Here is a 72,089-nt window from a genome sequence, read left to right on the forward strand (position 1 = left end):
AATCATTTCATTTACCATGCTATCTCTCCTAATGTCATTTCTCATTTAATGCAAAATGATTTAAATTTTTTTCTTCAAATCTTTTAAATAGCCCGCTTCAACTTCATTCTTTTCTCCTTCTCTCTATTTTGTTGTACATTTTTTTTCTCGCTGCATCTGTTTCAAACCCTAGTCTTTGTTCTAATCTTACGACATAATCATCATGAACTCTTCCTCTTGTTCATCTTCCTCAAAAGAAAGACTTACTTCTTCACAAATCCTTCTATGAAATTATGAATATGCTCCTTTGAAAACTTGCTTGATACCCACAAAGGACTTGGAGGTTTTATGTGAAACTGCTGTGGACTTAAACAATCTTAAAGCGAATGGCTTTAAGTGTGATGCAAGAATCCTTGAGCAAGGATGGTCCAAGTACCTTAATAGATTGGTTGGTCCAATTTATCCTGATCTTGTGAAGGATTTCTGGGTACATGCAACGGTTACCCCAACGGCCATCATTTCATTCGTGCTAGGGCATGAAGTGGTTATCTCTGAAAAACTGATCAGGAAGCTATACAATCTGAATGATGAAGAAGGTTGGTCTGGTTTTCGACATGCATCTGTTGATTGGTCGATAGTTGAAAAACAAATCTCTCAGTCTTCTGGGATTGACTCGAATAACACAGGCACCTTGAGGCCATTCTATAGAGTATGGGCTGAGATCATTCTGGGTTCTCTTCACCACAGAAAAAGGATGCTCTCCTCTTCTTACATCAGCCCAGATCACAAGCACACTCTTTTCTGCATTGGCAAAAAGACTAAGATCAACATTTCTCACATTCTGTTTGAGAATCTGAAGACTTCAATCTTTGAGTCAAGAGAAGAGGAAAGGGCGAAGTACCCTCATCTTTCAAGAACGACTATTCCGTTTAGAAGAATGATTTCAGACATTCTTACTGAAAGCAAAGTGCTGGACTCCATCAGAAAACTCAATGCATCCCATTTGCTTGGAGTAGTTCAAGGTCCCATTTTTAATGGTGTGGATTTGTTCAGATTAGAACTCATTCAAAATGTACCTTCTGTGTGCCCAAGCTTTCCTGACATTCTCTCAAGAAGAGTTGCTGTTGAAGGTTTTGCCTCCTTGTTTCAAGAAGAACTGCATCAGGTTGTCAAGTCTTACCTGGAAGATTGTGTTAGGAAGCAATCAGATATTGATCCTGCTTGGATCCGTGGCAGAGTACTTCCGTCCAAGGCTGATCTTCTGAAGAAGGATCAGAAGGAACTAAAGGCTAGGCTAAAAAGAAAAGCCCGAGAAGATGAGGCTGAGAAAGCCAAGAAGTTGAGGGTCACCTATGATCCTGACAAGGTGGACTCTGAAGAACGAAGAGATAAAAGGATCAGAGATTCCTTTCGCAGAACCAGATCTTCTTCTTCTGTACAAATCTCCAGACAGGTTTTTACTCCACCTCCTTCTGTCCCTAAACCATCTTTCCAATCACCTCCATCTGAACCAAAAATAAACTTTACCTTACCAAATCCTTCTCCATCATCCTTCTCCTCTCCCATTCTAAACCCCACACCTTTAAGTATTCTTCCCCCAACTCCTTCTGATAAATCTTTCTCACCAATTCCCTTTACAAATACTCCATCCTCTTCTCAATCTATCATTTCTGATATTTCATCCTCATCAATCATTCTCTCAGATATCCCTTCTTCCTCATCCACCGCACCTCCACCTTCTATATCCCATCCCTTACCTACCAGAAAATCCAAACCTTACTGTCTTCTCTACCCTGACTACAAATTCACCTTCAATCCGCCTGAACCTGAACCCTATACCTACCTGGAACTTTTCAGACATGAGGTGATTAGCAGTCTAGACCTTCTGAAGGATGCATTTCTAAATGGTCTGGATGATGTTTCTACAAGAAATCTCTGGAGAAGATTTCGCAAGGATTTTCAAGTAGAAGCATTGGGAGTACAGAAAAGACTAGTGGCTGCTGCCCCTAGTTACCCTGGTTACCTTCTGGAGGATGATAATGGTATATACTACCATCCTCTCAGAAATTGTGTTGCTGCTGAGGAGAAGCCCTTCTTGGATGAGATGGAACAATTAAGACTGGCTGCTGAAATGGAAGCAAATCCATGCAGGGATATTGTTATCTTTATTCCTGATTATCCTGTTCTGCTCGGAGACTTCAAGACTCTCTTTGACTATCTGAGGGAAAACCCTTCTGAGAAAGATCCAAGCTTGGTCATTCCAGAAGTTGTTGACCCACCAGAAGTTGAAGGTCCTTCTGCTCCCAGGAATCTAGCTGCCATTCTTCAAGCACTTGAGAATGGAGACTCGGAAATTCCTGCTGCAGAATATGGAGATGCTTCTATGCAAGAAGCAGATGCTGAAGATCATGTTGTTGAATCAGATCCTGTTGAGGAAATCCCGGCAAATGATCTATCCATGGAAGCTACAGATCAAGTTGCTATTCCTATGGTTGAAAGCGGTGAAGCTTCTTCTGATGAATCTTCTCGTCTTGCAAGGACTCTGGAAGAAATTCAGAAGAGACAGGATGAGCAAAGCTCACTCAATGCTGAGTATAGAGCTTTCATGGTGAGGCAAGATGGACACAACAATGAGGTTCAAGAGATGCTGGCCAAGATCTTGTCAAGGCTAGGGCCATCTTAGATTGAGTCTGTGTTGTTTCTTTCTTTTCGTTGCATCTGTCTTTGTGCATCTGATCTTACTTTCCCTCATGTACTTCTGTACCTGATGTTTGAACTTAAATGAAATCATCTTCTTCCTCCGTGTGTTTCGTTTATCTCTGAATCTTTTATGTTTTTTGATGATATGACAAAAAGGGGGAGAAATATGTGATAAATGATTTGATTTAATCAGTTGCATTTACTAACAAGAACTGCAAGTTCTATATGGTTTAAGTGTTTTGCAGGTATAAAGAAGTGAAGAGAATCTTCAAAGCAAACACAAGAAGCAAAACCATAAGAAGTGTTATTCTGTAAAAAGAATAAACTCATGGAAACTGAAGCAAGCTAAGTGCTGTCAAGCTTCAGAAATCAGAAGCAAGAAAGAAGAATGAATCAGAAGCACTGATAATAGAATTTGATCCATATTTGTCTATTTGCTCTGACAAAATTCTATTTGCTCTGATACATTATTTTAGCCTATATGGCTCTGATACATATCATGTGTTCTAATATACATTTTATGTTCTGACTCGTTCATGCTGACTTTTGTCGTTTAGTTTTTTGTTCTGTAACATTTCAGGATGTAGAGATGCTCTGATGATGCTCTGGTACATTCAACAATGTTCTGATACAAATCTAGCATGAAGTGATGTTGGTAGAAATTCAAAGCTCTGGAGCTATCCGAGGGAAGCAGAAATCAGAAGCTGTGAATGTTCTAAAGATCCAGAAAACTCAAAGTTCTGAAGCTGTCCTAAATGGAAGCAGAAATCAGAAGCTGTGAATGTTCTGAAGATCAAAGAAATTCAAGTTCTGAAGTTGTCCTAAATGGAAGCAGAAATCAGAAGCTGTGAATGTTCTGAAGATCAAAGAAATTCAAGTTCTGAAGCTGTCCTAGATGGAAGCAGGAATCAGAAGCTGTGAGTGTTCTAGGGATCTAAAGAAATTCTAGTTCTGAAGCTGTCCAATGGAAGCAGAAGTCAGAAGCTATGAATTCTCTGAAGACAGAAGCTTATGTGATCGTCTCTACCGAAATAATCAGGGAAGTCTTTTATTAAAGTTCTTCGAGTATTTATTTCAGGGGGAGATTATTTATCTCAGGGGGAGATTGTTAATCTCAGGGGGAGACATATTCATATGCTTATGCTATAGCTGTGTAATTTGTCTTTTGCCGTCTGCTCTTTCTAATCGCAAATTCATATCATTTATATATGTTTTTGTCATCATCAAAAAGGGGGAGATTGTTAGAACAAGATTTGTTCTGATCAATTATCTTAGTTTTGATGATAACAATAATATGAATTTTGCTTAAGATAATATGGTACTCTAATCCAATGCAATTTCCTTTTCAGGAAATATATATAAAGAGTATGCATAATTCAGCGCTCAGAAGCTTTGTCTCAAGGGTTCAGCATGCAACATCAGAACATGGTCTGGCAAGACATCAGAAGATGGTCGAAGCAGAATCAGAACATGGGTCTATGGAAGCATCAGAAGAACATGAGATCAGAAGCACTGAAGTCCTGATGGTATCACGCTCAGAAGCACTTCAAGGTCAGAAGATCAGAAGATGCTTTGCACCAAGCTGTTTGACTCTGATGATATTCAAACGTTGTATTCACAAACATCAGATCAGAAGGAAGTACAAGTGGCAAGCTACGCTGACTGACAAAAGGAACGTTAAAGGCTAGTAAAGGCAACGTCAGTAGACACAGCGTGAACAAGGCTCGAGGTAGTTGACAAAAGCGTATAACATTAAATGCGATGCTGTACGGAACACGCAAAGCATTAAATGCACTCAACGGTCATCTTCTCCAACGCCTATAAATATGAAGTTCTGATGAGAAGCAAGGTTAACCAATTTGTAACAATCCTGAACAAAAGATCTCATATTAACTTGCTGAAACTCTGTTCTACTCAAAGCTCAGAATCTTCATCTTCATCAAAGCTCACTACATTGCTGTTGTAATATATTAGTGAGATTAAGCTTAAACGTTAAAGAGAAATATCACAGTTTGTGATTATAGCTTTTAAGAAGCAATTGTAATACTCTTAGAATTGATTACATTAAGTTGTAAGGAACTAGAGTGATCGTGTGGATCAGAATACTCTAGGAAGTCTTAGAGGTTATCTAAGCAGGTTGTAACTAGAGTGATCGTGTGGATCAGAATACTCTAGAAAGTCTTAGAGGGTATCTAAGCAGTTGTTCCTGGAGTGATCAGTGTGTGATCAGAAGACTCCGGAAGACTTAGTTGCTGACTAAGTGGAGAACCATTGTAATCCGTGCGATTAGTGGATTAAATCCTCAGTTGAGGTAAATCATCTCTGCGGGGGTGGACTGGAGTAGTTTAGTTAACAACGAACCAGGATAAAAATAACTGTGCAATTTATTTTTATCTGTCAAGTTTTTAAAGCTACACTTATTCAAACCCCCCCTTTCTAAGTGTTTTTCTATCCTTCAATATATATATATTAGCATCATTCAATAAAATCATATAACAATAACTCATACAGATTCATCAGTTCAAAAGTTACTCGTCGCCAAACTTTTAAAATCACAAAACAGCAAAATCTGCAGGTCACACTGGCCATACGCGTACCAACAGGGCCAAAAATCCACACAACACACACACCATACGCGTATGAACAGAAACATATTTCCACACAAAACATGAACATACACATACCAGCCATGCATACGCGTATCAATAGGTACCACACGCGTACCATACGCGTATGAGCAGAAGGTGCAACCTGATGCACACATGGGGAGCGTATTATACGCGTATCACCCCCTCCATACGCGTACCATACGCGTATCATACATAAATAGGCAGCAGTTTACCAAAATCTGCAACTTACCCATTCGTCTTCCTCACGAATTCATCTATACAGCCGGCGATTTGGGTTTCAAAACCAGAAATTTCACATTCTAAAAAACATAGAATTCACCGAACATCAACAGTTTATGATTCTACAATCGATTTTACTCATCACAACCTAAATCCATTCAGTTATTAGGGATTAACAGTCAAAATTCCAATCCAAATGATGAACACAAACAGTAAAATCCAGAATATAGAATCTATTGATCCAAATAATACTCCTAATCCACACTATTATCCACAATACGATAATAGAGATTAAATGGAGAGTCCCCCTTACCTTAGCCAAGAGTTCTTGATTGATCTCTCCTTCTTCAGTTCTCCTTCACGTTCTTCGTGTTCCCAAAACCTTCGGTCTTTCACGCTCTTTCTTTTTTTCCCAATTCCAATTGTTTTATGAAAATAATAATAAAATTAGTAAAAGCTTTACTACTTCACACTCCCTTTTTTTACTATTTTCTCACATGGCCCAAATGCCATAAACCATTATTTTCCCATTATTTTCACAAAATCCTTAATAATTCTAATTATTAATTCAATATTCTAATTAAATTAAAATTAAAATTATACGGGTGTTACAACTCTCCCCCACTAAAAGAGTTTTCGTCCTCGAAAACATACCTTAGGTAAAGAGTTCCGGATAAGAATCCTTCATCTGGCTCTCTAGCTCCCAGGTAACATTTCCCTCAGCCGGTCCTCCCCAAGCTACTCTGACCAAAGCTATTTCCTTGCCTTCATTTGGAAAGATTATTAAATTTCCTATATAACAATGACAAAATATCAACCAAATTGATGATTTTTTATTCTTTAATTTTGAGCCTTATTCGTTGATGAGTTGGTTCCGTTGCTCAAAATTGCGCGTTTGAAGTCATGTCTTCAACACTTTATTGCTCATGCTCCAAATACGCTACAATAGCTACAAAAAGACACAAAAACTATCAAAATGTATAAAAGTAAATAAAAATATAACTATTCACAAAGTATATGAATTTACAAACTAAACGGGGAATTATTCAAACGGTATTAACAAAAAGTCTCGATAAGTGCCACAAAACATATATACAAAATAACGATATTTTGGCACTTATCAAGAGGACACATGGGGCGCATGTGATGTTTCACACCTTGTAGAGGTTATATGATGTGGAGCTTCTTGCGGCACATCATGCTGCTGGCGACGAGGTGGAGGCAGATATACACAGAGAGCGGGCGCTGAGATGTTACTTCCTATATTCGATAGGCAGTCAGCTCTTTGTGGACACGAGCTCGTAGTACACAGACGTCGTCTACCTGACGTACTTATCGGATACAACACGTATTCATGAGTACAACTGGGGTGCGGCTGTACTGGCGTATAATTACTACAGACTCGGGGAGAGATGCCTGTGGAAGGCAAGGACAGTGGCAGGCAGTTGTACCCTTTTAGTGGTAACAATCTTATCCCCTTCTACTTATTATATATTTGTGATAGTAAATTAAAATAACCGTGTTTTCTTTTCAGGCTTGGATACTACAGCACTTCCCAGACATTATTGGCTGGGGAGAGGTGCCGACCTACACTGAGCTTATGCCGCGTGCCAGTAGATTCAGCCCCCGCAGAGGGAACCAGGTGCCGGATCCTTTCAGGCGCGGACTTGATCGCGTGGCTGTCGAGGACATACGTAATGACTGTTATGTTGAGCACCGGGAGACGGTTCCCTTTGATGAGATAAGACTGTATTCTGGATGGTTGGCCGCCAACTCGACCATCATTGTACGTTATCTTCCATAGCGGGTCATGCGTCAGTTTGGCTACGCACAGATGATACCTCGCGACTCTATAGTCTCCGCTCATATCACCATGACATGACCCGTCGGCAGTTAGATGAGGTCTTTGCAAACTGGGAGCATCACATGGTTCCTGAGGAGGCTCGGGCGACGAGAGCACAGAGGGACTGGAGCTGCGTCGAGGGATACATCACCTGGTACTATAGGTTGTCACACCCGTACATGCTGCCCGTTGCGCCTGGAGATCCGCCCAGACCAACCTATAAGGAGATTCTGCAGGCTCCTTAGGCTGAGTTGGACCACACTCACGATCTTCTTCCTCGGTGTCGTTAGATAGCTGACACGGACCTGGGAGCCATTGTAGATGGTTTATTCTTTGAGGGGTTTGCGGAGAGACGTGTGGTGGATGTTATGATTAGGCTGGGACAGGAGGCATTTCTATACCGCATAAATCGTGCCAAGACTGGTGGGGCACTTGACACTAGAGGCAGAGATAGGAAAGGTCGTGGTGGACGTAGAGGCGGAGGCGCGGCCAGAGGCAGAGGAAAGCAGCAATATGATGTCTGACACACACGATAGTGATGCCTGTGGTTTTTTTTATGTTTGTATTTCTTTGATGATGGATGTATGTTACTTATGTTATTTTAATGATGTATTCGACATGACCGACATTATTTATACGATGTATATTTTTTGGTCTACCTACTATTGTCTTTAAAATGCATTATTTTAATTTTACATTTTTGCAATAAAAATTGAGTGTTGGAGTGAAATGAACATGATTTGAAAATATAGCAGACTGTTCCGTAGGTGCATCCACAAAACACTCTGTTTTCACCATGTTCCGTAGATGCAGCTACGGAAGGCTTCCTCAACTGAAATAATTTGCTTCCGTAGATGTACATATGGAAGGAAACACATTTTTTTCCAAAATATGGGTGCTTCCGGAAGTGCATCTACGGAAGCTGGGGGCAAAAATGGAATTTCATGCGGTGTTTAAGAGTTCTATGAGGTGCATTGAGATATTCACAGGAAGATTATGTATAAATAGCATATAAACCAACAATAACTTGCGTCACTAGTTTTTTTTAGTGGCAAAACTAATTTTTTTTAAGTTATTAAATGTGTTGTTTTAAAAGATATAACAATTTATATACATGTATCTTTATATTCTCAACACAAGATCAACAACTTCTAATGCTATAAAATCAAAAGTGTTAAAAATAAATGGTAGGAAAACATGTTGGATAATGCATCCTTAACAAATTTATGTCGGTATTTGAATCTTAGAAACCCTCTACAATGAATGGCATGTTCCCTAAATGTATTGAAGCACACCTTACGACAAATAGGACAAACTTCATCAATAAAAAAATAAGGGAATCATAAAATGATATTTAAAGATAATACGAGTCTCTAAAAGACCATCGATAAAAATAGTAAGGAGAAATCTTAAACATGTATTTACAAACAACTAAAAGCTAATTAGCGTCTTGTGATCACGTCAAACTTTAAATATATTTTTTGAACTCTTTTAATACTTGTGTTACTTTGTTTAACACACAGTAAAAAAAATTAATAAAAAAATGTATTTAAAAAATAAATTTTATTTTATACACACAAATTTGTCAAATAAATCATCATTTTAATTCAAATAAATTGATTTTTATTTTTTAATTTTCACTAAACAAAAAAAAAATCTATTTCATTATTATTATTATTAATTTAAATCATATAAACAAAAATTATGTTTCTCATAATTTTAATTTAAATAATTATTGATAATTATAATTTTATTATTTAAATGATTTTTTATTTTTAATTTTGTAAAATTCATTTTTACTTGTATTACTCTTGTTTATTTAAAAGCTTAAAAAAAATATAAATATTTTTGTTTAATCATTATAATATGTGAGAGTGGCTAACATGATTCAACGTATATACAAAATTTCGTATTCAATTTTGTATTTTGAAAGATAATTCAACCTTAATAAAAAATATAAATATTTAACTACCAAAATTAACATTAGTTTCATAGTAGACACCAAAAGATTTTGTCGTAAATTTTTTTAGGACTTCTTCTAAAAATCAAATATTTAATTATAGTGGATGAAAAAAAACTTATTTTAATAGTCCTCTTAGGCCTATCATTACGTTGGGCCGGCCCTCGTTTTAACTTTGTTAGTTTTACCTACGTGGCATGTTTCATTTGTGTATTTAAACACTATGGTGTAACAGATATTTCATAACTAAAATTTTCACCACTGAGAGTTTGTTACTCTCTCTCTCTCTCTCTCTCTCTCTCTCTCTCTCTCTCTCTCTCTCTCTCTCTCCTTTCATATTCATCCTCAAACTCGTGCACCAATAATTGATATCTATAATTCTAATTTGATTCACATGGAAACACGAGTGTACGCGAGGCGTGTGTGATTTGTTTCATTTCTTGAATTCACATTGACTTAACGATCAGAATCGTAACAAAATTGCATTTCTTGATTTTACGAGATTGGGAAACACGAGTGTTTGATGGAAAGAATTTGAATCAGTGGATGATTCATATGCGTGTTTTGTTCAATGCTCAAGACATTCTTTATCTCGTCATTGACACTTACGTTCCGGTTGCAGCGGATGAGACAGAAGCACGAAGAAACACGCAAAGAGAAGTGAGGAAGAAAGATTAAAAGGCGATGTTCTATATTCCTAAGTTTGTGGATGTAAATATGTTTGAGAAAATCATTGATTCAACGACGGCGAAGGCTGCGTGGGACATACAACACACTTAACTATGGATTTCTTTTGGAATGGACTACCAAAAAGAAGATGTATCTTGTTGGTATAGGTAGTACCCATTAATCCTTATAAGCTTTCCTCAACCATGTAGTCACATACCTGCACAGCCTCAAGATCCCTTTCATTCCGATGTGGCGACAACCCTAGCCCCTTATGGCCTCAGGAGTTACATGATGTGCAACCACCCCTCGCCTTTTTCGACCTCGGGTGTTACAAGCCCACCACCTTCCGCATGGCTCGTCCTCGAACCACATCATACCGGGAGAGATTTGGCTTTGATAACATTGGTAAAGCCTCAGACTTCTTTCAGGATGATCGGCTGACCCCACAAACCAACACGGGACTTTTCAGCATGATTTGTCTTTGTTCACACGCTTTCCAAGAAACTTCCTAGAAGGTCACCCATCCCTAAACTTCTCCAAGTCAAACACGCTTAATTGTGGATTTCTTATGGAACGGGCTGCCGAAAAGAAGATGCATCTTGCTGGTATAGGTAGTACCCATCAATCCTTATAAGTTTTCATCAACCATGCAGTCTCATACATGCATAGCCTCAGGATCCCTCTCATTCCGATGTGGCGACAACCCTAGCCACCTTTGGCCTTAAGTGTTACATGCGGTGCAAGAACCCCTCGCCTTTTTCGGCCTCGGGTGTTACAGAAGGCGTCTTCTGGTAAAAAGAGTCAAAGGCGGTCTTAGTCAGAAGTCAAGAAGAAACATGGTGGTGGTTCTCAGAAGTCAAAAGCCTCCAACTCTGATGAGAAGAAACATCACAAAGGAAATGACAAACTTGACAAGAGAAAGGTTTAGTGATACAACTATAATAGGTTTGATCACTTTGCTAAGGACTGTTGGATTTCATAATAAAAGTGGTTGAAACGATTGTGGTAGAGATATTCTTTCAATTAGTTCTCTTAGAGATAAGGAACTATAACTACACAATATTTTCATAATAACAACACATATATTAGGGTTATAAGTGTGACTTTGAGATTTGTTCCATTGCCCAAAGAATGCATGTTTTGATATTGTAGAAATACACTTTTAGATCACTCTGACCTTTCTTGGTATGACACCACTCATCATGAATGCATCATAACTTCTCCAATATTAATGGATCATAACTCAACATAATCTTTCTTGATATATTTCCTCTCACAAATTACACTATTTAAATCTGATTTAGGAAACATATTAAACTAATGACACACTAATATTGCTTTTCTCCTTGCTCATATTTAACTAAAAATAGAGTTTCTTGCAAACTCAATTGAGTAAAAATTTCACTCCTTGTGGGTAAGATATCCTTACTTTTATCCCTTGCTACATTTTGTGTTCACTATTAATTTTTTTAGTTAAGCATTTAAGCCTTTAATCTTTTCTATACTCTGGTGTCACGACAAGTGTTTAGTGATTGCATGCGCAGGTTGTTACAACCAGTTTATAGAGGAGATATTGAACCTGAAAGAACATTAAGACTACTAGAAGACTTCAGCGTACTGAATATTTACCAGGAAATCCCCCTCCTCTCATTCCGGGTGAAGAAGGAGAATAAGATTTAGAATGAATAGTGCAATAGGAAGAATACGAAGAGGCAGGAATTTTCATGGCTGATAACGATGTTATTGGCACTGCCAATGATAGAGAGAGGAACATCAGAGATTATGCAATCTTTGATCCCAACACCATGAGTACTAGTATCATATGACCAGAGATCACTACAACTCAGTTTGAATTTAAGCCAATGATGTTTCAGATGTTGCAAACCACTGACCAATACTCAGGTTCTCCTAATGAAAACCCTCACTTGCACCTAAAGCAATTCCTGGAAGTTGCTAGTAACTTTAAGATTCCTGTTGTCAACGATGATGCTTTCAGATTGGTTTTTTTCCTTATTCTCTGAAGGGTAAAGCCAAAATTTGGTTAAATTGCCTGGAACCAAATTTCATTGCCACATGGAATGACTTGGATGAGAAATTTTTGGTTAAGTATTTTCCTCCTTCCAAGAATGCTAAGATGAGAAATGAGATCACATCATTTAGGCAAGGATATGACGAGTCCTTCTTTGATGCTTGGGAAAGATTTAAAGAGCTACTTAGACAATATCCCCACCTTCAAATATTCTTCATTTATTAATATTATCTTAACATAACAATTTCCCTCGTCAAATTCATCAAAACATTAGTAACGCACAAAAACAACTCAAAAAATTAAATCGAAAACTCAAAACCGTTCAACACCGATCGCGACAGTCAACCCGTCATAGGGATGACGCTCGTCACCTTGCCTGTCACACCCTTCCCTCACCAGCGTGTCGTCCAGCTGATTATTGGCAAAAAAATCTTGCATGGGGACCATGACGGTTAACTCGTCACCCAGTTGAGGTTCGTCAGCTCTCCGAGATGTGTGACGGTCATCCCGTCACACCCGTGACGCTCGTCACCGTTGTGCAGAAAATCAAAATTGTGATTTCTGTCATGGGAGCTCATTCAAAGCTCTGATTTCGACCCCTAATCATCCAAATCGCACAAAAAATATCACATATAAAATTTATACTACATTTATTCCATTAAGTCTCTAATGATTCATCCATTAATCCACCAAATTAACATAACCTAACAACTTTTTCATCAATTTAAAACATGATAAGATGAAAAACACAACTCTAGTTTTCACATACAAAGGCACATGAAATTCAACAATAATAACAATACACAAAATCATGTTTATCACAACAAACTGAGATAGGTTTTTACATAAACCTTCTCCAAACACATGAACATTAACAATGGAGGAAAAACAATGGAAATCAACGAAGAGGGTGACGACCAATCTCTACCCTTCATGAAATTGAAACCTATATAACAATGATTCCCCTCTTACCTCAATTTATAGGTAAGATCCAAGCTTTTTGGCTTTCATGTTCTTCCATTCCAAGAGCTCTCTTAATTTTTCTTGCCCTTTCTCTCAACTTCACGTTCTGACTACTTTAGCTCCCCTCACATTTTCTATTTATTTAACCCAATATTAATTTAAATAAATTTTAAACTTTACCTTTCACTTTTTCTTATTTTACTTTCTCACTCTAATTTTTTTTATTAATTCAAATTTCACCCCCAAAAGTCCTAATTCCCTATTTTCTATTATTTTAATTTATTAAAATTCTAAAAAATCTGAATAATTACCAACATAATCAAATAAATCAAGCAAGGCATTTTAATATTCAAATACACAAGTCATTTAAGCACCAAAAACTCAATAAAATAATTTAAATGATAAACTGGGGTGTTACATTCTTCATTTTTAGAGTATGGAAAATATCACAATTATAATTTCTTTGAATTTTATTCATTGCACTTAGGAGGTATGTATGCACAAGATGTAACGTCTTGCCGAGCATAATTTTAAAATCAAACAAACTTTCTTTTGCACACAACTCTTTTCTACACAGATTTTCAAAAAGGTTCCTGTGGAGTACCTCATATGTGAGGGGTGCTAACACCTTCCCCTTGCATAATCAACACTCGTACCTAAGATCTCTGTTTTGGTTTTTGTTTCAAAAACTTCTTTGGGTTTTTGCTTCACCCTTTTACCTTTTCCTTTGGAAACAATAAAGCGTGGTGGCGACTTTCACTAAAATAATGAGTCATGTCAATCAAATGGCTTTGGTCTCAATTTTTCCCCGCTACAGATCCAAACAACTAAAAGTCCTAAAATAGATAAAATCGGGATAGAAAAAGGAAAGAATTAGATGTGAAATTCTGGCCTTCAGATTCCATATGTTCTATGACTTGTTGGGACATTTGTTATGACACATCATACAACAGAAAATATCCATGAATGAAAAACAATGCTGGAAAGTAACTCAACACACAAAATTGTTAACCCAGTTCGGTGTATAACAACACATACTCTAGGGGCTAACAAGCCAGGAAGAAAACCCACTATTAGCAGTATCAATTCAAAGTACTATGCAAACAACCTCTGATTCACACGTAAATAACCTCCGGTTTACTGACTTCTCACTTAATCCACACCCAGTGCAACTTCTACCTAAGAATTTCCTACATAAGAGAAACCTCTCTCACTTCCAAACACTGCAGTGATGTCTCTCAATAACAACATACATCACTGATATTGACGACCCTTTACCTTACTCTTTAATTACAAGAGACACTAGATTAAGAACTTCTTAATCACAAATACTTGATCCTGCTTAAAAGCTTCGATCAAGAATAACAGCTTGAAACACAAGCAACACATACTTGGATAATTGTATCAATGATACCTCAGTGACACACACACACATTCAATACTTACAACTCCATAAAAAATCCTACCCATCTATTAACATGATATTAGAGAGGCTCACAATAAATGGACAAACCCTAACCTAATCCCGTAAGTTCGGCTCTTCAAAAGTTTTATAGCTTGTTATTTATAGCACACATCTTGACTGGACTTGGGCTTCAAAAACGTAGTTGGGAGACTGCTAGAGATCTGTAGTATATTCTCCAAGAAAGTAGATCTTAATAATTAGTTTCCTAAATATTCTCCAAATTTAGAAACCAATGAAATATCTTTTAAACAGGTAAAATCTTTTATCCTTAGATTAAGCGCTATATTGGATTGGATAATATTCTTCAAATATTTTGCATTTGCAACAACTTAAACAAAATCTAAAAGCCCAACTTAACACTCACTCACGATGTAAGATGGCCATGCATAAGACATCTTGTTCGACATATTTTATCAGATGCATTAAATAGAACATCTTGTTCAATATATTTTTTCTCCAATGTTGAAACATTCTATCTAACTTGTTGATGTCTATTTTGTTTTACTAAAATTAATGTAAATCATACAAACAGAGAATCTACAAGATACAAGACTCGTATGCCTGTTACGACCCGTAGCAGGTGTTATGGGTGGCAGTAGCAGACCCTTGGATTTCATGGGCGCATCAACAAATGAGGGGCCACTGTTTCTCAGCTACTATGACCCGTAGAAACTGCTACGGGTGGCCGTAGTAGCCCCTGGAGTTAAACATCGAGTCTTTGTTTTTTCATTTTTCTTGCTTTGTCCTTTTTTATCATTTCTCTGCTCGAATTGCTACGGGTGGCCGTAGTAGCCCCTGGAGTTAAACATCGAGTCTTTGTTTTTTCATTTTTCTTGCTTTGCCCTTTTTTATCATTTCTCTGCTCGAAAAACCTCTAGAAACCTAAAATCATCAATAAGCCAAAATCAAAGCGTAAAACATGATAAATGAAAGCAAAAAAGAAAAAAATGGTAAAAATACTAAAATAAAACAACTAGAAAAATGATGCAAAAAACCACTTATCAACATATACATGCAAAATCAATAAACTATTTTGATGCAGACCAAATACAGAAGGATACTTTTGTAACACTGAGAAAATTAAATTCAGACAAAATATATAAGTGCACTTCAATAAAAGATTAAATTCTAAAATGGGAGAAAACACATAAACCTAACAAGTGTTATGCTCTAAATATAAAAAAAAATGTTAATGCATACCTCGAGAAACTAGGTATTACGAGTGTAACCAAAAACCAGTATCCTTTAAACAATCTATTTAAGTAATACATTCTTCATAAATTAAAAAAAAGAAAAGAAATAAAAAAACTTACTTAATATGACATGTGAAAGCCCTAGGATTGAATGGAAAATAGTAGAAACTAAAAAAACTCTTAGATTTGAATAACATTTATGACTTTTCACATATGTGTCTGAGCACCACTATTGGTGCATTGAGCATTCCCCCAAATGTCAAAAAAGTTTTAGTATAACATTAATTTTGTATTCATATTCACACTTATTCTTTTAAATACAAACTATCTTTTAGAATTTATCAAGAGTAGTAAATAGATACATACTTACATGCTAGTCTACCCACCTTTTATTTATGGTGCTTCAATTAATTTATTTAGATTTATTATCTATATAATATATTGAATTAGAAGCACACACTATCTTGCTGACACTTCAATTATCTTTGTGCCACATTATCCGTATTCATATGTGACATACTCCAAAACTCTTCTTCACTTTTCAAAAAGGAAAAACACATATTTATTCATTATGAAAAATCATGGATTCTAACCCTGACAAAGGAAAAAATGAATTGTTTTCATAAATTAAAAAAAAAAATATTATTCATATTTATTTTGCAATTATTTCTTTCTTACTACTAAAATACTCGTGCTCCCGCATGGATAATTTAGTTTTGTTAGTGTAGAAATACCTATAAAAAGTTCATTTTAATTGAGACATTACAATGAACAATTATGAAATCAAAATATGAAAACAAAAGATTTGCAATGTCATTACATATAGTAGTCAACTTGACAAAGTATGTCAAAGATCAAAATAAGAAGCAACAAATAAATGAAAATATAACATGTGTTACAACCAATCTTGAAATAGCTTAGATTTGTAATATTAATCTTCAAAATGAATTCAATGAGTTGACTTGTAAACAAAAATATTTCTATTAGATAAAAACTCAACATATAATTTGTATTGAGCAATATATGATAGAAAAACAAATTATATAGCACCTATTAAATGTTGTGAAAAACTTTCTTGAATACAACATTAGTGGTAGTATTTATAGCTTTTTTATCTTTGTCATGAATCGACATCTTAAGACCTTCTAGTCTTAACTCTAGAAATTCCATATTGGCTATGACTAAAAACATCTTTTAGTAAGTATAAACCAACATTGTCTAAAGATTGACCCTACGACTTGTTAATTGTCATAGCAAAAGAAACAATACTTGAGAATTGTCTTCTCACCTATTTAAATGGTCATGGTGATTGTGAGGGGGACAACGACATTGTCGGAATATAAATGATGTTACCAATATTCTTTCTAGAAATAATCTTAGCTTCAATGATATGATTAGCAAACCTTGTTCCAAGGAGTCGTGTACCATTGCATAAGCCTTTTTATTGATTTAAGTTGCGCAACAAAATAATATAAGCCCAATTTATTTTTAATCTGGTTGAATGATTAAGCAATCTAGATATTTTAAGAGCATTCAAGAATTTATGAGTCATGTTCTCAAATGCACAAAGTCAGTAAATTCAAATCTATCTATAAAATCAAAATTTTATTGAATCCGAGGGAAAAATGATGTCGAACCCTCTGCTAGGGTTTGTAAGTTCATCTGAAACGGAAATAGGTAATACTATTCCGACAAGCTTGAAAAAGAGTACGATGGAGATTGATCTACAGAAAATAAACACCAAAAAAGTCAAGGAAGGGGTGGTTCATTTGGTTGAGAAAGGTATCTCTTTCAGGGATATCATGGCTGGAAAAAGTGGAGATGAAATGGAGGAGGAAACTGAATTTGATCAGGAAGGATTGGGAATAAATGGAGACGATTATGGGGACATCAGAGTTGAGGAAGAATTTATAGGTGGTTATGAGTGTCCTAACTTTATTTTCTCGGAGAAGGAGGAGAAAAGAGTTTAAAGACCATGGAAGAGAGGGGTGATTGTCAAGTTGCTATGGAAGAAAGTTGGATACAAGGCTCTTGAGAACATGTTAAATCAAATGTGGGTTCGCAAAGGAATTATTAGTATCATTGATCTGAGCAATGATTATTATCTTGTGGCGTTCTCTCATGAGGATGATAAGAAGGCGACAATGCTGAACGAGCCGTGGTTCATCTACGACCACTATCTGACGCTAAAAGATTGGAGGCCGAACTTCCAACCTGATATTGAATCCATCAACGAAGTGGCAGTGTGGGTTAGAATTGTGGGACTCCCAATAGAATACTATGGTACTAGGGCATTAACGTGCTTTGGTAATCGTATTGGCCGGACGGTGAAGGTTGACAAAACCATGAAGAAACAAGAGAGAGGCAAGTATGCTCGTATCTGTGTTACTGTGAATCTGGTGAAACCACTACTTGCTATGCTGAGAATCCAAGGAAGTAGCTACAAGATAGAGTATGAAGGGCTGCATTTGCTTTGTCTTGTTTGTGGTTGTTACGAACATTACAAAGAAAGTTGTTCCTTCAATAGCTAGGGGATGAATCTGTTGGGCGAGAATAGTAATGATGGGGGGAGACATGCAGGTGATGAAGCTAAAGGTGATGGTAGTAGGCAAGAAGGGTCTAAGGTGGAAAATGGCCCATGGAAAATTGTTCAGAAGCAAAAGAGGGGGAAGAAGACGGTGGATGGTTGGAAAAACACGACTCCGACGAGCTTGGTAATTAATGATGGGGTCTAGGAGTCTGAAACAGTAACGCTTAGCCAAAGACTAGGTAGCAAGAAGCAAAAAATGAGAGTTAAAAATAAGAAAACTACTTTTGCAACACGTGGAAGTATTCAATTAAAGGAAAAATCATGAGGCATTAGCATATCAGGTGTGGAGGGAATGCTTGAAAATTTTAAACCTGGAGCTACAAAAGAGGCAGAGAGATATGATATATTCAGTTTAGTAAGGAGAAAGAAAAATGAGTTAGTTGAGGATGGGAGAGAAGTTTTACGTAAAAAGAATGCAACAGTTCACACTCATGTATTGGTGGAGAGCCAAGCAGAGAAGGAATGAGGTATTGAGATTGATGAGCCACCAGATTTAATTGGACCCAGACTCACGAACTTTTCCTATCCTATTAGGGAATCTCAACCAATGGGGCTGGATAGAGAGAAGTTAGCTGATAGCATAACAAGTGAATCAACTGCAGTGGAGGGGAATATTGAAGTGGTGAAGGAAACTCCTTGATGATTGGATGCCCTAATATATTCATTGTGTTTTTATAATATGTACAAATAAAAGAATAATATGTTGGAATTGTAGAGGAGTAGCTAATAAAGCCTTCTTTAGATATTGCAAGAAATATTTAGATATCCATAATCCTAGTGTTTTGGTGATTATGGAAACTAGATGTGATCCGTTAAAAATTAAGAAGAAACTGTTGAAACTTGGTTTTGATTTGACGGAGTCTTCCGATAATAGAGGGTTTGCTGGTGGAATTGTTCTAGCTTGGAAATCTAAAGAAGTTCAGATCTAGGTGCATGATATAAATAGTCAGTATATTCACTCCAAAGTCTCCATGGAGCATGTGGATGATTGGTGGTTAACGGCTGTGTACGCAAGTCCCAATGATAATTGCAAGAAGTTGCTTTGGGATAGCTTGAAAGACATTGCGAGGAATTTGATAGGAGGTTGGATGGTTACAGGTGACTTTAACGACATTGATAATGTGAAAGATAAGAAGGGTGGTTTGCCAGCTTCCGTGCAAAGATGTCATAAGATGGGGGAGAGAATAGGATCCTGCAAAATCAGCAACATTGAAATGCGGGGTACCAAATTTACGTGGAGAGGTCCAATCTTTCATGGCGGCCAAAGAATTTACGAAAAATTAGATAGAGCCTTGAGTAATGACGAGTGGAAGATACAGTTTCCTGATGCTTATGTCCAAGTCTTAGTGCATGTTGAGTTCTTCGATCATCACCCTATCCTCATCAATATGCGGGAAGAAAATCGTGTGTTTCAGAAACACCCGTTCAGATTTGAAAATGTATGGCTCATGCATGATACCTACAATAGTATGCTCTAGGAGGTGTGGAAGAAGGATCAGTCACTTACGTGCAAACTTAATAATATTGTGACTGGTATTGATAAGTGGAAATTTGAGTTCTTTGATCAAATAAAAAGAATGAAGAGGGTGGTTTTAAGAAGATTAGAGGGAGTCCAACTTAAGCTGCAGATGAGAGACAATTATGGTGGTATGAGGAAACTTGAGAAGCAAGTACAAAAGGAGCTTAGTGAAATTCTGAATAAGGAGGAAATGATGTGGTTTCAGCGATCGAGAACTATGTGGTTGGTAGATGGTGACCGCAATACAAAATATTATTACATGAAAACTTTGGCTAGGAGGAGAAAGAACAAATAGTGATGCTCAAAGACGAGGATGGTACGTGGATTAGTGATCATGATACCCTGAAAATGCATGTTATAAAGTTTTATAAAAACCTTTTCTCGTGTCCACAAGGTTTGTGTAACTGGAGGCAGTCTCCCATCAGTTTTCCTAGGATATCTCTAGTGGAACTGGAAACACTGAAGCAGGATATTAGCGATATGGAAGTAAAGAAAACCCTTTTCTCCATGAAGCCTTGGAAAGCTCCAGGTCCGGATGGCTTTCCAGCTGGATTCTATTAGAAAACGTGGTATACAGTGGGAGTGGATTTAATTCAGTTTGTCAAGGATGTGTGGAAGAATCCTAGTGGCATGGCTGACTTTAACAAAACTGATAATTGTCTCATCCCAAAGTGGATCACCCAACTTTTGTGGCTCAATTCCGCCTTATTTCCCTTTGTAATACAAACTACAAGATTATCAGTAAGGTGGTTGTAGCGAGACTTAAGCCGTTTATGTCACAACTTGTTTCTCCGCTTCAGATCGGGTTTGTTCCTGGGAGATCAATCCATGAGAACATCATCATTGCCAAAGAAATCATGCATTCCATGCAAAAGAAAAAAGAAAAGAAAGGCTACTTTGCTATTAAAATTGATTTGTTAAAAGCTTATGACAAGTTAAATTGGGAATTTATTTGAAGGATATTGGAAGAGATAGAACTTCATAGGAATATCGTGATTGTCATTATGCATGGTGTGACTAGTGTAGAGACTAATATTAATTGGAATGGCAATAAGAACGAGTTTTTCAGATCGCAACGAGGAATTCGACAGGGTGATCCAATTTACCCTTATCTTTTTGTTCTTTGTATGGATAAGCTTTCTCATTTGATAGAGCATGCGATTCTCGAGAAGTAATGGAAACTGTTTCAAATTGGTAGGAATGGAGTTCTCATCTCGCATCTGATGTTTGCTGAAGATTTGCTGATCTTTGGGGAAGCAAATGAAGCTAAGTTGAAATGTGTTAAGGATATTCTTGAGTCCTTCTACTTAATTTCGGGACAGGAAATTAGCACTGAGAAATCGAGTATTCTTTTCAGTGATAATGTTCCTCGTCGCACCAGGAGTCATCTTATTCATATATCTAGATTTAGAGAAACTCAAAGCTTTGGCAAGTATCTAGGTATTCCTCTCAAAGGGAAAGCTAATAGGAAACATGACTTCCAATATGTTGTAGATCAGGTGGCTAACAAACTATCAGGTTGGAAAGCTTGCAATCTCTCGTTTGCTGGTCGAGTGACATTAGCCAAAAGTTTCATTAAAGTTATACCTACTTATCCTATGATGACTAATCTTATCCCGAAAGCTTGCATTCAAGAATTTCAGAAAATTCAACGAAGTTTTATTTGGGGTGACTCATATTCGAGTAGGAAATTTCATGCGGTGAGTTGGGATAATGTTACAAGAGCAAAGTGTGATGGAGGTCTTGGTTTGAGAAATCTCAACATTATGAATACTGCTTGTATAATGAAACTCGGGTGCAAGATTTTGAATGGTGATGACGACTTGTGGTGTCAATTATGCACAAAAAATATAATGTGGTGCATAACAGTAGTAGCCTATAAGCTAAGAATTTTGACTCTTGCTTGTGGAAAGACATAGCTAGATCGTCGATAGGGCTGGCTGATTTGAGTGTTTGGAGAATTGGCAATGGTTTGGACATCAATCCGTGGACGCATAGCTGGATTGATAGAGGCTCGCGGTTAGCAAATTTAAATCTCCATATCCCTGAAGATATCATTAATCTGAAAGCTGCTGATTTGGTCGATGACAAGGGTGGATGGAATTGGAACCTCCTCAACTGGATTCCAACTGATTTATAGCTTAAGATTGCAGCCATTGCACCTCCCTTGGATGATTATGGTTGTGACAAGTTAGTGTTCACCACAGACGAAGAAGGAAATTTCTCGATTAATCGTATGTACAAGTACCTGGTACTGGTACAAAGTGGTGACAATGATGATACTAAGGTTTGGAATAGAATTTGGAATCTTAATGCTCCTGAGAGAGTCAGAACTTTTATTTGAATTCTTCAGCATGATCGCTTGCTTACGAATAATCGCATCAACATGTTAGGTTTTGGTCTGGATGGTTGTTCCTTATGTGGAGCGGCCCACGATACCTCTCTGCATGTAATAAGAGACTGCAGTGTAGTGAAAGGTGCTTGGGACTGTATAGTTCCTAATACTCTCAGGTCTAATTTTTTCCTTGCAGGTTGGCACGAATGGATAAAGCTAAATATTCTCAGTGAGTTGCATGGTAGTAATGATTGGGGCAATACCTGGGCAATTGCTTGTCATACATTTTGGAAGTGGAGGAACAAGGAGGTTCACAATCGTACTTTCAAGCGGCCAGCTTTTGCTGCAGAAGTGATTGCAGATAAGGTGCTTCAATACAAGAAGGTTATGGTTTTAAGCGGCAAGATAATGGAGAGAACCCAAGATGTTAAGCTCGTCCATTGGTGTACTCCTAAGAATGCGTTTGTGAAGCTGAACATTGATGGTGCTCATGATAATAATGGCTTATTAGGATGTGGTAGCATTATCAGAGATAGTCACGGCGCTTGGATATGAGGTTTTTCCAATTGCATTGGTTCTTGCGGTCCACTAATGGCTGAATTATGGAGTGTTTATATTGGTATTAAATTGGTTTTTGAACTTGGCTTCTTGAAAGTGGAGATGGAATCCGATTCTTGCAGAGCTGTTGATTGCATTAAGGTGAAGAATAAGAACAAAAATATGCTTGTGGGGAGCTTAGTGTCTAATATAATCAATATGTTCTCTCAATTTGAAGATGTGGAAATTCAACATGTTTATCGAGAGGCTAAAAGTTGTGCTAATTTGCTTGCTTTAGAGGGCAAGAAGTTGAAAGGTGATACCATTTTCTATAGAAATCCTCCTGCTTGGTTGATGCTTGACTTGGAGAAGGATAGAAGGCTTGTTTCTAGTCCTAGGAGTGTTCCCTTGTAGTTGTTCTTTTTGGGCCTTTGGCCCTCCTTAATATAAAAAAAAAAACTATAAAAAAAATCACTACTGAATATAAATAGAAGATATACATTAGTAACAACACAAAATTAAATGCATGTTGTGTACCTGTAAGAAGGTTTGTGATCTACTGATTGATATCAACGACTACTTTAATTGTTGAAGCCAAAATTGCACGACTTTGAAAATATTGGAATCATGGTAGTTATGAATGAGATATGGGTAGGTACTTTCACAGAAAAAATAAAAAATTCACGCTTGCAAAAGCATACCCATAAAAGAAGGAAAAAAAAGCAAAATTAAAACTCAATATTATAATTCAACTTCTAATTGCAACTTTTGAAGGAAAAATTGCAAATCCTCTCTCGATTGCGACTTTTGAAAGAAAAAATTACAAACTCTCTCTCAACTGCTTGAACGAAAAATTGCATATCATCTCTGAACTGCAATTTTTGAAAGAAAAAATTACAAACCCTCTCATCAATCTATTTTTGAATGAAAAATAGAAAATTCTCTAAACAAACTATTTTACACTCTCCTATAGAAACACAATTTCCCAAATTCTCAATACACCAAAAAAAATTGTTATTGTGTGTAAAACTCAAACTAACTATCTCTATTTATATTATTACTCAAATTCTATTTTCTTTCAACTACTCAATGTGAAACTTAGATGAATAAACTATTTAACCCAATAGATTTGTGATCTATTGATTTATATCAAACTGCTTCAATTGTTGAAGCCAAAATTACATGACTTTGAAAATAATTAGAATAAGAGTGTTGCTATTCTTACACTCTATTCTTACACTATGTAGTTACACCATGTCAAATACAGCAATGCATGAGTGCTTTTGTATTGGAAAAAGTGAAGAGTGATTATTAAATATAAATAAAAACAAACAAACCGTATAAAAATACGGTGTGGTTGTAAACTGGAGTGTATGAATATCATTCTGTTAGAATAATCATGGTAGTTATGAGTGGAATATGGGTAGGGACTTTCAACAATTTTAAATTTGAAATTATAAAACTAAAATATTTAAAATTGTAAAACTAAAATAATTATATACTGATTTATATATCAACTATTCACACATCATTAAAAAATTCATATAATACTACAATTTTTTATTATGTATAATAAAATTTTAAGTTATATTTTAACAATTTCAAAAATTAACTAAAATATTGTGCATCACATAATACATATAAAAATAATTTAAAATAAATATTTAAAATAGATATAAATATAAAAAATAAAGCTTAAAGGTAGTGCACTGTCAGTGTAAAAAACACGATCAGTGCATCACAACCCTTAAAAATAAATATTTTATATTTAAGAGTGAAAACCCATTTTGATCCTTGACAAATATTACACGAGTCAAATTAGTCCCTCACAAAAAAATTGACCCAACTTAATCCCTTACAAAATTTAACCGGATCATATTAGTCCTTCTGCTAATATTTTTCTCAAATCGGTTTTTTCGTACTTCTAAGTCAGTTTTTTTCATACTTTTAAACGGTGGCTGAATTGACATGTTAGATTTTTTTAATTTTTAATTTTTTAAATAATAAATTATTTTTTATTTTTAATTTCATTTTTAAACAGTTATCAATGAATAATATCAAAAAAGCCAAAATGATTTCTTAAAAAGTAATTTTTAAACAAGTAATTTCCATGATTTCTTCTAATATTAACAAATTCTATACATAAATTTTTACCTGAGGTCTCAAATTCAAGTCCCTTCAAGTTAAATGATTTTCACTTTACAACTAGATAAATCAATTTTTATCGTTAATAAAGTGACTATCATTTACAACTAGAAAAATTAATTTCTATTGTTAATAAAGTGACTATTATTTACAAAAAGACAGATCAATTTCTATTGTTAGTAAAGTGATTATCATTTACAACTAGATAAATCAATTTCTATTGTTAATAAAGTGATTATCAATTACAACTAGACAAATCAATTTCTACGGTTAGTAAAATGACTATCAATAGCAACTAGACAAATTAATTTCTATTGTTAGTAAAGTGACTATCATTTACAAATAGACAAATCAATTTCTATTTTATTAAATTGACTGTCATTTAATCTGAATAGACTTAGGTTTGAGACCATATTGATACAAATTTTGTATTTTTTATTTTAAATTTAGAATTGTTTAAGATTAACCACATGAGTCTGCGTTCAACTCCTTATAAGAAACAATTTTGGCTTTTTTATATTATTAATTTATAATTGTTTAAAAATGAGTTTAAAAATAAAAATCAATTTAGTATTTAAAAAATGAAAAATAAATAAAATCTAACGTGGCAGTCACGGTTTAAAACTAGAAAAAAATCAGTTTAAAAAAAATATTAACAGAAGGACTTATATGATCCAGTTAAATTTTATAAGGGATTAAATTGGGTCTATTTTATTGTAAAGGACTAATTTGACTTCTGTAATATTTGTTAGGGACTAAAATGGGTATTCACTCTATATTTAATTTAAAGAAAAATTCGAATTTTTTTATAAAATTTAACGGTTTAAATTTCACTGTCAATGTAAAACTGCTTTACACTGTCGGTGCATTTCCATTAAATCCTAAAAAATAAATCTATATATTATATTAAATAAGAATCACGCCTTATCTTACTATCATTACAGCTATTTTTAAGAAGAAAAAAAAAAACCATAAAAAATATTTTTTTATAGTTATTTAAATTTGTAAAACTAAATCTTATCAATCACTCTCGACTTAACAAGATACGTTTTTCTTTTTATGTGATTATTTCATAATGTTGTTCAAAAAATTCATATTGACTGTATTTATCATAAAAAATTCACAATAAATTATAATAATATAAATATATTAACTATATTTAAAAAACATTAAGACAATTAAAACTGTAAAAACAAAAACTAATTAACATCTGTGCATAGCTCGGATCTTAATCCAATTTTCATTTTAATTTTAATTGCTTGATTTAGTTTAAATTTTCACAATATAAATTTTAACCTTTGAATTTGGAAAAGAATTGCATTATTAAGAGTAACTTTGTATATAAAAGTGGTAATCTTAATCTATATTTGGTAGTTACTTTTGAAATTATTATTTTAGTGTATGAATTAGATTAGGTAAATGTTCATAGTTACGAACAAATCCTACTCGTGTCTCGATTGTATACCATTCTTAAATGGCCAAATATGCATGCAGTTCTTAATGTGAAACTCGTAAATTATAATGATCTCATGTTAAGCACATCTTCAATCATCAAAAACTGTTCTCTCAAAACAATACTTTGCACTCAGGACAAGCAAACCTCATTTCAAAACATGACAAGCAAACCTTGAGATAACTGGTTTCAGAAACTTGGTTTCGAAATCAAATAGACCGACTATACAATGCTTCAATAACTTACAAAGAATCATGTCTCTATCTTGAGAAGAGAATTGAGGGAAGTGCTGTTGAATCGTTGAGCAAGTCCTCTAATCACGAGAACAATAACATCTCGAATGTGCCGGGACTGCACCATCAAGTCAGCTTCATTCTCACTGTCCACTACAATTTTTAGACGGTGTTGATCGTTCCTGAAAAGCTCCACCTGATACATTCAAAAATCAACACAGGGAAACTAAAAAGCAAACAATAATCTAGCAATGACATTACATAGCTGATGAAGGAAAATGTGTTTCACATGTCACCCAAACTTACATGAAAGGGAGGGGCGTAACTACCACGGATTTCTGTTGTTGGAAAAGAAGTCTTGGTGGCAGGCTTTACCACCTTCACCCTTTTCCTGTTTACCTCAAGAACACGTCTTTCATATGTGCCCACTGATGAAATCTGAAATAGAAATTATTAGGTCAAAAATAGGAAGTCTTTTTTCCAATTCAAATGAAAACATCAAAAGACTATTATTAAAAATACCTTTTTCGAGGTTTGGTCTTTGTCACACAATACCTGCCACAGAAGTAGAGTTTAGCATTCAGTTACTTAGACAATTTGGTTTTACGAACATGACATTTTCTCTTGTGAACTATTAAATTTAAATGTTTCGTTCAGACCAATACGATAACACCAGCAGAACTAGGGCATGGCCACACTTAGGTCGAAAAGATATAACCTACCTCAAATTTCACTGATCCCAAATCAAGGTTCTGCTTCACTTCTTTAAGAACATCAGGCTCTGCATGGAATTAGAAGTCAGATATAAATCCTACTATATTAAGATGAAAACTTCTTTCATTTTAAACAAAAATGGCATGTAACGGCTTCACAATAATGATTAATATAGGAATTCCATTGTTTTAGAGCCTGTTTTACAAACACTTTAGCTTAAAAGAATTCCAAACTATTAGTGAATCTTGTCAACCACAAAAAGATAAATTAATAGTGTTATATTAATGAATTTGTAATCAAATATAAAAATTAGCAACCAACAAATGTTTGGCAACTCACCGTAGTGTACTATATACTGTCAAAAGACACTTTACTAATCCATCAAATCATGATACCATTTAGATAAAAACTTTCAACTTACCAACTGCAATTGGATCTGTGGATACAGAAACTGATTGGCCCTCTACTCCATCCTCTCTGACAGGAGTGTAGATGGCCACCAACCTATAACCGACATCATCAACGTTTGCTTCATACATTCTGCCTGTTTCTCCTGAAGTTCAATAAAAATAGTTTGATTAACATAGATATACATCGTATCCTTTGCTCTTCAAAGGAAAATAAAATGCAACTTAGTTCATCTGGTTTATGTATTGAAATTCAATCACAGTACTTCTCTACAGCTTAAAATGGAAATACCAACTCTTTTTAATGCTCTATAGGATTTAGCATACCTGGTATAGAGATCAGATCGGGACTTCCAACCATTGATCTAAGCCATTGGACTCTGCTTTTGCCTTCCTTCCCACCACTATAAATGCCACGAACAGCATAGAGATTGGTATGGAATCCCCTTCCCTCAATCTCAAGCTTGTGTATCCTAGGAATCCCTGAGAATGCACAAATAATACTTATAGCAAAGCATAAATCATGACGAAAATGCAAGGGAGAATCAATCATAAAATAAATGGTCATAGTGTTAAAATACTACTTTTGCATTAGATAGCACAAGAACTCCAATTTTGCTAGATAGAAGAGTCAATTCAATTACATATTTCAAATGGTAAATTCACTGTCATTTCTCTGAGAAAAGCGAGACACTTCCTTAAATGTGCAACTTGACTGCCTATAAAGTACTTCCTTTTAGGGTACAATGTGCAAAAAGGGTATAATGGCAACGCAAGAAAGCTTATGCACTCGAGGCAATTACCTGGCAATACAGGACTTGTCTCATTGTATACCACCTCACCCGACCGTCCAAACACATCAGTTACAACACATTCACATTTCAAACAACGGCCAATATCCTCAAACCGCACCCTATACGAGCAAGAGCTTTTATTGGGTAATGGCTCATATGAAAAACTGTCGCCCACTTCTGATGAACAAAACCTGCAATAATATTCATGTTAAACAAATAACGGATTTTGATTAAAATCATCGCAAGTTTGCAACTGTTGTTCTCATCATAATATAGATATAAATACCACCACAAATATAATTGTTAGTTGAAAGAAATATTGAACCACATGGAAAAAGTATCATCACAAATGTAATTGTAACTGCTATCTGCATAATTATCATTTTCATCTGAGCTCACAACTGCTCCTTTCAATATATTAGTATTTGGTACATTTTTTATTGAATCACGTCTGAAAGCCACCTTGGCAGGTTACTGGTGCATGATCTTTATTTATTGATAATCAATACCCCTCGGATGAATTTTTTGCGAAACAAATGTTTCTAGGTGAATTATAGTTCTTAAATAAATAAATAAATAAATCCAAGTTGTGTCGGAATCTTAGTTTTCTAGGAAATAATTTTCTCCCTTTTATTATTTATCTTACATAGTATAACAAATTTATTATTACCTGATATAAAGATAAATTTGCAGACTTCAACCTAGGTTAGTGAACTCAAATGAAAATGGTAATTATACAGCTAGTAAGAGTGACTACCAGCTATTACTGTATTTGACACGAGGGAATAAATTAAAAAGTAAATTGTTTAATGAGAAATATTGTAATCCTGCATCAATGTAAAGTATAAGACCATACCATTGGTATCTTATATCTTTCTTGTACTTGCTCCAGACATGTTGCTGCATCTCACTATTTGGAATCACTTCAACAGCTGTAAGTAAGTCACCTTCAACTGCCTTTCCGGTCAGAGCAAGCATCTCTGTATATGGAAGCTCTACAGGACAATGCAAGAACCCCAATTACTTATCAAGAACAACTTAAAATTTTGAAGATTAAAAGTGTTTTACCATTAAAAAAAATCAACTTAGAAAACTACATATTTGCATAATGGTTACCTGGGAAAACAATGTCAGTTGGATCAGATAACTTGAGTTCGCCCACAACCGAATCTGAACGAACTGGAGTATATCTGAAAGGAAGAAAAAAAATTAGCACATAGTAGAAATTGGGTTCCAAGCATAACTCAACCCCACAAATCAGATAGTAAGTTTAGGACTTCCTAAGACTTATAATTACTACCTAGACCATATCTCTAATTAACGTAAAACTTTAAACATACACCTTTACACTTAGGGCTAAACACTTCAAGTGTGGACTAATACAGATGGAATAAGTGAAGAACAAGAAAAGAATACACCTCTTAATTGGATATCTAGAATGTCAACAAATGTTGGTGGAATAATAGAAATCTTGACCCAATAAGGGACCAAAATAGTCTCTAATACCATCTTATATTATAGGCCTAACTCAACCCTACAAAACCGTCTTCTAAAGTGAGGACTGTCCAAACTTTGATTTAAACAAAAAATATATAATCTAAAAATTTGACACATTCAAAATCAATTCCTTCCAAACCCAATTCGCTAAATAGATCTTCAAATCTAAAGTGGGGGAGAAATAGCATTAAAAAAATCTCTCTTCTTCCACATTCTGAATCTGAGTTTTACCAAGTAGTTATGTCTATCATGCCATATCATTCATATTCTTCATGGTAAAACATGAAAAGCAAAAGAGTAATCTAGAAACATTACCCAAACACCAAACGAAAAGTGTAATCTGAATCAGTAACTTCGTAGGTTCTAGAGCTTGCTCCATTAATCAGCTCAACAGTCCCCTCGTTATCTTTTCTATACCAGCTAAAAAGGCTTTCTCCTTCATATCCACCAAAATATTCACCTTCACCAGAGTAAATTCCCAAAGATAACTCTTTCACGTGTACATTAGCAACTACTGGAGGTGCTGCAAATTAATATAGGAGTAAGACAACTAAAAGTACTAAATATCACACTCTACATCTGATGTAATTACAATGAACCCACATTAAAAGCATCAGAGATAATTAATAAAGAGCCGCAAGCTAAGAGCTACAATTATACCAGGGGAAACTGGGGTATTGCAAATTGCCACCAAAGGCTCTCCACAAGTGCTATCCACACGAGTTGGCACCCAATGCAAGGCCAAAAAAGATCCAACATCTTCCAGAGTTGGTTTATACGTTCTGACATGACAAGGAAAATAATCTTCAATTTCATGTAGATATATAATTTTTCGTATAACAATTACTACAATACAATATGTTGGCACTTACAGCTCTGTCCCGCATATCTCAATGTCAGAAGCATTAGATATATTTAGTAGTGCAGATCCTTCAAGCTTAATCTTTGTTCTGTACCAAATATATTCTCCAACTCCTTCATGTCCACCAAAATATATCCTAAATGGGGTAACCTGCCTGTCTTCGCTACAGTCAGGAATTGTGAGCTCTATTCCCTTAGGATCCGCTGAGCTCAGAAGACAAAAGAACAAATTAATTACATAAGAGATGTATATATCCATTGCAGAATATTATAGAATTGATACATGCAATACAAACATACACACACGCGGCAAAAAGAAACTAAAAAAAAAAAATCCATTAACCATGATATATAGGCACAGATGACAGTCATTCAGAACTTTCAAACATTTCTGTATACTGCAAGAGTCATCAGTGTACTTAGTACTCTTTTAGAAGTACAATGATATTCAAATTCAGTAACTCTTCTATTAATTACTGATTAAGTAGTGAAGATATTATTTTGTCAAAGATTTACCCTATTGAATTAATAACAATTAATTTTTATGTAGTTAAAATATATTAATATACTTGGTTAAAGTAATTGTCAGAACAGATATCACTGATTGTATCATGCACTCCAGCTACAAAATTAGGGCCATGTTACATAAAGTTCACATTGTTTTTCCAATTTCGTGCACAAAACAATCTTACCAGGAGAAATCATATCAGATACCACATTCTTTGGATTGCCTTTAGTTCCATCTTTGCACACAGGTGTGAAGACAAGCTCAATGCAGGCACCAACATCATCAAGAGTCAAATCCAAAAAATCTGCTAATCACAAATATCAAGTATTTATGTTTTCCATAACAAGTGCAGTGACCCGTGCCATACACAGGTATACGCTAAATTTACATTTTTTAAAAATATTTAGTGCCTTTGTACAATTATTTATCAAAAGATTAGATGAATACTACACTTGGTCATCTATTGTTGTGAAAACTACACTTGGGTCATAAATAATAATCTCCACAATTCTCGGAGAACACAACTACACGAAACTCACCTTGAGTAGTTATTTTCTCTCGTAGATCATTGTCTTTTACCCTAAACCATTGGTGGGTGCATTCCCCCCTCTCCCTGAAAGGTGACCAACAGATTCCATGTGAGGGGAAGAAAACATTGATAAAATCAAAAGTAGAGACATGAATTTATAAACATTGGATGTAGAAGCCTGACCCTCCACTATACACAGCATTGAAATTCAATCGCTGCCCTTCCATCATTGATCCAAGAATTTCCAAAGTATGACATGTTGGTGGACCTAATTTGCATTGCAAGTACAACAAAAATAAAATTGTTTTAAAAAATCTCCATTCTACATGAACATTTTTAAGCTGACAGAGGATATTAAGAAAACAAGAACAGATCAATACCAGGTATTATAGGTCCAATTTGTTCTGAGAGAACAATGGGTCCGCGGGCCCAATCACTTCGGACAGGCTCACAAGAAACAGAAATAAAGAAACCAATATCATCAATGGAGAGCATATATGATGCTGTGGTGGCGCCCATAATTTCACTTTGGACACCCTCAGAATTGGTCTATATAAAGCCATAGATAATAAGTTAGTTCACCAAATATTTAACAGAGAATAACAAAACAAAGTGAGACTGACTGCGCTATTGATGCCATTATTCAGTGCTTATGGTAATCACAAAGGGAAGTCTGTTTCCATCCCTGCTTTATTATCAAAAGAGTTCAGATATGCCTAATTCACCTTTCATACAATAGTTTAGGAATGTCAGTTAGCATTATTTTAGGTTCGTACCAATAATCTGTTACTTTAGATGAAATAATGTCTTTTGCTTATAATACCTTGGCAATTTATCATCTCATTTCACCATTATCTCATAAATAATCAAGGATATTATTGACAAACCAATAATTAATATTTCATTGAACTTTGAAAACAAAAACAAAATAGAAACAAAATTCTAATACAAACACTACATATAAAACGGAATTGAAAGAATACCAACTTGATGAGAATACTGAAAGATTTGAATTTGACAAGCTGATATTTATTTTAATCATGTTCTTGCACCAATTTGTGAAAAGGAGTCCATAACTCACGAGCCTGTGTCAAAATACACCACAAAAAGTAGGACCACCAATTTGGTTGTGTTTTTTGCTCATGTTCATAGTTAGGATGGGGAAACTCTAACTAAGAGCTCTTAAGATACGTTTCTAACAGGTTTGCTTCTACTTTGAAAGAATACAAGTGTTTCCACCTTCCTTGGTTACCCACTCCTCCTAATCCTTCAGTTATGTACAAACCATACATCAAAGTTAGTAAAGTGGCTAAATCCTATGAAGCTATAGTGTATTCGACAATGAATCAGAAATCATCATGGAATATTTTGTAAACTTAGCTTACCGTTGAACTGAATACCACAAAATAGCTTTCATGGCAGTGCATTAGGCTTCCTCTTCATCTACACTAGTTCGTTTTGGTTGTTAGTCTGTTTGTCTATCTCACCGTGGGATCCTGAATTTCAAATTATGGTGCTTATGACCATATAGTTGGTAATTCCTCTTTTATTTCATAATCTAAAACCACAAAATAGCTTTCATGGCAGTGCATTAGGCTTCCTCTTCATCTACACTAGTTCGTTTTGGTTGTTAGTCTGTTTGTCTATCTCATCGTGGGATCCTGAATTTCAAATTATGGTGCTTATGACCATATAGTTGGTAATTCCTCTTTTATTTCATAATCTAAAACCTCCTAAAACACCTCACTGCATTATGCTTTCAAATTATTCTGAGGCATAGACTACTGGTATTGGTCAAGCTACACTTCTTCCATCCTTGTCTCAAAATGATATCTTATTTGTTCTGGACTTCTGGTTGCCCCCTTTAATTTGATCTCAATTAATCAAATTGCACGTTCTCTCAGCTGTTCTACAGCATTTATTTCTGACGTTTTATTTATACAGGACTACAGTATAGGACAGATGGTTAGAACAAGATCTGAATCATGGGGTCTCTATTTCTTTCATCCAGTGTACCCATTGATTTTGTATCTCTAGATGTCACTAATTTTTGTTGGGTCATCCAAGTTTGAATAAGTTAAAGGTGTTGATTTCTCATCTTTCCCATTTGAATTCCTAGGATTGTAATCTCGTTTGCTTGGCAAATATGTTATGGTGTTTTTTCCTAGTAGTGTCAATAAAAGATCAATGTCTTTCTTTGATATTGTCTATTCTAACATTTGGGATCCTTCTAGTCCTCAATTTTAGAATTTAGAATACAGGTATTTCATAAATGATTTTTTGAGATACACTTGGATCACCTTGTACAAGCTTTATTTTAAATATATAGACTAGTTTGAACAAATGCTAATCAAGACAAAAGGAAATACCAAAAAAAAAAAAAACATAATTACATATGTTACTCTCCTAATAATTATATACATGATTCTATTGTAAAATAACATATTTACAATATCATGGCAATCGGAGACAAGTCAAGTTCAGAACGGATCAGGCTATCTATCAATCGATTTTTAAATAGCACGTTCATCTCGCTTTTCGTTCTATAGTAGATCCGCTAGGCCAATTCTTATCTTGATTTTAGACAACTTGAATCACACTCTAAATGTTCAGTCTCGGAGAAGAGGGGATGTTGAGAGTCAACCATCAGATAGTGGTATGGCATGAATAATGGTTATAAGTGGGGCCAACCCTTTCCGTATCGGCGAATGTGGGATCAAGTTAAGCTCAACCCACCCAAATGTTTAGCATTTGTATAGGAAACAACCAAAAAACATCTTTCAATTTTTTCCTAACAAATATTTGAAAACAAGAACAAATTAAAGATAAAAAGTGGTGTTTTGTTTTGTAATTAAATTTCAAAACAAAATGAAAACAAAATGTTTTGTCAAACTAAATAGGCTAATGTCAATTTAAATCAAAATTGGAGTTCCAAACAAAGACTTTCACCGCGCAAAAGGTTAAAAGAAAAGGTACCCTAAGCCAGCGGTAAACTGAATCTCCCTCTTCACCGCCCCAATACGTTTTTTCAATTCTTAGTGTTGTTCCTTCAACTGCATTCCCAACTGTGCGCAAAGAAAGCAATCTTGGGCTTCCTGATCACCATGAAACAAATCCACCATAAGAAACACAATATAAAAATCCGGGATGATCTTAAATAAAGCAAAAGGAATAAATTGCATGATTGAAAAAATAGGTGATGCATGTTTATTTTTGGTAATTTAATGTAGACGAGACCTTTTGGTGGGCTTGTATAAATATTGGTGTCTTATTTACAATTTGAAGGTATGAGAGAAAACTATGATTTAATCAGTCAACACAGGTATGTATTTATATCATGTAAAGTATTACTTACAAAGCAATCATCTACTATACTGCAGTTGATCAAACTTCTCACCGGAATCCATAACACCTAATAGTGCTCACTATAGATAAGATTAAAACTAATAACTGTAAATGTATTGCTTTGGTTTCACCTCAAGTAGGAAATGATTCTAATTTCCAGTCTGGGAGGGAAGAGAAATTTGCAAAATTTACCATTTGGATTTATGTACAACTTTGTATGGCATTGCTAACTTGCACTGATGTAGGAGGATTGTGCGTATCAAAGAAGAAAGCACACATCGGAAAGCATTTTAATATTTAAGTAATTTTAGTTTTAATATTTAAGCAATTTCTATTTTATTTGTTTTATTTAATTTTGTTTTGGATTAAAGGCCCATAAGGCCCAATAGAGTTTATTTGTTTTCTGTATTTAAAGACCTTTGGCATGGCCATAACCATTATCTCTTTTATTATAATAGAATCCAAAGTTTTCTTTATTCCTGGTGGACTCCAGAGCTTATCTATAAGGTTTGTGCTTGCAATCCTGTTTTCATTCAAGTGTGAATAGGAATTAGTTTAAATGTAATTATTTAGTGTAATTACCGATATAGCCCTGTAACCTTTATATATACGAGAAATAATAATGAGAAAAGTATCAAGCCAAGAATTATTGACATGGTATCAGTAGGTTTTCGATCAAACCTGTGAGTTTTAGGTTAATCTTGGCTTTATTCAGCGTCACCCCACTGGGTCGCTCTTGAAATCGTCTTGGTAGATCTCGTTTCTCGGTAATTGAAATCATCTCGGTTCTCGGTAATCTCTTCCAAGATTGCGATTCTAATCTCGGGTGCTTACAAATCGTGTTTGCTTTGATCGTGTTATCGTATCGGTGTCGGCAAGTATTCTGAATTAGGGTTTTGACTCGGTGTCGGCAAGTATTCTGAATTAGGGTTTTGACTTGGTGTCGGCGAGTATCCTGAATTGGGGTGTTGATTTGGTGTCGACAAGTATTTTCTTCAGTGTTCCGTTGGTGTTTCTTGTTTCACGTTAACAAAATTGTTACGTTAACAAAATTGTTCTTAAGTCATCTCTGATATTATGGCTTCCGAAGAAGAGATAGATCATATTTGTGTTCGTTTTACCGGAAAGAATTATCTTGTTTGGGAATTTCAGTTTCGGATGTATGTCAAAGGGAAAGGATTATGGAGTCACTTGGACGATGTCTCTTTGGCACCGTTAGAGACAACTGACTTAGATGCATGGGAAATAGAAGATGCTCAGATTATCACTTGGATTCTCGGTACTATTGATCCTCACATGATTAATAATTTGCGATCTTTTTTCACTGCCCAAGAAATGTGGAACTACTTGAAGCGTATCTATAACCTAGACAACGCGGCCTAACGTTTTCAGTTGGAGCTAGACATTGCCAATTACAAACAAGGCAATCTGTCTGTTCAAGAATATTATTCTGGTTTTTTGAATTTGTGGACAGAACACTCTGCGATTTTACATGTTGATGTTCCCAAGAGTTCTCTCGCGGATGCCCAAGAGGTCTACAATACTAGTAGGCGAGATCAATTTCTCATGAAGCTTCGTGCAGAATTTGAGGTTGTCAGAGGTGCTTTGCTGAATAGGAATCTTGTTCCTTCTTTAGATACATGTGTTGGTGAACTTCTCAGAGAGGAACAACGTCTTGCTACTCAAGGATCCATGTCTCACGATGTTGTCATTTATGAGTCTGCTATGTTTGCATATGCTCCTCAGAGTAGAGGTAAAGGTCGTGATATTCGACATGTCCAATGTTTCTCTTGCAAACAATTTGGACATTTTGCTCAGAGTTGCAGTAAGAAGTTTTGTAATTATTGCAAGCAGCGGGGCCATATTATCTCTGATTGTCCCACCCGTCCTCCACGATCAGCACAACGCTCGGTGCAAGCATTTCCTGCTAGTACAAGCTCTCCAGTTGGTCCTTCCATCACCAATCCATCTAATGGTGGTGCTCTCCAACCTGAAATAATCCAACAGATGGTACTTTCCGCTCTTTCAACCTTGGGAATTCAGGGTAAGTCTTCGAATGTTTCCTGCCCGTGATTTCTTGATTCTGGTGCATCCAATCACATGACAGCCTCTTCTGAATACTTGCACAATTTACATTCTTACCATGGTAATCAGAAAATTCAAATTGCGGATGGTAATGCTCTCTCTATCACGAATGTTGGTGACCTCAACTCTGATTTTCGAGATGTGTTTGTAGCACCTGGACTTGCTTCCAATTTATTATCTGTTGGTCAATTGGTTGATAATAATTGTAATATAAATTTTTCTCGTGATGGTTGCCTTGTGCAGGAACAGGTGTCGGGGAAGGTGGTTGCGAAGGGGCCTAAAGTGGGAAGACTGTTTCCACTTCAGTTTATTTCTAGTCATTTATCTCTTGTTTGTAATAATGTCTTGAATTCTTATGAGGATTGGCATAGAAAATTGGGTCATCCTAACTCTGCTGTTTTATCTCATTTATTTAGAACTGGTTTATTGGGAAATAAAAATGTTGTTTCTAATGCCTCTCTTTCATGTTCTGTTTGCAAATTAGCTAAAAGTAAAACACTTCCTTTTCCGTCTGGTGCTTCTCGGGCTTCCTCTTGTTTTGAAATGATTCATAGTGATGTATGGGGTATGTCTCCTGTAGTTTCTCATGCTCGCTATAAATATTTTGTCACATTTATTGATGATTATAGTCGTTTAACTTGGATATATTTTCTTCGGTCTAAATCTGAAGTGTTTTCTATGTTTAAGAAATTTCTGACATATGTTGAAACTCAATTTCATGAAAATGTTAAAATTTTTCGCTCTGATTCTGGTGGTGAGTACATGTCTCGTGAGTTTCAAGAATTTCTTCAACAAAAAGGCATTTTGTCCCAACGATCTTGTCTCAATACCCCCCAACAAAATGGGATGGCAGAACGCAAGAATCGTCATTTGCTTGATGTGACCCGCACTTTACTTCTTCAAGCTTCTGTACCACCCCGATTTTGGGTGGAGGCTCTTTCCACAGCTGTCTTCTTGATCAATCGTCTTCCTTCTACGGTTATTGATCTCGATTCCCCTTTTTTTCGTCTTTTTAAAATTCAGCCTAATTATAATGATTTACATACTTTTGGATGTGTTTGTTTTGTTCACTTACCTCCATTTGAAAGGCATAAGCTTGGAGCGCAGTCTGTTCAATGTGCGTTTATGGGGTATAGTCACTCTCATAAGGGATTTGTGTGTTATGATATCACTAACCATCGTTTTCGCATTTCTAGGAATGTGACATTTTTTGATAATCAGTTTATGTTTCCATGTGTTTCTCCTGTCATGAATGATATTGTTACTCTTCCTAAGTTTTCTATTATGCCTCAATCTATAGAACGCTATAAACCAGGTCATGTATATGTCAGAAAACACAAACAGCAGGTTCCCACACCCCTTCCCGATGCTGAACTGCCACCTGCTCCTGTAACGGTTGAACCACGACGTTCTGGTCGAATATCTCGAGCACCAGATAGATATTCACCAGACAGGTATGATTCCTCACATACTTCTCTAACTGCCACACTCTCTAGCATATCTATTCCTACTTGCTATTCACAGGCTGTTAAAGATGTACGTTGGATAAAAGCAATGAATGAGGAACTTCAAGCTCTTCAAGAGAATTTCACATGGAATATTGTCTCTTGTCCTCCTGATGTTAAACCCATTGGCTGCAAATGGGTGTATTATGTGAAATTGAATTCTGATGGGTCCCTCAACCGTTTCAAGGCTCGCTTGGTTGCCTTAGGAAACAAGCAGGAATATGGAATTGATTATGATGAGACATTTGCACCGGTTGCCAAAATGACATCTGTTCGTACGGTACTCTCTATAGCTGCTTCTAACGGGTGGGCTCTTCATCAATTAGATGTGAAAAATGCTTTTCTTCATGGTGACCTGACGGAAGATATTTATATGACTCCTCCTCAAGGTTTATTTCCGTCATCTAAGGGTGTGTGCAAGCTCAAACGCTCCTTATATGGTTTGAAACAAGCGCCTAGAGCATGGTATGAAAAATTTCGCTCCACTCTACTTGGGTTTTCCTTTACTCAGAGTCAATACGATTCTTCTCTATTTATTCATAGAACATCTACTGGAATTGTCCTACTTCTTCTGTATGTTGATGATATGATTATTATTGGTTCTGATCATGCTTCCATTCAAAGCCTCAAACAGCAGTTACAAGCAGCGTTTCATATGAAAGATCTTTGTAATTTGCATTATTTTCTTGGTCTTGAGGTTCATTCTACATCCAAGGGCATATTCCTCCATCAACACAAGTATGCCACAGATTTAATTTCTATGGCTGGTCTGCAATCGGCTAATCCAGTGGATACTCCTCTTGAGGTTAATGTTAAATATCATCGTGATGATGGTGATCTGTTGCATGATCCCTTATTGTATCGTCAACTCGTGGGTAGCCTTAATTACCTGACTATTACTCGCCCTGACATATCATTTGCTGTTCAACAAGTAAGTCAATTCATGCACTCTCCTCGCCACCTTCACTTGGCAGCAGTTCATCGTATAATTCGTTACTTGAAGGGAAGCTCTCATCGTGGTTTATTCTTTCCTACTGGAGTTCCTCCTAAATTGAGTGCTTAAAGTGATGCCGATTGGGCAGGGTGCCCTGATACTCGACGATATGTCACTGGTTGGTGCATGTTTCTTGGCTCTTCATTGATCTCATGGAAAAGTAAGAAACAAGCGAGAGTCTCTAAATCTTCTACTGAATCTGAGTATCGTGCCATGTCTGCTGCTTGTTCTGAAATAATTTGGCTTCGTGGTCTTTTGGCTGAACTTGGATTTCCTCAAATAGAGCCAACTTCACTTTATGCTGACAATACAAGTGTCATCCAAATTGTTGCGAATCCTGTTTTTCATGAACGCACCAAACATATTGAAGTTGATTGTCACTCAATCCGTGACGCTTCTGATGACAGAATAATATCACTTCCTCATGTCAGTACTCAGTTGCAGATTGCAGATATTCTTACCAAGGCTGTTCCGCGTCCACGTCATCAGTTTCTTGTTAGCAAATTGATGCTCATTGACAAGCAGCATCAATTTGAGGGGGGATGTGAATAGGAATTAGTTTAAATGTAATTATTTAGTGTAATTACCGATATAGCCCTGTAACCTCTATATATACGAGAAATAATAATGAGAAAAGTATCAAGCCAAGAATTATTGACATCAAGGTTTAGCGCTTGTTATTCCTTTGGGCGCCTTGTTATTCCTTTTGGCGCCTTCCGATGTGTGGTTTCTTCTTTGATACGCACAATCCTCCTACATCATGCACAGTGCTCTAATATTTCATTTTTAACTATTTTGGATGGACCCAATTTATGGAAATCTATTTATATCAGATCTGAAAGATCATGAGGCTTTCAATTTAGTTTGCCACTCTTGCATTTCTAATCTCATGTATCCTTGTGCTAGGACTTCAGATCATGTTAATTAAAATCATAATTAGATTAATATTACCCACTACATTTTTTATACTGTAGTTTACTTAGATAGTCCTATTTTCCAAATTTTCAGAGATTTTCATCAATATTGTTTATCTCAGAGCGTCGTACAGCACCAACTCCCTAAAATGCTATACTGGTATAGCAGATAGCGGGATAGCTGCTATTGCAAAGATTAAAAACCAGTTTGCAAAATAAACATAGATTGAAAATACACAAAATTATAGAGACCTTCATAATTAATAATTAAAAATCTAAAGTACAGAGCAATAAAAAATTTATGTCAGACTTGTTCAATGACTGTGTTTTTCTCTTCAAAGTTGATTTTTATTGAATCATTTTTTCTTTTGTATCTGTTTTTTTTTTTAATGGAAGCTTCTTGATTCTCCATTTTTTAACTTTTATATGAATAAATACTTCTCACATCAGAAATTTCTAGCTTACATGTTATTCATGTAAATTTCATTTTTGTATAAAACAATAAAGAAATGAAACAAATTTTGCCACATAGACCTCATAAAATGTATTACCAGGGCGAATGCGTTCCTGGCCCATGCAAATTCTTTTGTCACCCACAACCCCATCATCCCGAACAGGAGTACATTGGAATGAGATGAATTTTCCAATAGCTTCTTTGGTAATGCGATACTGCAGAAGTCCAGAAACCCCCGGTATCTGAGAACCAAAATCACCTTCAACCTGGAAATTTAGAAGATATTTTAGAGATTAAGTTCTCTATCTGAAGGACAATTTTCATAGATTGGAATGCTGCTTTTCATATTTGTTGCTAGTAGCGCAAAGTACTACTGTTTTCCAGCCCATTTGATAAATTTCTCAATCCATTTTCTTGTTTTCCGAAACTACATCAAAAAAATGCCAAAATACATGAAGTAGGAACGAAGACAAAAAAGTCTCCTCAACATTATTAGCTATGACGCAGGGACACCTAACATGACACGTCGCCATTGCTAATACATGAAGTAGGGAAGAAGACAAAAAACTCTCCTCAACGTTATAGCTATGAAGCAGAGACACCTAACATGACATGTCGACATTGCTCATGTAAAAAATATAGGACACCGACATGACACGTCGTAGGGATTAGGTTCTCCTCACATTTAGAAAATAAAAATAAGCATATTTTGTGGAACTTTGATGCAAGTGCATACCTCATGAAAATACCAATTGTATATACTTTTTCCTTCATGACCTCCAACATATCCATATGAAGCTGTCAATATTCCATCCTCACAGTAATCTCCAATGATTGATAAGAAATTTAAGCTTGGGGGAAGTGCTGCAAATGAGATGCAAAAAGTTTTTATTTCAAACTTCAGATAGACTTTTAATTTAAGAATAAATTATTTTGATAAAAGGAATCAGTTTATATATGGTGTGTTTGGTTTAGCATTGACCCACATTCCAAGGCACATTCAATGTCAATGTAACAAAGAGTTTTTGTGAACTCAAAGAGTTGTTTGACCTCTCTCCCAACGCCAACTCAAACACACAAATACAATATAACTTTCTATGCTTGGTAGTATATGACAGAAAAAGAACAAAAGAGAGTGCAAAGAGACAAGTAAACCTACTCTCAACTGCTCTATCAGATATTACAAATGTTGGTTCTCCAGAATCACCATCAGGAGTCATCGGTGTATATTTTGCAACAATGTAACAGCCCACAGCTCCAAGAGGAATCCGAAATGCCTGACCAAGTCAAAACAAAACAAAACAATAAATTGGAAGGTAGTGCATAGAGGAGGAAATTGTGCAACTCAATGGAAAACAACCCGAATTCCAATGCCAAAACAACAAAGCACTTACTTTAGCAATTTTAGAAGTACTTAATGCTTCAAGATTGCTTTCATCCAAAGTTGGCAAATATGTTTTGTACCATTGAACTCTGCTAGATCCTTCAGTTCCTCCAGTTACAATACCAGTCGCAGTGACTTTTCCATTCTCTCGTAGATCACCAATTATTTTGACATTTGTTACTTTTGGTGGAGCTGAAATTGAGACAAGCATTATAGCATGTCAATTTTCAGTATATATTAGCAGAAATTTATTTCTTAAAATAATCCCTGGCAAACATTTCATCATGTTCGCAGAAGAATGGTAAAGAACTAAATACACACACCTAATTAATAAGCAACACGGTAAATATTTTTTGTCTTGTGAATTAAGAGCTGGTTCTCATAATACTAATGATACAGCGAAATGCTATAAATGTTAACCAAACTCTTTTTGTTTAATATACACAGGAATAAGACTCTCATCATTATATACCAAGGAAAAGTAAATCACAAAATATAAATTTACATGACTAGAGACAATCATTCCCCAAAAGCATAATAAAATGGAAACGATGCATAACAGAAGTACGCAAGTACAGGAGACATTGTTAGCAATCTTTAAGATACCTTGTTTTACAACAGAGGACGTCACAGACAACGATTTTCCTTCCTGGCCTGAAAGAGAAACCAGTGACGATATTATAGAAATACAGGACGACTAAATAAAATGGATATATTGATTGTGTCGAGCCCAAATACCAAACCTTCAAAATTAATCGGTATGTATATAAAAGTCAGACAACAGCCAACATCTTCTTTGGTCAAGGTATAATCAGATGTACCAGCTGACACTAACAGAAAATCTCTGCATAGATTAGTGATGGAAGTTAATGGAACAATATGAGAGAGAAATTTTAGGTAAAAATAAGGTGTTAACTACCCCCCAAAGCATCAAAATGAATGCAACATTTCACTTTCCAATTAGTGGAAGCACAAACCAAAGACAAGAATATGAGACTTTATTTTTTAATGTAATACTTCTGTGCCCTTCAGAAAGGCATGATAAAGAGAATACTGACCCAGTATCCCTGTTCTTTCGTAGCCACTCAAACTTGCTAGGTCCCTCCCGTCCGCCAAAATAATCACCTACTCCTTTAATGGTGATTCCTTCGACAGCATCTCCAACTATTCTAACATTACTGACTGAAGGGGGAGCTGCCATATGAATAAAAAAGGAAATTATAGAAAATTAGACATGATCACGATTATATAAAGAGAGTTTTAAAAAGGGAAAGTTATCCGCCAATGATATAATATAAACTAATTCCTTAGTGACAATATCAATCTTCCAAATAAGTCAGTATAATGATTATGAGCCATTAAACCATTTGAATCTGAATATTTCACTTCAACGTGCCGGAAACAAAGAGAAACATGGTTCCATCATGTTGGAAAAAAATCAATCAGCCTAAGTTATCTAAGGAAACTATGAAGCCTTAGATAGTCCTCGCCTAATTAGCTGGTTTTATATTAAGAATAGGTTATAAAGAATCGGTTTGGTTCAGTTTTAACCAAAAGGGGAAACAAAAGCAATAACAAATGTTAGGCTCGACGCACAGAATTTACAGAATTCTCTAATAAGAATGGGAAAAAATATTTTCGCTAAGTATTAGACACGCAGAATTACAGAACTCTATAAGTATAAATAAGAGGTAGCTTTTAGCCTTTTTGTATTGAACCACATTCATAGCTGAAAGTCTATTACTTCACCTCTTTCTTTATCTAGAAACTTATAACTTCAGCAATGTCCTCAGCTATAAGCATTCAAGAAACAGAATACAAAAGTATTTCCAGACTTATGAAATTTAGATATAGAAATAGGGAAAGAATTGGATCATAAGGGATAAAACAACTCTGATAGTCTGATACCATGTTGAAACCGATAGTATTTGGAAGAACTAGGGTGTATCTAAGCTGCATATTCTTCTCCTATCCAGGTATGACTAGAATCAAATCAACCAATGAGCTAATTAAACAAATCCACAACAGACTAAAAGTCAAATAACTCACTAACATAGAAAATTTCGTAATTATTGTTGACCATATTTTCTAACAGTGTTAAACTTGTGGGGGGATCTAGATTAGCATTCTGCATTATCAAGCATTTCAATTGTAGCTAGGAAAAATTAAAGAATATAAAAAAGGACAAATTTCAATCATTACCAGCTCTTACAAAATCTGTATATTTATATTGAGGTTCTCCTTTGGCACCTTCTTCTGTTACTGGTGTGTACATGAAAACTAAACTTGAATCAACGTCATCAATGGTGGGCTGATACTCGTCATCTTCTGCCCCAACAATGACCACTGGACTACTGTTCCACTTTCTCCGCAGCCAACTAAAGCAAGCAAGGATACAAAAACAAATGGCATTGTTCCATTACACCATTTTTAGTTGAATATGACTTGGACATATAAACATAATACAAAACGACACTGCAAGTATAAGGAATGCTCTCTCACCTAGCAACACCCTTTCCTGGAGTCCCACCACACCATGCAACCTTAGCACTACCTCGGATGATACTTCCTTCTATCAGTTCCCCGTGGAGTTCAAGGTTTATAACCTTTGGAATTCCACTCCCTTATGAAAAATACAAAAGCAAAAGAATCATTTGTAATACATGAATTATATAAGCATTAAGAAATTACCAAAAGAATAGGCCATTAATATTAATTTACAATCTATACAATACAGGTAAGACGCCTCCTTTTTTAACCAGACAGAATCAGAAAGTTGGCAGGTCACTCATCGGTAATCATTCAAAGGTGTATTTTGATCCGTAACACAGAACAATGTAAGCTCTTCAAGTGTCTTCCACCCTCCTTTCTACTTTTTTCTTAGAATGTGTGGGTTGGGCCTAACTCAATCCTACAAAACTGGTTTGTAGGGTGAGGATTGCCTCCTTTTATAAGCGCATGTTCAGGCCATATATTGTCCAATGTGGTACTTTTAACACTACTTATGAGTAACGTGTCATACTATTTGTTTTCTAACTAACTCAACCAAATAAATGACTAACCTCTTTGTTAATCAGGAATGGATCGTAGCATTTATTGTAAATAATTTACTTTCCTATAATAGATTAGATAAATAAGACAATAGAATGAGCCATAATTATACAACAACATAAACTGAACCTTATATCACTAAGTGGGACAGGCTATGTATCAAATGACTCCACAATATGTTATAAAAAACAAGACTTGTATCCTTCTCATTAATCTCGAGATCTTTTTTAATAGTTTCTCATATATTTTTTTCTAGGTAGTCCTCTACCTCTAACAATTTGACAATCCTCCATCGGATCTACACTCCTTACTATAAAATCCACATGTAGATCTTCTCTCTACATGCCCAAACCACTTAAGTCTAGTTTCCACCATCTTTTCTTCTACTATAGGTGTTATCCCAACTCTCTTTTTAACAATGTCATTTTTTATTATATCCCGTATAATTTTACCATACATCCAACACAACATCCTCATCTCAGGACACTTAATTTAGTAAAATTCATTTCAAGTCTAAGATCTCAAAATTTAGTAGTTCATTCATAAAGGAACGAGGTAAATATACCTGGTTTAACACGAGAAGAGATGGCAAATATAGAAGGATATTCTGTCTCTCCTAAAGAGGGAGTACATTCCACTTTCAGAATTTTTCCAATCTCATCGTGTTTTGGCAAGTAAAACTGAAATAAATACAATATCATATACATAAATAACTTAAACAAACATACTAACAAACAAATTTGAAGTAATGGTAATAATACAATCAACTAAAATACCTCATCAGTGGCCTCTGGAATAGGGACAAAATTTGACAGTGCTACATCACCACAAAACCATTGATACTTTAAGACTAAGGGTGGGTCTGTACTCAGTGCACCATCATGAACAAATGTGAAGTGACTGCGGCACACATCTTCTTCCAATGGTTTATCTATTGCAGCTTCTTTGAGAAAAAAACCAGGTGGAAGATGATCCTTCCATTTCTCAACTAGAAAGCGGAAAGTTGACTCTGCAGCTTGATCAGGGCGACCAAATTCCCAACCATCTCTAATGCACAAAGCTGTATGTGCAGGATATCGTCTTGCTATTGCAATTTCTTCACGAGAGAGATCTACAAAACTTTTTCATATTCAATGAACTAGCTTAATGCATAAGAACATAAGAATTTGAAGATACCAGTACAAATCACTCAAATAAAACATGCCAGATACTCCTTAACTAATAACTAGTAGTTAAAATTAGAATAAATTCTTCAATCAGCTCCACCAACATTTTAACAAGCCAAAGGCTAACAATTGAAGGCCCATACCTCTATCATTATATTTTTTTAAAGTAGGCCCAACAAGCAATATTGAGGCTGCTTCCAAATGAGGCATCTTCAGTATAGGGTTCTCCTCCACTCGCAAATGCTACATTAAAATAAATCATTGAAAACAACTTTTTTAAAAGCAAAAAAGTTAAAGTTAAATCATTGAAATCAACATAGATCAGTCTACACTAAAGTATTTGCACATACATGTACACTCCAATTCAACACTAAATAGTACTCAAAAGTTACTTAGAATTTCTTAGGTTAAGTTCCTGCGTTATTATTGATATGTTATCCAATTTTTAAACTAGTACCCTTGTGTTGATAACTACCAACTGTTTCTAAACGAGCCCATCATGTCCACTTTCATATGGTGCAATCTCGATTAGAAGTTAGAAATGAAGAGATATGGCTTTGATTTAATGGAAACATCGAGTATTAAAAACTAGACTCAGACTGCAGCCAGCCACATTATTATACATTTATCTTTTATACAATCAGCCATGACCTCTTCAACCAAATGCTTGGCGGTGTTGGAGAAAACGGGAGTATTAGCAAGATAAACTCTTTGTCTAAATGTTAAGGTTTATTTACCAATATAGAAAACAAAAATCACATGGAGAGAAAATTGCAGTATTAAAATTGTTGATTAGAAAACCAAAGGTTAAGATTGTGGTGATGGTATATTATATGCACTTATAATTTCCAATATAGAAAACAAAACTCAAAGTAAAATAAATTTGTATACGATAAAAACAATGGCTACAATCATAAATACAATTGCTTCTAGATTCTATAAATGCTAAATGCCACTAATAATCAAGATATACCAGGAAATTCAAGATTATATGATAAAGATAGAACCAAAAATCACATGGCAACCTAAACAATATCCTTACTACTTTTCTAAAAAAAAACATAAATTTATTACAAATTAAAAGTTAAAACTACAAAATTAAAACAAAAACTATAGCATTTAACAACCTCTAATCAACGACACTCACTCTATATTCTCAATTAGATAACTAGATGTCTCTAGTGATTAACTATACCTATGAAAAAAGTCTACTCCAATAAATGTTTTACATGTGATCAACTGTTTAAGGTTATGTTATGCCAAATAAAAATGATATCCAACTAACCTAGGTTATGTTATACCAAATAACAAGGATATCAGACTAACCTCAAGAGCTGGTAAATATGGAAAACCTGTAAGTGTGGTAATTCTGTTTTTGCTGGCAGCTAACACCTGCATCAGATTACTTTATTGTTACTCAATAAAATGTTAAACAAGCACACAATATATGGTCAATACTTGATACAGCAAAACAACCTGGAGTCGAGGTTGACTTGCCATAGTGAGAGATTTCAACTTATTTTGAGCTACTGAGAGGAACTGCAAAATTGAAGTATAGAAAATACAAATGTTTTATGAAAACTTAAGTTGAAGACCAAAAAAATAAAATCTGAATAAAAAATTCAGAAAACTGACAAGGTTTTTTTAAAGCTTGCCTCCAAATTGGGAAGTTGCGGGAGACTTGCCAATGATGTGATTTGATTTCCAGCAAGATAGAGTTGCTACATAAACGTTATGAATTCCATAATGTCATTATTAAAATTTTACATATACATTGCATCCATAAGGCAAAAGCAAGTGCGCCCATATAAATATATGTATACCTGCAGTACTTTGCAACTCTCGAGAGGCTCAAATCCAGGCCCTTTAAAATCATTAAAACTCAAATCAAGAACCTGATAAATCAAATGGTTTCTTTCAATTAGTTAGTAGAGAGATCACTTGAAGATATTCAAACGTTATAACCAAGCACAGATTATGTATAAAACCTTCACTCTTGTCAGTACTTCTATTCCTTCCAATGTAGACAAGAGATTGTCACGGAGATAGACAAACTGCCAATAAGAGTCATAAGTTAAATGCTATGAAAAACCTCAAAAAACAAAGTAACTATGGTATGTTAAAATTTAAACAACTTGAGATTCTCTCCTACACATTATGCAGGCGTGGGAATAAATAAAGGCAATACGATATTTTATTTCATAATCTTAAATAACAAAAACCTAAAGCCATTGAAGAGTCAATAGCAATTAAATCAACATCAGCTCACTAGTCTTGCCATGGTATTTCGCACAGCAGCAACTGGACAATATGCATCTCAGCCCATTTAGGAAAACAGTAAACCTAGACCAATCTAGCAATTTGCTAAAATACAAGTAATACAAAAGCAAGCACCAAGAAAGAGCTGCACTTTACTAACTTTTCTCTCTTGCAAATGAAAAGATTTCCCAACTATTTTTTACACATACTACTGTGTATGCTCAGCCATATAGCAAACTATTTGCTTTCCTAAAAATAATTAGTAATCGAACATGGACAAGGAAGCTGACTCGTGCTTTAATGGAATGAGTAGAGGAGAAAATTAAAGGACACATTGATATGAATTTACTCATATGCTCATCTGTTATAGGACTTAATAAATAAAATGAGGTCATTCCCCTGCCATAAATTAAATTTCATTTAAAAATTGCCAAAAACAACTGTGAACATATTACCTAACATAATGTGCTAAACAGAAGGCACACTTACCTCCAAATTTGAGGATAAGTTTAATCCACCAGCAGTGAGACTGCGAACTCTGTGTCCCCTAAGATCCAATCTCTGATAAAACATCAATATGGTTCAGAATTAGATAATAATAATAATAAAAGGGGCTGATTCTGAAACCTTCATTACAATATGGTTCAAGCAAGGTTTCAAAGTAAAAAATAAACTGTGACCTATACATGACAGTCATGTTTTTTCCTGCAAATTTCCTCAATATCCCCCCAAAATAAGTAAGACGAAGTGGTGAGTCCTTTTAATGATAACTAATGCACTCAAATATTCCAAACATTACTAGTATTAGTTGTTAAACAGTTCACAAAATACACAATCAATCTGACTGTACGCACCATTATTATTTTTTTCATTCCACAAATGAAAGCCATTAAGTTAAAACTTCATAATAAAGCTTTTTCTTTCCTAAAATTAAAATAAATCACCCAACAACCACTACTTATTTTTAAAGATAAAAGCACCTACATCTAATAATACTACCTAATTTAATATTATTTTAACACATTTGTTTTTTCTTTTTAAAATTTCAAAATTATAAATAAAATAAAATTTAAAAATATTCCTAGAAATGTTAATAACTTCCCAAACAAATTCATGGGAATAAATTACAGCAATAACCTTCTTATAAATTCCTAGAAAATTTCAGCAATAACCGTTAGTAGAAATGATATTACTCGAATTGTAATTTTAATCCATCAATCAAACCCGTCCTAAATAACTCACTAATAATATTTTAAACAGTAAACTAAAAACTAACTGCAGTAACCACAAAAAACCTTACCAAATCATCACTAGCCTTAACCTCAATCTGCGGAAGAACAATAAACCGTGAATTCCGGCTATCAGGAGTCCCCACTTTCTTCCTCCCAGACAAACCAGAACTCCTATCCGAAGAAGCTGACATAGATCCCGCTCTCAACCCTCCAGACACAGTCGGCGACCCTGCCGACATTGACGGCGACGAAACCTTCGCCACACTCTTCCTAACAGCACCACCGCCACTAACATCAACACTTGAAGAAGCAACTCTCCTCGACGAGGATGAAGAAGCAGAAACCGACAACGCCGGCTTACTTAACGGCCTCTTAACAACTTCCGCCTTACTCGAACTCGAACCAGAAACGGTTGACGTCCTTGTTCCCACCGGCGAGACGGCAGCAACCGGCTTACCAGCATGCAAAGCAGAAATCGAACTCCGGCGAATCTCCGGGAGAGATCTTCGCACTGGTTCAGTAACCGAAGAAGAAACAGTTTTATCTCTACCAGTAGTTTTAGTTCTTCCATCTGATGATAACGAAGACCGTTGTGCTAGCCCTCCGGTACTGTTTCTTCTCGGTACTGAACTCGAACTAACTGAACCTGAACCCGAACCTGATCTCTTTGTAACCGAACCTGAATCCGTTACGTTCCGGGCCTCGACTCTTTTTCTCGAGGAAACCGAACCAGCTGAAACCGTTTTAACAGCTTCGGAAGATTTTTTCTTCTCAGACTCCAACGGCACTTCCATTTTTCAACCTGAAAAAAAACTATAAAAACAAAAATAGAAATAATAAAAATAAGAACGAAATGAAATAGGTTGGTTAGATCTAATGTGAGTGAAGGAAAAGTGGTTAACCTTGTGCCCTAGCAAGAAAATGAAGAGATCTAGACAATTGAACTGAAAGTGAAGCTGAGTTTGAGTAGCATTGAGAGAGAGAGAGAGAGAGAGAGAGAGAGAGAGAGTGTGTTTTTGATAGGGATAGGGAGTGGGTAGGAAAAAGGTGGAAGGGTATTGGTTGAGAGGGACAGAGGAACTGGAGGCAATAAACAATGGTTGATGGAAGAATTGAAATGAGGCAAAAGAGTAAAGTGAGAGTGTGGGGTAGGTTCTTAAAATTTAAAAACTAATTTGTCGGAAACGCCCGGGAATGGAAAAGCTAGTTATGAGATGAGAGGAAGAAGGATAGAAGGTATATTATCAAGTTTGGAAGGATAACTAGTAGTGAACTGAAATATATTAATTACTCCTTTATAGGTTTTTCCGTCAGAAAAATAATTGGTTTTTGTTTTATTTTATTTTTAGTATTTATTTTGGTTCTTTAATAAATACTTATTGTTTACTTTGACAAGTATTTAATTTCTTAAAGTTTGTATTAGTTTTAAATGTTTAACTAAGATAATAGATTTGGAAACAATAAAATTAATGATATTGGTTTTAATATTTTAAAAAATGGAGCTTTCCTAACTAATTATAATTCATCAAAATATAAAAATATAAATAGTTTCACTTTTGATAAATTGTAATTTAAAATAATATATTTGAGTTTATACACTTACATAATTTTAAAGTAGTGTGATAACTTAAATTTAATATATTCTTTAAGTAGATTATGATGTTTTAGATTAAAATTATGTTGAGTTGTGTTGTATTTGTACGAATAAAAAATATTTAGAAACCAACTAACACACTTAAATGAGATGACAAATGTCTTTTGTATCTTATTACTAATAGATATTTTGGATACAAAATCGGTTTCAAAGATGTAGTCGTGTTAAATCTCTTTTAAATGAGCAAATGATATTAGGTTTAGAGATGTAAATGGATATTTATGGAAACAGATACTATGATATATGTATTTGTTTCATTGAATAAATATAATATGTTTCCTCTCCTACTTTCTCCTTCTTCCTCCTCTTTCACATGTATGTTTCCTCTCCTACTTTCTCCTTCTTCCTCCTCTTTCTTCATCTTCTTTATCCTTCTTTCTCATCTTTCTTCCTCTTCTGGACAATGTTGTTTGAATTTTTTTCCAAAAAATTATATCTTCCTTGTTGTTCTTCATTTTGTTTGTAATGTTGTTTATATTTATTTTTGAAAAGTATTTCTTCTTCCTCGTGTTTTTCGTCTTCTCTATGTATTTTGTGTCTTACTTTTTTCCAAAAATTATATATTTAAACTCGTCTTTCTTCTACATTTATTTATGTTTATTATACTAATTCCTTAAATGTTTTGGTGTTTGTGTATGATTGAAGAGTTGTTCAACTGAATATTGTCTATTTTTATGTTCAAAGTGTTTGTCTTTGTGTTAGTTTTTGTTTATGTTTTGATTAATGGTATGTACTATTTTGAGTTTGAGTTTCAGTTAGAAAAGGTATTTAAAAAAATGTAATTTTTATTTAATTTAGTTTGGTTTGATTTGATTATTATTTGATATTGTCTTCATTTGTGGGGAAAAAAAAGTATAGTCTTCAACTATCTACTTAGTCATTGACTGTTTAATAATAATGATAAGTGTTTGTGAAAAATAATTTATTAGTAGTTAGTTTCCACTATAATTCTTACAGTTTTAATCTTTTTGGTTATTTTATTATGTGCAGAAAAATGCTAAAGTTGTTTCAATTTATACCTATGAAAATGTTTCGGCTATGATGAATTGGCTTTGCAAAAGGTTGCTGCTAATTAGGTTATTGTTATTGGTGTTGAAAGAAATGGTAGGGAATTCCATTTGCCATTCATATTTCATGATTTGCATAGATTTTTAAGAAACGTGTGAAGTTGTACTTTTAACATTCCAATGACATAAATGTTTGTTAAAAAAACTTTTTTTTATGTATGCTTATGGCTATACATGTTATGGATAAGAAAGAACTTTGGAGATTGAGCTTGAATTTGAGTAAGAAAGATGTTTCAAAATAATTTATTAGAAATCTATATTTTGGTGGAACAATGTATTTTATCGTCCTCCTTTGGAGTTATTTTATTGTCTCTTCTATAACTATTAAATATCATGTATGAAGTTGAATATGTTCAAACAATGAAATGAGCTCAAGGCCAACATTAAACTTTTGGCTAATATCATGTATTACTTTTGGCTAATATTAAATTTCATTATTGCCATTGGGTATAAATAGGTGAATGTAGTTGTTCTCATTGTGAGGACATCATTTTCTATTATGGGCCTAATTTTTCTCATTGGGGAGCTTAAGTTTTGTACACTTTTCCTATTAAACTATATTACTATCTCTATCTATATTTTTAATAACTTAAGATTAATGCTAACTATTCACTGTGACATTTCATAAGAATTTCTAACCACGTATCCTGACACATAAAATCTTGTTGTATAAATTTATTACACAAAGAAGGCACCCTTAACAAATTTTGTCAAAGCCAATGCAACTATACCTAACATAGCAATTCTTCCATGCTAATTATTTGCATTCGAGGACATGATACTCTTAGATTTAGACTCAACAAATCTATATCTTGAAATTAATAACTAAGTTTTTAAAGAATAGTTAACAATGTACCATATTAAACATGAAATCAACATGTCTGTTAATCACCAACTATATGAAGTTGCATAACTTATCCATCTTTTTTAACTTCCACATCATAAATCAAATAATAAAGTATTACATATATTTAATTTTATAAGCATCATTTCTGATATTTGGATTTTATATCAATTTTCAATGTCATTTTTTCAATATCATGCAAGAAACCTCGATATTTAATACACTTTTTTTACCAAATTGCATGAGACCCCGCCTTAATTGCAACTTTGTTGTTTTCATCTATCATACTTACAATCACCAATACACCTATAGTCTCATATTATGCATTGAACTTGCAACTACAAAAAGTTAAATCTCATCTTTTTTCTATAAAGTACAAATTTTAGCATCACACATTTAAGTCTTTCATATTTCTCTACCACCTTTCATGTAAAGTACAGTGATTAGTGGTCCCACTTTACAACCTCTATGTTTTTCGAACACCAAAGTTTTTTCCGCTAATCACACAATCACACAACCTCCTTAAAGTTCGAATATCAACTAATTACTAACTTCTTCATTTTTTAATATGTTTTAGATTTTGGAAAAGATCAACCTTTATTATTCTTATTGTAATACAACTACTTCTTATTATTATTCTCCTTTATTGATTTAAATATAATATGACGAAAACAAACAAGTAGTGCAAGTCAAATTCACACCAACTTAGCTTCACTTTAAAAATGTAATTATTAAAGGGTTAAATACCTTTTACCCCCTGCCATATGAGCGTGTTTTGGTTTTCCCCCCTTATAAAAAAAATCGCAGCCCTCAACAAATAAAGATTCAACCCAATATGACCCTCATTTCCAAATGGCATAAAAGATTCTATCATTTTGACACCGTGGCAGTCATGTGGGATTTTTTTAAATTCACGTGGCATTTTTTTTAATTCTGATTTTTTTAATATTTATTTTTTTACTTAATTTTTTTATGTTTTTTAAATTATTTTTTAATAATTTTTATAAATTATTTTTACTGAATATTTATTAGTTTTTATGAATTCTAAAAATTAATGTTTGGGCCTAAGCCCATACTTGTTGCAATAGAAACCCATTTCTATCAATCTATTTTTAATTCATAAATGTATGTGTGTGTTTGCTTTATAAAGACGGATCATTTTATCTTTGTAAAAACCAATGTGGGACTTGTAATATATATACAGCAACATGAAGTCAATATTTGGAAACTCCAGCCATCGAAATATTGCATGCAACATGAAGTATTACAACTGGGCCTAAACCGTCATTATTTTCTATGCCAATGGTAGTGCTGTGTACATCTTACCACACATAGTGGCCATCTCATGAAATAAAGTTTACAAGGGAGTAAACTTTTCACAGAGTAAACTTTTAACATATATGTTCCCTGTTTGTGTATGTATTAAAGGGATGCAGGTTTTGTTTGATTTGTATTTCTTTCGAAAAAGAGCTTATAACTAAGTGATGAAATAGCAAGTTGTTTATTTTCTTTCTTGGGCAATTCTCTCAATGCTCGTACGCACAAACGACGAGTCCTCCCCATACTCATGAAAGTATGGTTGAGTGAGTGGAACAAACACCAGACCAGCAAAAAATGTAATAACTTGGAAGTTTATCTAACTGATGATATGAAACTAAGGGTTGAATATAAAATATAAACAGTAATATCAACAAAACAATTATTCAAAAGCAACTTTATCACTACAACCAATTGTAACAGTTACACGCATAACAAAACAGTAAAAGATAATAACCAAAACTTATCAAGTAGCATGCAATGAAAAAGAACTACACATAACAAATGTATCCATGGCAAGTTTTAATAGCCCCACATTGATTGTTTTACAAACATAATTAGTGTTTATAAATCAATCAAACACTTGTACTAATAAAATGAGAATAGTGTGAGACTAAGTGGTTTGTATTGAAACTTCAATGGGCTTTAGGCCCAATTGTAATATTTTGATAATTAAAAATATATTTTAAAATAATTAAAAAAACGTAAAAAATATTAAATAAAAAAATATAATATTTAAAAAAAAAAGCCACATGGATTTAAAAAAATAATTCAAAAATAAAAAAAAAAATGTAAGGGGGAAAAACTAAAACACGTTCATATGGCACGAGTAAAAGGTATTTAACCCATTATTAAATATAATAACTTTATAACTTATACAAAATTTATTTTTTTTATCTATCTTAGAAGTTCTTTTTATATTTATATTATACATATTTATTTAGATCTTATTTTTTATACAAAAATTTCTTTATCACCATTTTGTAGCGTCTCTCTTGTCTTTGTTAACATTGTTCTTTAAATAGATATTTGTAAAATATAAATGAATTATCTATGAAGCTTTTTCTTAAGTGATAATGAAGATATGAACAAAATAAACTAAAAGAGAAGAAGTAGATAAACAATAAAATGTATGCTACACAAAAAGAAGAAGAAAATTTTACTTTATTTATTGTCTTAAAAATGTTGTTTTAGTTTTTATTATTATTTGTGAATTCCAAGAGTAAAAGTAGGTGAGATGAGACATTACAATGAAAGTAAGTATACCAACTTTTCATAGTACTACCTCCATTTATTATTATAAATCGTTTTAAACTTTTTATACATATTAAGAAAAATAATAATGGTGGTATGAAAATGAAAAATTGTAAAGGTTTTTACAAAATTGTCCTTCATTAATGACAACTGGAAGATAAATTTACATAGGGCCCGTTTGTTTTGGCTTTTTTTAAAAATGATTTTTATAGTGTTACCAAATTTTGTGAAAAAAAATTTTACAAATAAACTTTTTATAAAAGCTTCAAATGAAAATTTTGTTTGAATATTTATTCTTAAAATGTGATTTTAGGTATTTCATCTATTTATGGGAAAAAAATTTGGATATCAAAATTTCAAAAAATCACTTAATTTTGAAGCTATTTCAAATAGATTTTCATAAAAATCATTTTTGAAATACAACTTTTTGAAAAAATTATAATTTTGACCAAGTTTTGGTCTTCAATTTTGTATGTTTATTTTATAGGATGTCAAATTAAGTGTTTCATTTTAGAAAAAACGAATATAAAAAAACTTGTAATATTCGAACTTGTGAGTCATTTTGGCTTTTAAAAAATGAAAAACTTGTAAAATCAATCCAAAAACCGATCTAAACCAATCCAATTACGCCCCTAGTTCTAGGGTTGATATATATGAGTAGCACATTTTTTTCGTGTATATATATATATATATATATATATATATATATATATATATATATATATATATATATATATATATATATATATATATATATATATATATATATATATATATATATATATTTTTTAATGAAATCAAGAATAATTTAGTAATTTTTATTTAAATAAAGGATAATTTAATAATTCTACATTTTTGTTACTACTTAAGAATCGTGCTTTTTTTTCTTTATAAAAAGTCTTTTTTTTTTTTAAAATATGAAAGAGACTTTATTTTATTTATCATGAAAAGTGGAAGGAAAATATTTTTAGTCAGAATAATACGAGTCATTAAGAAATCTTTTAATAATCAAAATAATGTGAGTCATTAAAAAATATTTTAATAATCAATAGATTAAAATAAAATCAAAGATTAAAAAAGAGTGTAACGATTGGTGTAAAACCGGTTTTATTTTAATCTTTACACCAATCGTTACACTCTTTTTTAATCTTTGATTTTATTTTAATCTATTAATTATTAAAATATTTTTTAATGTAATGACTCATATTATTCTGACTAAAAATATTTTCCTTCCTTTTTTCATGATAAATAAAATAATGACTCTCTTTCATATTTTTTTTAAAAAAAAGACTTTTTATAAAGAAAAAAAAGCATGATTCTTAAGTAGTAACAAAAACGTAAAATTATTAAATTATCCTTTATTTAAATAAAAATTACTAAATTATTCTTGATTTCATTAAAAATTATATATATATATATATATATATATATATATATATATATATATATATATATATATATATATATATATATATATATATATATATATATATATATATATATATATATATATATATATATATATATACGAAAAAAATGTGCTACTCATATATATCAACCCTAGAGCTAGGGGCGTAATCGGATTGGTTTAGATCGGTTTTTGGTTAAAAAAAGGTCCGAACGAATGATACTTTCATCGGTTTGGTTTGGTTAGGTTTTTAACATTTTTTAAAATTGGAACCAAACCAAACTAACAGGTTTGATTTGGTTTGGTTTGGTTTGGTTAGGTTTTTAACATTTTTTAAAATTGGAACCAAACCAAACTAACCGGTTTGATTTGGTTTGGTTTGGTTCAGTTGATCGGTTTACAATATTTTTATTCGAACATTATATTCATCAGTGTATTCTCCATTATCGTGTTTTTTGGTGCATTTTATGCTATTATTTTTTAAAATAATACATTTCATATAATTTATTTCATGCTTTATTTTTTCAAACAAATTACAAGTTGCTCTTAATCCATACGAAACAGTAACATGATTTCCATTGCAAGCTCACTATCAAATATAAAAGTTAACACTTGGCATCATGATGTTGGAAATGGGTTTGAAAGCTCTAGAACACAACAAAAACACACATCAATTAACATGTTTCACACCTCAAACATACATCAAAACTTTTTTGTAAAAGACTAGAAGAAATTTTGTTGAAGAAGAAGAAACAAAAAACGTCTAAAAAAATAACAAAGAGAACTTGAACACATAAAAGACGATCATAACATATCAGAATTACGGTAGTGAGAGCAACAATGATGGCGGGAAGTGACAACATTAGTTCAATGAAAGCAAGTTTTTTGTGACGTATGGTTTCTACTTTCTATGTTTTAGAGTTTGTTTCTAGATGTATTTTGCTTAAAGGAAGGAAGTGTAAACAAAGATGGAGAATGGTTGGACCAATAAAAAATTTGGATTTAATAATAGGTGTAATAAAAAATTTAGAGTATAATTATTTTCATTGGTTCAGTTAATCGGTTTGGCGGTTCTTAAAAACTAAACCGAGAACCGGACCGAACCACATCGATTTTTATTGGTTCGGCTCGCTTTTAAGACCGAACCAAAAACAATCTATTTTCTTTCAGTTTGGTTTGATTTAGATTGTCGGTTTAATTGGATTTTTCTGATCCGCTTACACCCCTACCTAGAACTCTTAAACACTAAACTTTTAGTTGCCTTATATTTAATCAAGCAACTTAAGGTACCAAAAACAATATAATACCTCTTGTCACATAATTAACTAACATCTAGTAAATTATGTTTAAGCCCTTTAACTAATAAAACACCTTTAATGGTAATTGTGAAGGGATTTACCTTAACATCTTCTCCTAGAATTTTACCTCGTGTGTTTTCTCCATATGTGATGTGACCGCTTTCTTTGTGATCGAACTTGATTAACATTGAAGTGTCTCCCATCATGTCTCGTAAGCATCCGCTATCTTAGAACCACTACCTTTTTGCGGAGACAAGACATTCCCAAAGACAATCAAACAAGTATTTTAGGTACCCAACTAGTGGGTCCTTGAGGGTAGTTAAATAACATGTATGTATCCAAGCCATGGTAGTAATAGGAACTTTGGCATTCCTAATGTGGCAAATAGGCCTGACGCGGCCGTTATCACCATGATAATGACATATAGCTTTATATGAAATACTCTTCATATTTCTTATAATAAGTTGAGGGTTTTTCTCAAAACCAATCCCTATTTCACTTGAAGAAGTTGAACTAGTAGATAGAGAAATAACATGTGCTAATTGTCCTTTGAGATTTTCATATTCAAGTTTTAAAATTGGACATGCAACACAATATATCTTTACTTTTTAGGGTTAAATAAGTTTTTAGTCCCAATAAATATGACACTTTTCACTTTTAGTCCTTACAAAAAATTTCGTCGAATTTTGGTCCTCATAAAATTTTCCGTCACAAATTTTGGTTCCTCCCGTTAGATGGATCTAATGGAGGCTTACGTGGCATGCCACATGTCTCGCCACGTCAGACAAAGTCATAAATAACTGAAAAAATAATAATTTCTCACAAATAATTAATCAAACAATTTGGTAGGCAAATTGTTTTTGTATTATGAGAAAGATTCAGATGCCACAAATTTAGAAGACATCCTTTTTTTTATAGATATTATTCCTTTCAACTTGTTTAAAGAAATATATAAATCATTCAAATTGATAAGTTAACAAATATTTTGTAGAATGAACCCATTAAAAGAATTGTTTGAAAGATTAATAGTATATATATTTAAAAGAATTCATAAAATCATTTTTTAAAATACAATTTTTTAAATTTATAAGAAACAAAGTTTTAGTCTAACTATTTTATGCTATGGGACGGTATCCATCTCTATCACTTAAGTTGTAATATCCTGACTTAAGCTCTGTAGCATGGCTGTCAGTTTTATGGCTATCAGTTTTATACCACCAGTGGATTCCAGCAATCTGTTTTGTATTAAACTTTCAGTTTATTGATGTGAAAAAATCGTATTGCTAGTTTAACATACATGTACTTTTTGTTGTTCAAATAACAAAACTAAATATTTGAGAGTTTACTTTTGCTGCTAGCTTCACTTTGCAACCTAGGAATATTTTGTTGGCTTCATCCAAGATATCATCACCACGTGTCAGCAGCTTGTTGCAACCTCTTTGAAATCCGCTTGAAGATATTTATCATAGCACTGCGAGATTTCAAATGTAAGTACATAAAATTTTAGAACTAATATGGTCTATGTTATTGATACGAGTAGTAAATAGATATCGTCAAGTTGAAACCCTATTTGTTTTGGATTCAAATACTTTCTATCAATGCAATGGTGCAACAAATTTTTATGCAGAAATTTTTTTGCTGCACCGTGAAAGAGGATCTGAGTCCATTTGTTTTCAACACAACGTTATATGGAGAGGATCTGAGTCCATTTGTTTTCAACATAAATTGTACAAGCATGGTGTTGCACAAATGTAAAACGTGATGCTAAATCATTGGTGTTTTAACTTCAATATTTTAGGGTACTATTCACGTAATATCTGATTTATACTGTGTTGTTATATTGTGTTGGCATAACTTAGTTCTTACTTTGATAAAAAAAATTAGTTACTTTTACTACATAATTACATGGTATAAAAGCCTATTTTCGTTTCATTTTATTTTCATGGTTACGTATTTGTGGATTCACTCTCATTAAGAATAAAATAATTTAAAATATTTATGGCTCATTTTATGGTTATGATAATATATAAAATAGGGTTAAATAAGTTTTTGGTCCCTATAAATATTGCAGTTTCATTTTTAGTCCCTCCATGCCTTTAGGCAACGGTTTTTACAAAAAAACCGTTGCCAAAACCAGCTAAAACTGTTGCCAAAACGCAGGAGGGACTAAAAATGAAACTGCAATATTTATAGGGACTAAAAACTTATTTAATCCTATAAAATATAACAATTGTAATTTATTCTACCATACTTTAAATGAAAAAAAAGGGTTTTAAAATTGCTCCTGAAAATTTCTGGTTTTTAAAGTTATTTAAAGGGTGCTTAAAACCCCCACAATCTATCTATTTTTAATTAGTATTGACTTTAATTGACGTGGCGTTACACGTGGCGTGTCACGTAAGTCTCCGTTAGTGAAATTTAACGGGAGGGACTAAAAATAGGGACAGAAAATATTGCGAGGACCATTGTTTGAAGAAAATTTTTGCAGGGACTAAATTTGAAAGTTGCCATATTTATAGGGACTAAAAAATTATTTAACCCTACTTTTTATTAAGATCATTAATCTCCTTTTCAAGTTTTGAAATAAGTTTTCTTCGGAGACAAATTTTCTTAAAAGCACTTAGAGCATCTGCATGCATTTCAATAAAAGCTTTCGAGAGTTGATTATAAGAAGGTTTAACTCCAGGGTCAAAAGTATATACCCTATAGTCTTCACTTTTCTTGTGTTTCATCAAGTATAGTTTGCCACTTTCATCATTTGAACTTGAACCGGAAGATAAATAGGACCTCTCATCGTCCCAAGAGATATAGGCTCAACGACCTTTAGCATATTTTCCCTTCGTCTTGTAGAATTCCTTATCCTTTTTCTTGTGATGTTTTTTGAGATTCTGACACTCGTCACCCGATTTTTTGCATTCAAAGCATGTGACATCTTCCTATTTTATCTTATGTTCCTTCTTGTGCGTATGTGACTTTTTGAAATTAATCAGATTTTGTCGGAATGCTTAAGCTTATGTTTCCTCATATATTTATTGTAGCGCTTGACTAATAACAATGTCCCTTCTTCTTTAGAAGAGTTTTCGTCAATACTATCACCTTTTTATTTTTCTTTATCCTTGACAGTGAAGCTTTCGAGGATTATCCCATTTTTCCTATTTTACCTTCTCTTTCTTTTTCCGAATTTACTTCGCTTTCATCAAGCCGTTTCAGTTTAATCTCATGTTCGGTAAGCTCTCCAAATAGTTTTGTGATATCCAGAGAACCATTATCATTTGATTATTTAATGGCCAAACTTTTGGTTGCCATTCACTGCACATGGATCTCAGAATTTGTTAGCACAATTGTTAGTTCTCTGGTTTTAGAGTTGGCTTAATTTTTGTAAAACAAATAAAAGAACTTGTATGCATAAATATATAAAAACAACAGGTACAACAAAGAATCCCACTGGAATGATAAAACATGTTATGTTGGAGCAATTCAACATCTAGAATAACAAATCACATGGGATGTTACGACATCATGCCTAGCTGAAGTGAAGAATAAAATTAAATCTATGCGATTAAATTACAACAGAAGATTGTAGAATATTCATGGATATTGTGCAAATCAAATAAAGGCGTGATATATTTATTATATGACAGGTCTGAAGAATAAATATGAAGATTTGAAGAATCATTTAGGCGAATCAAATCAGAATATTGAAGATTATATAGTTTCTAATTATAGAGATATTCTTGGAAACTAGCAAATTGAATACCTTAATTGTAGCAGAAGTTACTGCTATATTGAAACAGCAAATTTGTTGTGATTGAAGGCCCAAATCCAGTTGGGTATATGTTATAAATAGAAGACATTGTAACCTAGAAAAATAAGACAACCACCGAGCATAAACGATATAGTCATTAGGGTTTGTCAAGGTAAACCTCCCGATCTGTGGGAAGGTTACCTATGTGATCCTCGAAGTCTGTAGGCAAGAGGAGTACTGTTCTTGGAGGAAGCTTTGAAGTAACTCCAGGTTCGGGGTCATAGTCAAGGTTCTTGGCCAGGGATTTTCATGGAAGTATGTCTTCCAAACCTTTAGATATTTGAGACTAGAAGGAGATGGATATTAGGTCGTTGCTACAGCTCCTGGGACTGGAGAACTGTACAACATCATTGCAATGATTAGAATTGGAATGGGGATATTCCATATCTAGGGAGGACTTAGGTAGAAGGGTCATTGGGTAGGGATTAAGCGAGGGGTTGCTTGGGACTAGTTTAAATTCGAATTAATACTGCTGATAGTGGACTTCATTCCTGGCTTAGTATGCCCCCAGAGTAGATGTGATTTCGTCGAACTGGGTTAACAATTTCTGGTGTCTTTTATCTTTCAGTTTGACGTAATTTTGTGTATATTCTTTGTTGATTGTTCTTGATAGATCACATGTCTCGACATCTTTCACGACATCTTAATTTGTTACGCCGGAATTTCAATTGGTATCAGAGCAGGCATCTTATTCTATCTCTGGATGAGATCCTTGGAAGATACTTTCTGGTTCGGCAAGGAAGGTTGATGATGAGAAGATGTGTTGATCGGTGATGTGTACATGGTCCCTAGAAGTGGAGGATGGACTGTGTTGAGCATCGAGGGCATTGGTATGCCGTCATAAGGGTTTGATTTATTTTTAAACTCAAGGTTGTTTCGCCGGTATATGGTGAATAGGTATAAAGCTTTGTGCCTAGAAGATGATGAGGAACTAGTATGGAAATTCCGCTGCATGGTATCTTTTTCAAACCTAGTTCTTTTCAACATCAGGGTTTGATGTCCTCTAAAATTGCACTCATGAGAAGGCATGAACAATGGTGGATAAGTCAAAGGAGCCAATGATACTTGAGTTCTGGTTTCAAGTCCACTCATAAATGCACTTTTGCATGGCTGATAGGTTGCTTCTTCAAGAAACATAATGAAAGATTGAAATCATACAGGCTGGTCTCAATGAAAGTCTTCATAATTATTAACTCCTTTCAGTAAGTAACCTTGATTCTGATTATTTAAAGCATAGCTAGAACATCTGAACTAAGGTTGTTCGAAGAATAATATCCATAGTCACATGTTCGGATATATGGAAGGATCTAATGTTCCACGACATGATGGAACAATACTTCAACAAGTATGCAACTACTGGTTGAAGAACATTTTTTTGGTGCTAAACAAAATGTTGTGATTATTTTTGTTTAGAACCTACCCCTGACCTGGAAAAGGAGACATCTGATTTGTACATATTGGTCAGGGCATGATCAACATATTTCTTACCAGTGTGTTACTTCATAAGAACTTCACAGTTAAGCGTGCTTGACTTGGAGTAATTTTAGGATGGGTGACCTTTTGGGAAGTTTCCCGAAAAGTGTGTGAGTGAAGACAAATCATGCTGAAAACACCCGTGTTTGTTTGCGGGGTCATTCGATCATCCCGAAAGCAGTCTGGGCGTTACATCATGTGGCAGTCTGACTACTGTCAGACGATAACTCGCCACCCTTTTGTCCCCGCTCCTATTAGAATGACCCGTCGGTAAATAGATAAGGCCTTTGTAATTGCAGACTTTGAGCATCACATGGTTATGAACGAGGCTCGCGCGACCAAAGCAGAGGTATACTGGAGTTACACCTACGGGTACATCACTTGGTACTTCATTGTGTCACACCCATACATGATCCCATACATGATCTCCACTGCAACGGGATCACCGCCCAGACCAGCTCATTATGAGATATTGCAGATTCATCAGTCTCAGTTGGACCATACTCAAGATATTCTTCCTCGATGGTTTCTTCCCTGAGGGTTCTGATCACAAGTGTATACTGGATGATATCATGAGGGTGGCAGATGAGGCATTTTTATATTGTAGACATCATGCTCGGACAGGTGAGACACTTGACGGTAGAGGCATAATAGCTGACAAACGACGTGGTGGATGCAGAGGTGGGGCAAGAGGAAGAGCAGAGGATGAGGATGTTGTTCGACATACACAGTAATGATCGTGCTGATTATTTTGATGTGTGTATTTTTATTACGTTTATGTACTTTATTTTGATTATGTATATAACACTAATTTGATGAGTTATACAATGTGTTTTTTTGGTGTACTATATACCATTGACTTTACATTACACTATCTTGATGGATTATATTTTGATGTATTATTTTGTTGTTGCACGAAAAAAATTGGAGTTTGGGAGTGAAATGTAGTTGATTTAAAATATAACAGAATGTTCCTTAGGTATATCTACGAAACATTCTGTTTTTAAAATGTTCTGTAGATATATCTACAAAAAATTTCCTGAACAAAATTAATTTGAATTTTCCCAATGTTCATTAGTTTTTAATGCTTCCGTAGATTAAGCTCTGAAAAGAAAGGTGCTTCCTGATGTGTATCTGTGAATCAGGGGGCATAAATGGAATTTCGTCAGATGCCTAAGAGTATCAAAGGGTGGATTAAGATATTCTCTTCTTTTTCACTGGAATTATCAGAACCAATCACAACATCACACACCCTTGTGAAACTCTGAAATCCTAGACAAATATTCAAATAAACGTTGAATTCAAAATTAGTCTCCTCAATCATTCACGAGAATTTAAAGATAAGATTCAAATCCATGTAACAATGGAAAAGGAATAAGATATAAGATAAAAGAAATTGTTTGCGAGTGTTCACAGAAGATCCAAAACTCGTTTGAAAAATTTAAAGAACAAGTTGTTTATGAGTTTTAAAATCATCAATGGAAGTGTATGTTTTCTAACATTGTGAATTTTTTTGATAGAAAATGATTTATAGGCGCTAGAGGTGAAGCACGAGAAAGTGAAAAATCTTGTTTGATTCGAGTCATGAACACTTGAGTAATTTTAGTCAAGTGGGGAAGTAATGTGGAACAATATCTACACTTTATGAAAGACCCAATTTTTTATGATTCGAGTCAAGAGTAACATGCGATTCGACTCAAGCTATGTGTGATTCGAGTCATGAAGAAGCCATGATTCGACTCAAATATGACAGAGGCTGACAAGAATTATGTGATTTGACTCATGTATAAGTTATGATTCGAGTCAAAGGGTTCCATGATTTGAATCATGTACAACTTGTTATTAAAATCCCAGAATTACACAAACTCATGGTTTCCCTCTGTTTGATTTAATTTGACTCGAAGGGTGTGTGATTCAAATTCACACGTAAAATCTTAATTTTGGATGCTTTTCGAGTTGATTTGAGATTCTTCTAGTGTCATGACTTGAACCAATCTCAAATATGATTCTTGTTCCAAAAAATCGACTAATTGACTTAAAACATATTATTCATATTCAAACACAAACAATTTAAATTATGCTTGCTAAAATACGGATCCAAAACTCGATCCTAAAAATGCACAACTGAGAATGGACTTGATGATATAAACTAAAGCTGAAATCAAGCTTAGAAGACAAAAAACAATACCATATAACAGAGACATGTACAGTCTCCCCCTTAATGTAGCAGTGACATGTAACTTCAAATAGTATTCAAATGGCACTGTATGAAGCCTTTCATGGGAGGAAGTATCGTACAACCTTATGTTGGGCAAAAGTGGGAGATAAAGGAATCCTAGGACCTGATATAATTTAAGAAATCGTAGAGAAAATAAGATTGATTCAAGAGAAAATGAGTAAGGCTCGTGATTGTCAAAAGAGCTATGCGGATTGATGCAAGATCCCCAAGGAATTCGATGAAGGGGACCATGTATTCTTGAAAGTCACTCAAAAGCTAAGGTTGAAAGGACCTGTCAAGCCGAAGAAGTTGAGCCTGCGCTACATTAAACCTTATCAAATCAAAGTTGAATGGAAGAAATTTCTTACCAATTGGCGTTACCACCTCCCTTATCCAGACTTCGTGATGTGCTCCCTGTATCTTGGCTTTAAAGTTTCTACCAAGTCCTTTTCGTCCTATTCTTCTAGAGACGATCGAAGTTGTGGTGGACCTTGTAACATCCCGATTTTTATTAATACTTTTATTAATTATATTAGTAATTATATTATTTGGTGTTTTTAATAATTAATTATTTATTTAGTTATTATGTGATTTCATAATTATTTAAGTATTTAATTATGTGAGTGTTTGTGTTGTTTGACTTAATTGAGTTATTAGATAGATATAACTAAATGGGCCTAAGTGATAGAATCATAATGGATGAATTGGTGGATTAAGCCCAATTGACATAAGAGAGATAGTAAGAGTAGAAAGTTAGGGTTTTAGAGTTGGAGTCTCATAACTCATTTTGGGGGAGAAAGAAGAGAGAAGAGAAAGAAGGGATGAGCACTTGAGAGAAGAAGAAAAATTATGGAGGAAGCCTCAATTTTCGCAGCAAGTTTCAGCATAGATTCACCTTGGCAAAACGGGCGCATCTCTCAATCCAATTGTTGGATCATTGCGGTACTTGGACATAACGTTTCTGACCATAGAGGTAAGTTCTGACCAGAGCGATTTTGATTTTAAGGGTTTTAAGTTTGTCTGATAAGCCGATTTCCGAACTGGTTTTTAGGTGGGTCCCCAAATGATGTTAGGAAAGATTTCTTTTGGAGAAAAGCTTAGAGCTATGGTGAAAGAGTCCATATTTACCAAGGTAAGGGTGGGGTTCTTTCATGATAAAGGGTTGTGTGATAGTATGTTATGGTGAATAGATTCTATACTTGATATTCGTGTTCTTCTATGTGCAATTTTGGGTATTTGATGGTTTGTTAGAATGTGATGATATAAATGCGATAAGTTGTGTGCAATTGATAATCTATGTGCATTAGATTGTTGTGTTTGTTGTGGGTAAACCATAGATAGTGAAATAATGAATTTAGCTGTGGAATTGAAAATGTTAGGGTTTATGTTAGATTCTCATGAAATTGACTCTAATAATGTTTTGAATGAATTATCGATACCATGTAATTATGTTTGTGCGAGCTATGTGATGAATTGTTGATAACATGTAATCATGTTTGTGTGCGTTATGTATTGATGAATTGTGGATGACATGTAATTATGTTTATTGTTAGTATGTTGAATTTGTTGTTGTTATTGTAGATCTTATGGTCAAAGTTTATAGGTTGTATTGTGTGGATAAGCATGAAGTGAATACTGTTGTATAGTTGGAAATGATCATATTTGAATTAGCATGATGTATGCTCTTTATGACATATAGCAGAAGCATTTACTCCCCTGTTTCTCTGTTGCATTGTAGCTTAAATATTTTAAATAAATTGAAATAGAGACATATACATTAAATAGTATACTTATATTATTAGATTAATATAATTGTTGGTGATAATTAACATTATGTCTAATTTAGTTAGATGATAATTGGAAGTTGATTTGATTTACTTGATATATTGGTATATTATGATTATTATGGGAATTGACCGTAATTTTGTTTTGGCTTGAATATTTATGTTGAGAATAATATATTGCTATGCCAATGATGTTGTTTTGATAATGTTCTTTGTGGATAGCCGTATGGCATGAATCCTAGTGATTGGTTGATTAATTGTGAAAGTGTGTATTTGTTGAAAGTATTTTGGGTAAATATTTTCTAATATATCGTATCCAAAGAGACTGAGTAATATTGCTACCGTTCTATAGTCGAATTATAATGAGTTAGTGAAAAGTATTAGTTTTGATTGTTTGTTCTCAAATTGCATATAACAGAATAATAATTGAATGATAAAAAGCTTAAAGACGAATAACAATGGTGAATGAATATGTTGAGTTCTAGGGTTCATCAACCTATTCATATGCAATAATCAATTAATCCACAAGTGAACATTATCTAAGTTATTATCTTCATTCATCCTCAAAACTGATATTATGTCTAATGATCAATCTAGAACCACCTCTACCGGTATGATATTCGATCTCTCAAAATAACTATAAAGATATAGGGAATTAACCGCGATGATTTATGAAAACTTCTTCAAAATCTCATCTTTGAGTATTAATCAACAAGTTAATGTAAAAACCTAGGGCGAAAGTATAAACTCTATCTCTCGATTGATAGTTCAACAATGATATAAAATAAAAGCAAGGTTTTTCATTGATAATAAAACTTAAACAATTGTTCACCGGAATTAATCAAAGTAATTGCATCTTCATAGGTTAATTACTACCTTAAACTTAACACAATGGGGTTTAGCTCTCCATAGCCATGAATAACACACAAAGTTTCAAGGAGGGATTCATCTTCATCAAGGGAATGTCCTCAATTGATGTTGAATTCTCCGTCGGAAATTGTTTTCTGCTCTAGAATAGGATTGCTCTCCGAAATTCGTTCACCAACGATCTCCCTCTTATGAGGATTAAGGCTTCTATTTATAATAATTTATCCTTGTAACGCAGCCACCGCGCCTCGGCACATATTGACGTGGCGCGAACCCAAGTCAGAGGGGATGGCGCGTCTCGCCCCTTATTGGCGCGGCTCGGCTTTTGTTTCACCTTCCTTCTGTGTGATTCCTCCTCTCGAGAAGCTCTACGCCTGCGTGTTTCTTCGTCTTTACTTCTCAACTTCAATATCTGCACAAATAACACCCAAAGTGACGCAAGTTGTTCTACAATTAGCATCGAACCTCTAAAGTTCAATTCTAACCATAAAATCCTTAAAAAGCACAAGATATGTTCGCTTTCAGCTCAAAAGGTAGTTAATTTGACAAATGAAAACACTACTAATTCACTCCTAACAGTATTCATATATATATTTGGCAAATTTGAATTAACATGAGATAGTATGATACTAGTGTTAATTGGAATTTATGTTCGTATTTGATAATTGGCCTATATATGTGAATAGTATATTTGTTATGAATGTGTATATGTACAAATGGTGGATAATCCATAAAGTTGAATTATCGTGATATACGGAATGTTTAGATGGTAGAGATGATCTTAATCACATATGTGTTGGTGAAGATTGTACATACATTCATAGCATAGTTTGCCTTGAGATAGAGGTGGTATGCTTTGAAATAGAAGTGATGGCTTGATCCTTGAGATGGATATAGAAGCGGTAAGCTATATGTTTACGTTTGGTGGGCTTTGGTCTTGTCCGGATCGGAAGCGTGGCTTGAATTCTAGATATTGAATTGGAAAGCGGTAGAACTTTGGGTTCACATTCGGTACCACATGCATAGAGTCACAGTCTTGCATCGAGTCACATTAGTGTTATGTGATATTTGAATATATGCAATTGTGTGATTGTTATGTGTGTATGAGATGTGATAATTGAAGGATAGAAAAACACTTAGAAATGGGGGGTTGAATAAGTGTAGTTTAAAAACTTGAATGATAAAAACAATTTGCACAGTTATTTTTATCCTGGTTCGTTGTTAACTAAACTACTCCAGTCCACCCCCACGGAGTGATTTACCTCACCTGAGGATTTAATCCACTAATCGCAACAGATTACAATGGTTTTCCACTTAGTCCGCGACTAAGTCTTCTAGAGTATCCTGATCACTCTAGGAACAAATGCTTAGATACAAGCTAAGACTTTCTTAGAGTATCCTGACCACCACGTGATCACTCTAATTACAACTGCTTAGACACAAGCTAAGACTTCCTAGAGTATCCTGATCGACACTTGATCACTCTAGTTACTTACAAATTAATGTAATCAAATAAGAGTTTTACAAATGCTTCTGAAAAGCTATAATCACAACAGTGATATTTCTCTTAACGTTTAAGCTTAATCTCACTAATATATTACAACAGCAATGTAGTGAGCTTTGATGAAGATGAAGTTTCTGAGCTTTGAGTTGAACAGCGTTTCAGCAAGTTTTTTTAGAATAAGTTCGTTCAGCATTATTAACCTTGCTTCTCATCAGAACTTCATATTTATAGGCACTTGAGAAGATGACCGTTGGGAGCATTTAATGCTTTGCGTATTCCGTACAGCATTGCATTTAATGTTTCACGCTTTTGTCAACTACCTCGAGCCTTGTTCACGCTGTGTCTACTGACGTTGCCTTTAATAGCTTCAACATTCTGTTTGTCAGTCAGCGTAGCCTGCCACCTGTACTTTCTTCTGATCTGATGTTTGTGTATACAACGTTTGAATATCATCAGAGTCAAACAGCTTGGTGCATAGCATCTTCTTGTCTTCTGACCTTGAAGTGCTTCTGAGCGTGATACCATGAGAACTTCAGTGCTTCTGCTTCTGATCTCAAGTTCTTCTGATGCTTCCATAGACCCATGTTCTGATTCTGCTTTGACCATCTTCTGATGTCTTGCCAGACCATGTTCTGATGTTGCATGCTGAACCTTCTGAGACAAAGCTTCTGAGCGCTGATTTGTGCATACTCTTTATATATTTCCTGAAAGGGAAATTGCAATGTATTAGAGTACCACATTATCTCACACAAAAATCATATCCTTGTTATCATCAAAACTAAGAATATTGATCAAAACAAATCTTGTTCTAACAATAATTGAATTTGGCGATGTTTGATACACGATTTGGTGATAAATGTGAATATGTGATAATGATGGTTTATGTGCATATTTGGAATAATAGTATTGAATCCTTTGAATATCATACTATTGAGTTTTATTGCATACTTGAACATGAGAAATATATTAGATAATACTATTTACATGATTATGCGAAGTGTATTGAATTCCTATGATTGTTATGTTAAGTTGATTATGTTGTTGTCCAAGTTGGATTAAGTTGATTATGTTGTTGTTTAAGTTGGATTAAGTTGATTATGTTGTTGTTTAAGTTGGATTCATGGTTGTGAATTCATTGCTATGTTTTGTTGATGTTTGTCGTGATGATAGTTACGTTGATTCTCGTTGTGATTATGAAGGAAATGTTGTAGTTGTGGATGACTTAGTTGTGAATTTGAATATGTTATTATGATTGATTATTAACATTATTGTTATGATGCAAGTTGCTTTGAGATGAGAAGTGGTGAATAGCGTATGATCTTATCTTCGCTATAAGTATTATCATACATTCTTTTATATTATTTGATATCTCACCCCTTCTGTTGATGTTTCCCCTACCTTGGGAAATTGGCAGGTACTCAAGTATAGTTGTGGA

General features: G+C 34.2%; 2 protein-coding genes and 1 non-coding gene across 4 annotated transcripts; 1 reads left to right on the forward strand and 2 right to left on the reverse strand.

Annotated features, from left to right (window-relative positions):
* Positions 1-12,131: 12,131 nt before the first annotated feature.
* LOC131600850 (small nucleolar RNA R71) lies at positions 12,132-12,238 on the reverse strand. The gene has a single exon (XR_009283455.1). It is a non-coding gene; the product is annotated as a small nucleolar RNA R71 (small nucleolar RNA).
* A 6,973-nt stretch (positions 12,239-19,211) lies between these two features.
* LOC131597074 (uncharacterized) lies at positions 19,212-20,934 on the forward strand. The gene is made up of 3 exons (XM_058869790.1): positions 19,212-19,679; positions 19,785-19,981; positions 20,718-20,934. Exons 1-3 carry the CDS (start codon positions 19,212-19,214, stop codon positions 20,932-20,934), a joined length of 882 nt encoding a protein of 293 aa, XP_058725773.1.
* A 5,327-nt stretch (positions 20,935-26,261) lies between these two features.
* LOC131594710 (187-kDa microtubule-associated protein AIR9-like) lies at positions 26,262-51,364 on the reverse strand. Of its 2 annotated transcripts, none has more exons than XM_058866906.1 (37): positions 51,064-51,364; positions 50,230-50,963; positions 49,419-49,490; positions 48,659-48,724; positions 48,494-48,565; positions 48,326-48,391; positions 48,147-48,209; positions 47,997-48,062; positions 46,814-46,913; positions 46,281-46,615; positions 46,070-46,184; positions 44,956-45,076; positions 44,656-44,831; positions 43,512-43,647; positions 43,197-43,297; positions 43,060-43,107; positions 42,464-42,645; positions 42,229-42,346; positions 41,806-41,933; positions 41,167-41,335; positions 34,749-34,867; positions 32,153-32,321; positions 31,956-32,040; positions 31,783-31,856; positions 31,428-31,547; positions 30,747-30,939; positions 30,535-30,656; positions 30,190-30,397; positions 29,494-29,567; positions 29,234-29,372; positions 28,387-28,568; positions 27,911-28,066; positions 27,598-27,729; positions 27,185-27,243; positions 26,985-27,017; positions 26,769-26,900; positions 26,262-26,658 (listed from the first exon to the last, which is right to left on the reverse strand). In XM_058866906.1, exons 2-37 carry the CDS (start codon positions 50,953-50,955, stop codon positions 26,482-26,484), a joined length of 5,034 nt encoding a protein of 1,677 aa, XP_058722889.1. In that variant the 5' UTR covers positions 50,956-50,963; positions 51,064-51,364; the 3' UTR covers positions 26,262-26,481. The 2 variants fall into 2 exon arrangements, with proteins under 2 accessions (XP_058722889.1, XP_058722888.1); XM_058866905.1 differs by having other exon boundaries at positions 50,230-50,974.
* Between the last annotated feature and the right edge of the window lie 20,725 nt (positions 51,365-72,089).

The sequence above is a fragment of the Vicia villosa genome, linkage group LG4, assembly GCF_029867415.1.
Source record: "Vicia villosa cultivar HV-30 ecotype Madison, WI linkage group LG4, Vvil1.0, whole genome shotgun sequence".
Taxonomy (NCBI): Eukaryota; Viridiplantae; Streptophyta; class Magnoliopsida; order Fabales; family Fabaceae; genus Vicia; species Vicia villosa.

Coding starts and splice junctions, on each gene's coding strand:
- LOC131594710 (XM_058866906.1), bottom strand. CDS start 50,955: ATGGAAGTGCCGTTGGAGTCTGAGAAGAAAAAATCTTCCGAAGCTGTT. Junction 43,108..43,196: donor CATACCGATTAATTTTGAAG/GTTTGGTATTTG, acceptor TTTCTCTTTCAG/GCCAGGAAGGAAAATCGTTG. Junction 31,548..31,782: donor AGAGAAAATAACTACTCAAG/GTGAGTTTCGTG, acceptor TGTGATTAGCAG/ATTTTTTGGATTTGACTCTT.
- LOC131597074 (XM_058869790.1), top strand. CDS start 19,212: ATGGAGCATGTGGATGATTGGTGGTTAACGGCTGTGTACGCAAGTCCC. Junction 19,680..19,784: donor ACCCGTTCAGATTTGAAAAT/GTATGGCTCATG, acceptor GGTATTGATAAG/TGGAAATTTGAGTTCTTTGA. Junction 19,982..20,717: donor CAGCGATCGAGAACTATGTG/GTTGGTAGATGG, acceptor ATTTATTTGAAG/GATATTGGAAGAGATAGAAC.